This window comes from Crinia signifera, chromosome 4, assembly GCF_055691185.1.
Source record: "Crinia signifera chromosome 4, ASM5569118v1, whole genome shotgun sequence".
NCBI lineage: Eukaryota > Metazoa > Chordata > Amphibia > Anura > Myobatrachidae > Crinia > Crinia signifera.
Genome location: NC_139220.1, coordinates 333,768,703 through 333,840,791, shown reverse-complemented (window position 1 = coordinate 333,840,791; position 72,089 = coordinate 333,768,703). Strand labels below are relative to the sequence as shown.

The following is a 72,089-nucleotide window of genomic DNA, read 5'->3' as shown; positions in this document are numbered from 1 at the left end:
GTGCCAGAAAGCTGGTATGTCCCCACAGTGCCAGAAAGCTGGTATGTCCCCGCAGTGCCAGAAAGCTGGTATGTCCCCACAGTGCCAGAAAGCTGGTATGTCCCCGCAGTGCCAGAAAGCTGGTATGTCCCCACAGTGCCAGAAAGCTGGTATGTCCCCACAGTGCCAGAAAGCTGGTATGTCCCCACAGTGCCAGAAAGCTGCTATGTCCCCACAGTGCCAGAAAGCTGGTATGTCCACACAGTGCCAGAAAGCTGGTATGTCCCCGCAGTGCCAGAAACTGCTATGTCCCCGCAGTGCCAGAAAGCTGGTATGTCCCCACAGTGCCAGAAAGCTGCTATGTCCACACAGTGCCAGAAAGCTGGTATGTCCCCACAGTGCCAGAAAGCTGGTATGTCCCCGCAGTGCCAGAAACTGCTATGTCCCCGCAGTGCCAGAAAGCTGGTATGTCCCCACAGTGCCAGAAAGCTGGTATGTCCCCGCAGTGCCAGAAAGCTGGTATGTCCCCACAGTGCCAGAAAGCTGGTATGTCCCCACAGTGCCAGAAAGCTGGTATGTCCCCACAGTGCCAGAAAGCTGGTATGTCCACACAGTGCCAGAAAGCTGGTATGTCCCCGCAGTGCCAGAAAGCTGGTATGCCCCCACAGTGCCAGAATGCTGGTATGTCTCCACAGTGCCAGAATGCTGGTATGTCCCCACAGTGCTAGAAAGCTGGTATGTCCCCGCAGTGCCAGAAAGCTGGTATGTCCCCACAGTGCCAGAAAGCTGGTATGTCTCCACAGTGCCAGAATGCTGGTATGTCCCCACAGTGCCAGAAAGCTGGTATGTCCCCACAGTGCCCAAAAGCTGGTATGTCCCCACAGTGCCAGAAAGCTGGTATGTCCCCACAGTGCCAGAAAGCTGGTATGTCCCCGCAGTGCCAGAAAGCTGGTATGTCCCCGCAGTGCCAGAAAGCTGGTATGTCCCCACAGTGCCAGAAAGCTGGTATGTCCCCACAGTGCCAGAAAGCTGGTATGTCCCCACAGTGCCAGAAAGCTGGTATGTCCCCGCAGTGCCAGAAAGCTGGTATGTCCCCACAGTGCCAGAAAGCTGGTATGTCTCCACAGTGCCAGAATGCTGGTATGTCCCCACAGTGCCAGAAAGCTGGTATGTCCCCACAGTGCCCAAAAGCTGGTATGTCCCCACAGTGCCAGAAAGCTGGTATGTCCCCACAGTGCCAGAAAGCTGGTATGTCCCCGCAGTGCCAGAAAGCTGGTATGTCCCCGCAGTGCTAGAAAGCTGGTATGTCCCCACAGTGCCAGAAAGCTGCTATGCCCCCACAGTGCCAGAAAGCTGGTATGTCCCCACAGTGCCAGAAAGCTGGTATGTCCTCACAGTGCCAGAAAGCTGGTATGTCCCCACAGTGCCAGAAAGCTGGTATGCCCCCACAGTGCCAGAAAGCTGGTATGTCCCCACAGTGCCAGAAAGCTGGTATGTCCCCACAGTGCCAGAAAGCTGGTATGTCCCCACAGTGCCAGAAAGCTGGTATGTCCCCACAGTGCCAGAAAGCTGGTATGCCCCCACAGTGCCAGAAAGCTGGTATGTCCCCACAGTGCCAGAAAGCTGGTATGTCCTCACAGTGCCAGAAAGCTGCTATGTCCCCACAGTGCCAGAAAGCTGGTATGTCCACACAGTGCCAGAAAGCTGCTATGTCCCCACAGTACCAGAAAGCTGGTATGTCCCCACAGTGCCAGAATGCTGGTATGTCCCCACAGTGCCAGAAAGCTGGTATGTCCACACAGTGCCAGAAAGCTGCTATGTCCCCACAGTGCCAGAAAGCTGCTATGTCCCCACAGTGCCAGAAAGCTGGTATGTCCCCACAGTGCCAGAAAGCTGGTATGTCCACACAGTGCCAGAAAGCTGCTATGTCCCCACAGTGCCAGAAAGCTGCTATGTCCCCACAGTGCCAGAAAGCTGGTATGTCCCCACAGTGCCAGAAAGCTGGTATGTCCACACAGTGCCAGAAAGCTGGTATGTCCCCACAGTGCCAGAAAGCTGGTATGTCCCCACAGTGCCAAAAAGCTGGTATGTCCACACAGTGCCAGAAAGCTGGTATGTCCCCACAGTGCCAGAAAGCTGGTATGTCCCCGCAGTGCCAGAAAGCTGGTATGCCCCCACAGTGCCAGAATGCTGGTATGTCCCACACAGTGCCAGAAAGCTGGTCTACCCACACAGTGCCAGAAAGCTGGTATGTCCCCACAGTGCCAGAAACTGCTATGCCCCCACAGTGCCAGAAAGCTGCTATGTCCCCACAGTGCCAGAAAGCTGCTATGCCCCCACAGTGCCAGAAAGCTGCTATGTCCCCACAGTGCCAGAAAGCTGCTATGCCCCCACAGTGCCAGAAAGCTGGTATGTCCCCACAGTGCCAGAAAGCTGGTATGTCCTCACAGTGCCAGAAAGCTGCTATGTCCCCACAGTGCCAGAAAGCTGCTATGTCCCCACAGTGCCAGAATGCTGGTATGTCCCCACAGTGCCAGAAAGCTGGTATGTCCCCACAGTGCCAGAAAGCTGGTATGTCCACACAGTGCCAGAAAGCTGGTATGTCCCCACAGTGCCAGAAAGCTGGTATGTCCCCGCAGTGCCAGAAAGCTGGTATGCCCCCACAGTGCCAGAATGCTGGTATGTCCCACACAGTGCCAGAAAGCTGGTCTACCCACACAGTGCCAGAAAGCTGGTATGTCCCCACAGTGCCAGAAACTGCTATGCCCCCACAGTGCCAGAAAGCTGCTATGCCCCCACAGTGCCAGAAAGCTGGTATGTCCCCACAGTGCCAGAAAGCTGGTATGTCCACACAGTGCCAGAAAGCTGCTATGTCCACACAGTGCCAGAAAGCTGGTATGTCCCCACAGTGCCAGAAAGCTGGTATGCCCCCACAGTGCCAGAAAGCTGGTATGCCCCTACAGTGCCAGAAAGCTGCTTTGTCCCCACAGTGCCAGAAAGCTGGTATGTCCCCACAGTGCCCGAAAGCTGGTATGTCCCCACAGTGCCAGAAAGCTGGTATGTCCCCACAGTGCCAGAAAGCTGGTATGTCCCCACAGTGCCAGAAAGCTGGTATGTCCCCACAGTGACAGAAAGCTGGTATGTCCCCACAGTGCCAGAAAGCTGGTATGTCCCCACAGTGCCAGAAAGCTGGTATGTCCCCACAGTGCCAGAGAGCTGGTATGTCCCCACAGGGCCAGAAAGCTGGTATGTCCCACAGTGCCAGAAAGCTGGTATGTCCCCACAGTGCCAGAAAGCTGGTATGTCCCCACAGTGCCAGAAAGCTGGTATGTCCCCACAGTGCCAGAAAGCTGGTATGCCCCCACAGTGCCAGAAAGCTGGTATGTCCCCACAGTGCCAGATAGCTGCTATGCCCCCACAGTGCCAGAAAGCTGGTATGCCCCCACAGTGCCAGAAAGCTGGTATGCCCCCACAGTGCCAGAAAGCTGGTATGCCCCCACAGTGCCAGAAAGCTGGTATGCCCCCACAGTGCCAGAAAGCTGGTATGCCCCCACAGTGCCAGAAAGCTGGTATGCCCCCACAGTGACAGAAATTGCTATGCCCCCACAGTGCTAGTTTCCCAGCAGCTGCATTCACCGTTGCTGCTGCTGCCGGATGGGGAGAGAACAGTCCGTTGTCCCCCTGCAGTGCTATTGTGTCACCAAGGGGAGGAGAGCACAGCACACCGTGCGTCTCTCCTTCCCCCCTCACTTCCCTGTGACTGGGCCGTCCGCCAATTAATAATAAAAATAAATCTGCATAATAGTTGAAAAATGCTGTTTACATTATGCCACACACTGTAATGCCCCTGACACATTATGCCACATACCGCAATGCCCTAGACACAATATGCCACACACTGCAATGTCCAATATGCCACATACATAAGTCCCAGCACTGGAGGCAGAGAAGAAGGGACATCTGTGTGTGCCAAAATTAGGGGGCGGGACCTACTATCGTGGCACTCCTGCGAGGCCACATTCCCCCATTTTTGTCTGCTATGGTGGCATGGCCTGCGATCTGAGAGCTGCTGGCCATGCCCCCAGCCTCTCTGAATAAACGTTGTGCCATATATACACAGTTCCAGTTACACAATGCCCCCAATAATACCCACAGCAATGCCATAAACACAATTCCCCCCAGCACTGCCAGATAAACAATGCCCCCCCCCCCCCCCCCCGATTGTGGTGCCATTCTAAATATACTCTGGCGGTACTGTGCACCAAAAAACGAGTGCGGCCAATGAAAATGAGGGTGTGATACACATATGCCTCCAATAGTGCCAGATACACATATGCCCCCAATAGTGCAGTGCCATATATACATATGCCCCCAATAGTGCTGTGCCAGATATACATATGCCACCAATAGTGCCAGATACACATATGCTCCAATATTGCCAGATATACATATGCCAACAATAGTGCCAGATATACATATGCCGGTACTTGTTTCCTAGCACGGCCACACCGATTTGTATCGGGGTGATCGGGTCGGAAAAATTGCGTCGGTCGCGTCGCATGCGTCCAAATCGCATGCGATGCGACCGACCCGATTTTTACATTGAATCAAATGTGAATACGGCCCCTGGGACCCTATTTTACATTGGATTCAATGTAAAGTAGTCCCCAGACCCCAAATTTTACCCCCTTAACGGCACCCCACGATTGACGCCAACCAGAAGCGTGGCAAGCGTGGCGAGCGCAGCGAGCCCGGGAGGGGTGGCGGTGCTCGTCCTCCGACCTTTTCATACCCCTACTATCCACATCGGCATGGAGTTGAGAATATAAAGTGTGGCGAGCGCAGCAAGCCACCGAGCCCGAAGCGTGGCGAGCAGACGCGTATAACTTCACAGGTATACGCATCCCCTCGCGGGGCTCGCTGCGCTCGCCACACTTTATATTCTCAGCTCCACGCCGACGTGGATAGTAGGGGTATGAAAAGGTCGGAGGACGCGCACCGCCGCCGCTCGCCACGCTTTGGGTTGGCGTCAAACGTGGGGTGACGCTCACAATGGGGTTGCTTAACTTTTTAACGATGACGGGCCCATATACAATGTGAAATGGGTCATATTTGCCCATTTCACATTGTTTGCTATGTAAAATGTACTTAATCAAGTCCATCTCATCTTGTGCCATTATAATGGCACAAGACCGACGCGATGCTCCCGATTTCAATGTTAAAAATATTTTAACATTGAAGCCTATGGCAAAATCGCGTCCATCGCGTCGGTCGCGTCGCAAGCCATGTTAATGCACGTGACCGACGTGATGGTCCCGATTTTGCCTTTGCCGGCAAAATGGACCTGATTTCAAAGGAAATCGGGTCCATCGCGTCCATCGTCTACCTTAACTTTAAGGTACAAGATGGACAAGATTGTGGCCGTTCTAGGAAACAAGTACCCATATGCCCCCCAATAGGGCCAGATACACATATTCCCTAATAGTGCCAGATATATATATGCCCCCAATAGTGCCAGATGCACATATGCCACCAATAGTGGCAGATACACATATGCTCCCACGGTGCCAGATACACATATGCTCCCACGGTGCCAGATACACATATGCCACCAATAGTGCCAGCTACACATATGCCCCATTAGTGCCAGCTACACATATGCCCCATTAGTGCCAGATACACATATGCCCCCAATAATGCCAGATATACATATGCCCCAATAATGCCAGATATACATATGCCCCAATAGTGCCAGATACACATATGCCCCAATAGTGCCAGATATACATATTCCACCAATAGTACCAGATACACATATGTCCCCATGGTGCCAGATACACATATGCCCCCACAGTGCCAGATACACATATGCTCCCAATAGTGCCAGATACACATATGCCCCCATGTTGTCAGATATACATATGCCCGCATGGTGCCAGATACACATATGCCCTCAATAGTGTCAAAAACACATATGCCCCAATAGTGCCAGATACACATATGCCTAGGGTTGCCAATCCCGGGGCATTTTTTTAATCCCGGGATTCGGGATTGAAAAATGCTCAATCCCGGGATTCCCGGGATCCCGAGATTGGCCTCCCTGATACAAAAAAAAACACACAGCTGTCCCCATCCCCCCCAAACTGCCCACACCGTTAATCAATTATAGGCAGAATAATCCCAAACCACTATCCCCCTGCCTGCACTGCACTGTCACTTACATTGAGGTGGTGACAGGCAGTTGCAGGAACATCTCCAGCAAGCGGGCAAAATGGACCTGATTTCAAAGGAAATCGGGTCCATCGCGTCCATCGTCTACCTTAACTTTAAGGTACAAGATGGACAAGATTGTGGCCGTTCTAGGAAACAAGTACCCATATGCCCCCCAATAGGGCCAGATACACATATTCCCTAATAGTGCCAGATATATATATGCCCCCAATAGTGCCAGATGCACATATGCCACCAATAGTGGCAGATACACATATGCTCCCACGGTGCCAGATACACATATGCTCCCACGGTGCCAGATACACATATGCCACCAATAGTGCCAGCTACACATATGCCCCATTAGTGCCAGCTACACATATGCCCCATTAGTGCCAGATACACATATGCCCCCAATAATGCCAGATATACATATGCCCCAATAATGCCAGATATACATATGCCCCAATAGTGCCAGATACACATATGCCCCAATAGTGCCAGATATACATATTCCACCAATAGTACCAGATACACATATGTCCCCATGGTGCCAGATACACATATGCCCCCACAGTGCCAGATACACATATGCTCCCAATAGTGCCAGATACACATATGCCCCCATGTTGTCAGATATACATATGCCCGCATGGTGCCAGATACACATATGCCCTCAATAGTGTCAAAAACACATATGCCCCAATAGTGCCAGATACACATATGCCTAGGGTTGCCAATCCCGGGGCATTTTTTCAATCCCGGGATTCGGGATTGAAAAATGCTCAATCCCGGGATTCCCGGGATCCCGAGATTGGCCTCCCTGATACAAAAAAAAACACACAGCTGTCCCCATCCCCCCCAAACTGCCCACACCGTTAATCAATTATAGGCAGAATAATCCCAAACCACTATCCCCCTGCCTGCACTGCACTGTCACTTACATTGAGGTGGTGACAGGCAGTTGCAGGAACATCTCCAGCAAGCGGGCGGCCAGGTTGGACGAGCTGCACAGCGGGCGTCCAGGTTGGACGAGCTGCACAGCGGGCGGCCAGGTAGGGCAAGCTGCACAGCGGGCAGCCAGGGAGGATGAGCTGCACAGCGGGCAGGTGTGTGGCCAGGCAACCTAGTACAGAACAGTGTGCTATAGCGGTATGATGGCGGCCGGGCTGTGCAGCGTGACGTGATGTCAGGGGTCACGCTGCGCAGCCCGGCCACCGCCATGATGCCACTACAGCACACTCACTGTTCCTATCAGCCACACTGCTGTCTGCCGGTAAATTACTATCGGGCACTAATCCCACAATCCCGGGATTGGTAGGCTCAATCCCGGGATTGAAATCCCGCCTTTTTTAGGCCAAAATCCAGGGATCCCGCCGATCCCGGGATCCCGCCGATCCCGATCCCGGGATTGGCCTCCCTACATATGCCCCTAGTAGTTCCAGATACACATATGCCCCCATGTTGCCAGATACACATGTGCCCCGATGGTGCCAGATACACATATGCCCCCAATAGTGCCAGATACACATATGCCCCCAATAGTGCCAGATACACATGTCCCCAATAGTGCCAGATACACATATGCCCCCAATAGTGCCAGATACACATATGCCCCCAATAGTGCCAGATACACATGTCCCCAATAGTGCCAGATACACATATGCCCCAATAGTGCCAGATACACATATGCCACAATAGTGCCAGATACACATATGCCCCCAATAGTGCCAGATACACATATGCCCCCAATAGTGGCAGATACACATATGCCCCAATAGTGCCAGATACACATATGCCACCAATAGTGCCAGATACACATATGCCCCCAATAGTGCCAGATACACATATGCCCCCAATAGTGCCAGATACACATATGCCCCATTAGTGACAGATACACATATGCCCCCAATAATGCCAGATATACATATGCCCCAATAGTGCCAGATACACATATGCCCCCAATAATGCCAGATATACATATGCCCCCAATAATGCCAGATATACATATGCCCCAATAGTGCCAGATATACATATGCCCCAATAGTGCCAGATACACATATGCCCCAATAGTGCCAGATACACATATGCCTCCAATAGTACCAGATACACATATGCCCCCATGGTGCCAGATACACATATGCCCCCATGGTGCCAGATACACATATGCTCCCAATAGTGCCAGATACACATATGCTCCCAATAGTGCCAGATACACTTATGCCCCCATGTTGCCAGATACACATATGCCCGCATGGTGCCAGATACACATATGCCCCCAATAGTGTCAGATACACATATGCCCCCAATAGTGTCAGATACACATATGCCCCCAATAGTGTCAGATACACATATGCCCCCAATAGTGTCAGATACACATATGCCCCCAATAGTGTCCGAAACACATATGCCCCAATAGTGCCAGATACACATATGCCCCTAGTAGTTCCAGATACACATATGCCACCAATAGTGCCAGATACACATATGCTCCCACAGTGCCAGATACACATATGCCCCCAATAGTGCCAGATACACATATGCCCCCAATAGTGCCAAATACACATATGCCCCAATAATGGCAGATACACATATGCCCCAATAATGGCAGATACACATATGCCCCCAATAGTGCCAGATACACATATGCCCCCAATAGTGCCAGATACACATATGCCCCCAATAGTGCCAGATACACATATGCCCCCAATAGTGCCAGATACACATATGCCCCCAATAGTGCCAGATACACATATGCCCCCAATAGTGCCAGATACACATATGCCCCAATAATGGCAGATACACATATGCCCCAATAGTGCCAGATACACATATGTCCCCACAGTGCCAGAAAGCTGGTATGCCCCCACAGTGCCAGAGAGCTGGTCTACCCACACAGTGCCAGAAAGCTGGTATGTCCCCGCAGTGCCAGAAACTGCTATGTCCCCGCAGTGCCAGATAGCTGGTATGTCCCCACAGGGCCAGGAAACTGGTATGTCCCCACAGTGCCAGAAACTGCTATGTCCCGCAGTGCCAGATAGCTAGTATGTCCACACAGGGCCAGGAATTGCTATGCCCAAACAGTGCCAGAAACTGCTATGCCCCCACAGTGCCAGAAAGCTGGTCTACCCACACAGTGCCAGAAAGCTGGTATGTCCACACAGTGCCAGAAAGCTGCTATGCCCCCATAGTGCCAGAAAGTTGATATGTCCACACAGTGTCAGAAAGCTGGTCTACCCACACAGTGCCAGAAACTGCTATGTCCCCGCAGTGCCAGAAAACTGCTATGTCCCCGCAGTGCCAGAAAACTGCTATGTCCCCGCAGTGCCAGAAAGCTGCTATGTCCCCGCAGTGCCAGAAAGCTGCTATGTCCCGCAGTGCCAGATAGCTGGTATGTCCCCACAGGGCCAGGAATTGCTATGCCCAAACAGTGCCAGAAACTGCTATGCCCCCACAGTGCCAGAAAGCTGGTCTACCCACACAGTGCCAGAAAGCTGGTATGTCCACACAGTGCCAGAAAGCTGCTATGCCCCCATAGTGCCAGAAAGCTGATATGTCCACACAGTGTCAGAAAGCTGGTCTACCCACACAGTGCCAGAAACTGCTATGTCCCCGCAGTGCCAGAAAACTGCTATGTCCCCGCAGTGCCAGAAAACTGCTATGTCCCCGCAGTGCCAGAAAGCTGCTATGTCCCCGCAGTGCCAGAAAGCTGCTATGTCCCCGCAGTGCCAGAAAGCTGCTATGTCCCCGCAGTGCCAGAAAGCTGCTATGTCCCCGCAGTGCCAGAAAGCTGCTATGTCCCCGCAGTGCCAGAAAGCTGCTATGTCCCCGCAGTGCCAGAAAGCTGCTATGTCCCCGCAGTGCCAGAAAGCTGCTATGTCCCCGCAGTGCCAGAAAGCTGCTATGTCCCCGCAGTGCCAGAAAGCTGCTATGTCCCCGCAGTGCCAGAAAGCTGCTATGTCCCCGCAGTGCCAGAAAGCTGCTATGTCCCCGCAGTGCCAGAAAGCTGCTATGTCCCCGCAGTGCCAGAAAGCTGCTATGTCCCCGCAGTGCCAGAAAGCTGCTATGTCCCCGCAGTGCCAGAAAGCTGCTATGTCCCCGCAGTGCCAGAAAGCTGCTATGTCCCCGCAGTGCCAGAAAGCTGCTATGTCCCCGCAGTGCCAGAAAGCTGCTATGTCCCCGCAGTGCCAGAAAGCTGCTATGTCCCCGCAGTGCCAGAAAGCTGCTATGTCCCCGCAGTGCCAGAAAGCTGCTATGTCCCCGCAGTGCCAGAAAGCTGCTATGTCCCCGCAGTGCCAGAAAGCTGCTATGTCCCCGCAGTGCCAGAAAGCTGCTATGTCCCCGCAGTGCCAGAAAGCTGCTATGTCCCCGCAGTGCCAGAAAGCTGCTATGTCCCCGCAGTGCCAGAAAGCTGCTATGTCCCCGCAGTGCCAGAAAGCTGCTATGTCCCCGCAGTGCCAGAAAGCTGCTATGTCCCCGCAGTGCCAGAAAGCTGCTATGTCCCCGCAGTGCCAGAAAGCTGCTATGTCCCCGCAGTGCCAGAAAGCTGGTATGTCCCCGCAGTGCCAGAAGCTGGTAGGTCCCCGCAGTGCCAGAAACTGTTAGGTCCCCGCAGTGCCAGAAACTGTTAGGTCCCCGCAGTGCCAGAAACTGTTAGGTCCCCGCAGTGCCAGAAACTGTTATGTCCCCGCAGTGCCAGAAACTGCTATGTCCCCGCAGTGCCAGAAAGCTGCTATGTCCCCGCAGTGCCAGAAAGCTGCTATGTCCCCGCAGTGCTAGTTTCCCAGCAGCACTCACTGTTGCTGCTGCTGCTGCTGCTGCTGCTGCCGCTGCCAGATGGGGAGAGGACAGTCCTTCGTCCCCCTGCAGTGCTATTGTGTCACCGAGGGGAGGAAAGCACAGCACGCCGCGCGTCTCTCCTTCCCCCCTCACTTCCCTGTGACTGGGCCGTCAGCCAATCAAAGCTTGTGGGCCAGTTCTTGATGGACTGCCGGCCTGCGAGCTCTGATTGGTAAACGGCCCAGTCACAGGGATGCACAGTGAGGGTGAGGAGAGACACGCGATGCACTCTCCTCCCCTCAGAGGGAGAAGGCAAGCGGCGGCAGGTAATGGCGGGAGTGCAGAGTTATTGCGCCACCCGGTTCGCTTCCTTAAGCTACCAAGTAGCCTGCAAGCGACGGGTTGGCGACCACTGCCATAAACTCAACTGAATAGTGAGCGGCGGTTCCTAGAGCGAGAAGGTTCTTCACTGTCACTGACAGGACTGTCGCTCCAGGTGCCGCCGCTCACTCTTCAGAGCATGCCCGCATAGCGGCGAAAACAGGGCGTGGCCTCACAGCAGCAATGTAAATACAGGCCACGCCCCTTTTCAGCTAGGCCACAGTCCCAAATTTGTGCACACTGTCCCTCTCATACCTCCCAACTGTCCCACTTATCGCAGGAACGTCCCGATATTTTGGGACATTCCCCCACCACAGGCAGTGCCCCAGTGTTTATGTGACATGAGCTGCAGCAATTGCTGGACCGGGGGCAGGGTGCCTGGGGATGTGACCACGCCCACTTTACACAAGGCCACACCCACTTTACCCATGGCCACGAGGGTGTGAGGTATTCCTTTATTATTAAGTATATAGTGGGAGAAAATAAATATATTAACCTGCGGACAATGGATTAATCTGTAAAACGAATGAAATAAATGCATATAACTAAGACCTAGCGATATATTATGTAATGTGCGTATATTAAAGTGTATTTGTAGTACATAATGAGTTAACTATTAACCTGCAACCTATCATTACCGTCCGTAGTATGAGACTGAACTCTGGGCAAAAAAATATATAACCAGGTTGGATTTGCCCTTAGTTAAAATGGCCACCGGAGCATCGTCGTATACACACCTCTCTAGGACTAGTGCAATGATAGCAGGGACGCACCCGGCCTGACCCGGAAGTGGAGGACTAGCAAATAGTGCACACAGTGACCCGGAAGTAGGGGGTGTAAGTAGGAGACAGAAGCAGCACTGACTCCTCCTGTACTTACACACTGGTACCAGCAGCTGGGAGACCCGGATTACTGTGGTCCTGAGGGGTCTGTAATACCCAGCAAGGTATGTGATCAGTCTGACCATGCCGAGTATTGTGTTATATATGTCTGTTCTACTAACAGCGGGCAGTGCTGGGGATAACAGCACTAACCACACTGATTGCCCTCTGTATGGGAACCAGAGTATGTATATATATATATATAGTACTGCACTAACCACACTGACTGCCCTCTATAAGGGAACCAGTATATATATATATATATATATATATATATATATATATATATATATATATTACTGCACTAACCACACTGACTGCCCTCTATAAGGGAACCAGTATATATATATATATATATATATATATATATATATATATATATATAGCATTGCACTAACCACACTGACTGCTCTCTGTAAGGGAACCAGTATATATATATATATATATATATATATATAGCATTGCACTAACCACACTGACTGCCCTCTATAAGGGAACCAGTATATATATATATATATATATATATATAGCATTGCACTAACCACACTGACTGCCCTCTATAAGGGAACCAGTATGTATGTGTATATATATATATATATATATATATAGCACTGCACTAACCACACTGACTGCTCTCTATAAGGGAACCAGTATATATATATATATATATATATATATATATATATATACTAGGTGGTTCATCGCGCCCTACGGGTGCTGTTCACACTGGCGTAAGGGGCTGCGCCCCCTTAATTTGTGAACATTTGTATATGAGAAATATGGTTAGAATGTTAAATAGAGAGCATATGATGTGGAAGGGGGGGTGTATTGTTTTGTTTAATTAAAGAGCAGTTACAGAGTAAGATGTACATTGATAGTGTGGAGGGTACAGTGACATTTGTGTGTGTGGGGGGGGTGGGGGGGGCTGTGTGTGCGTGTTGTTTAGGTGTGTGTGTGTGTGTGCAATAGTATAGTAGGGTGTTTCTGAGTCAGCGGCTCCCCACTGGCGGAGGTCACGACACAGGAAAACAGGAGGCTGGGTAGTGATAGGGGTGTGTGGGCATAAGGGGGACTAAAGAGGAGGGTGGGAGATACTGTGCAGCTTCTGCCAGTGGGTGAGGGTCCAGCGTGGCAGTACAGGATGGTGGCCCTTAGTCAGTGTCTGCTCCTACTGGGTGGAAGTTTGGGTGCATGAGAGCAGGAGGCTGGGCTATGAGGCATGATAGGGGCATGTGGGCAAAACAGCGTCAGCGACTCCCCAGTGGTGGTAGTTACGGTTCAGGAGAGCAGGAAGCTGGGTAGTGATAGGGGTGTGTGAGTATACGGGGGACTAAAGAGGGGCTGCCATGGGTGGATGCCGTGAATTGCGCGGGGGGGATGTGGGTACCGCGAATTGTGGGAGGGGGGGCACGGGGGGTTGCAGTGAATCGCGGGAGGGTGGGTCGCGGGGGCGGGGGGTTGCCGCAATGACAGGAGGGGGGTCAGGGGTGGGGAATCGCGGTAGGGGGGTCGTGGGGGGCACCGTGAACAGCGGGAGGGGGGGCCCGGGGGGTTGGCGCGAATTGTGGGAGGGGGGGTCGCGGGGTGCCGCAATCGCAGGAGGGGGGGTGTCACGGGGTGGGGCCGCGAATCGCGGGAGTCACCGGGGGTGCCGCGAATTGCGGGGGGTGTGCTGCAAATCGCGGGAGGGGGGTCGCGGGGGGTGCCGCGAATCGCCACAAGAAAATATCAACACAGAAAGTTCAACACATGTCAATGTTGACATAACTGTGGCACTTCATCGGTGTCCATGTCGACACATAAGAATGAATATGAAAACATTAAAAAAAAGAAAAATAAATCTTCAAAAACTCATGTCAACCTTTTTCATTGTCGACCATAGCCATGCCAGTGTTTTGCATGTGCCATTTAATCCTGGGGTTGCCGTGAATTGCGCGCGGGGGTGGTGGGGAGGGAGGAGGTGAGGGGTGTCCACGAATCACGGGAGGAGGGGTTGTGGTTGGATGCCGTGAATTGCGGGAGGGGGGGTCGCGGGGGGGGGGTGTGGGTGCCGCGAATTGTGGGAGGGGGGGCGCGGGGGGTTGCAGTGAATCGCGGGAGGGTGGGTCGCGGGGGGTTGCCGCAATGACAGGAGGGTGGGTCAGGGGTGGGGAATCGCGGTAGGGGGGGTCGTGGGGGGCACCGTGAACCGCGGGGGGGGGCCCCAGGGGGTTGGCGCGAATCGTGGGAGGGGGGGTCGCGTGGTGCCGCGAATCGCAGGAGGGGGGGTGTGTCACGGGGTGGGGCCACGAATCACGGGAGTCACCGGGGGTGCCGCGAATTGCGGGGGGTGTGCTGCAAATCGTGGGAGGGGGGTCGCGGGGGTGCCGCGAATTGCCACAAGAAAGAATCAACACAGAAAGGTCAACACATGTAAATGTAGACATAAGTGTGGCACTTCATTGGTGTCCATGTCGACACATGAGAATGAATATGAAAACATTGAAAAAGTGAAAAATAAATCTTGTCAACCTTTTTCATTGTCGACCATAGCCATGTCAGTGTTTTGCATGTGCCATTTAATCGTGGGGATGCCGTGAATGGGGGGGGGGGGGGGGGAGGGAGGGAGGTGCATACCCAACATGACCCTCTCCAGGAGGGACACATTGCTCTGTTTCTGGACTTTCTTCTTAATTTATGGATTACCATCACCTGTGCTTAAACACCTTTCTTATCAATTACCCTGTTTCAAACAGGTGATGACAATCATAAATTAAGATGGAAGTCCACAACCCAGCGTTACAGCTCCAGACACACTTTGAGTGACAGATGTAGCCAGATATATATATATATATATATATATATATATATAGCATTGCACTAACCACACTGACTGCTCTCTATATGGGAACCAGTGTATATATATATATATAGCATTGCACTAACCACACTGACTGCCCTCTATAAGGGAACCAGTATATATATATATATATATATATATAGCACTGCACTAACCACACTGACTGCCCTCTATATAGGAACCTGTGTGTGTGTATATATATATATATATATATATATATATTTAGTTGTGGGGGACGGCGGCACTCACAAAATGAAGACACAGGAGACCACTTTCTCACAACGTTTCGGGGCTGTGTTGCCACTTTATCAAGTGCAAAAAAACAACCAAACAATCGTGCAAAACAAGCATAAATACCCGCAGCCTTCCTGTCAGTCCTCCCTGCTCAGCTTCCCCTGGGCGTCTAATGATGACGTCACTGGAGTCTGCTAGGCTGGGATACCTAGAGGTCCCGCCCCCCTTGTGTGTAAACAATATCTGTAACGAAAAGAAATACATCAAAAGCATTATAACATACACTTGTGCATTAAGAGACATCCTTGACATCAATTCAGGCTGCTTTTGAATGAATCTGCAGCAATGTGGCATTGTGCCGTGGAGGTGCAATACTCTGCAGGAACCGGCAGGCAGCCAATAAAGCCGCCCCCTCCAGCTCCCGCAGGACATCGCCTCCACTCCTAAGGTGCTAAGTGCATACTAAGACCCATCGATCCAGTTAAAAAACATTGAAAAAAACCAGTCATGTGCAAAACATAATCATGTGACTGATGTGCTGACATAAACACAAACACATACATTTATAAACCTGCTGACCGTTACAAGCACTTCTCTGGGGGGGCTTGTTATTATAATGGGTGGCCTGTTGGCCATACCCCTACTTACTGTTCTATTTGGGAACCACTGACATCGTATTTGTAAAAGTGTCGACATCAAAGGTCGACACTACCCGAATCAAATGTGTTGACATTATCTAAAAAAAAAAATTAAATAAAAAAAAAAAAAAAAAAAGGGCTTTTTTGATTGTTCTAAGGCAGGGGTCTTCAACCCATGGCCCGCGGGCCACGAGTGGCCCGCGGAGCTGATCTCAGTGGCCCCCTGCCCGCCGGCCCGCCATGCACAGGATTTTTTTTTTTAAGTAAAAGAAAATGCTGCCGAGGGAGGCAGTGTAATGGAGTCCCCTTGGGTGCCGCCTACCTGTTTTCCATTGGCTGCAGGCAGGGCAGAGGAGTGGATCCAGCACGGCTGAGGGAGGAGGAGGCACGTCTGGTCACGAGCTGGGGAGTTGGGACCCGGCAAAGCTGCGGGAGGAGGAGACGCAGCTGGCGGGAGCAGGGGACCCGGCACTGGAACTGCAGGAGGAGGCACAGCTGGCGGAGGGGACCCGGCGAAACTGCAGGAGGAGGCATGGATGGTGGAAGCAGGTGACCCGTCAAAGCTGCAGGATGAGGAGGTACATCTGGCGGGAGCAGGGGACCTGGCAAAACTGCAGGTATTACTGGGGGCATATTGTGTGGGGCATTACTGGGGGCATTGTGTGTGAGGGGCACTGCTGGGGCATTGTGTGTGAGGGGCACTGCTGGGGCATTGTGTGTGAGGGGCACTGCTGGGGCATTGTGTGAGGGGCACTGCTGGGGCATTGTGTGAGGGGCACTGCTGGAGCATTGTGTGAGGGGCACTGCTGGGGCATTGTGTGAGGGGCACTGCTGGGGCATTGTGTGAGGGGCACTGCTGGGGCATTGTGTGAGGGGCACTGCTGGGGCATTGTGTGAGGGGCACTGCTGGGGCATTAGGTGAGGGGCACTGCTGGGGCATCATATGTATAAGCAGGAGTACTGCTGGCATTATGGTCTGTGGCATAATGGGCATCAGTGTGGGGCATAATGTGCAATGGGCATAATTTTGTGTGGATTAATGTGTTATGGGCATCACGGTGCGGCATAATGTGTAATGGGCATTATGGTGTATGACATAATGTACAACAGGTATTAAGGTGTGTGGCATAATGTCTAATGGACACTATGGTGTGATGCACAATGTGTAATGGGCATTACGGATAAACAGTGTAACAGTGTATATTGATTTAAGTAGCCTTTCATTGTTTGGGTTTGATCTGTGAGGCATACTATTTCACTGTGTGGGCCTTCATGTTTATATGTCATTGTGCAGCCTTCAGTCAACTTAAGCGTGTGAGGACAACGACCATTCCTGCGGTAACCAATGTCTGGTCATGCAGGTTGCAAAAGAGGTGTCAGGTAATTGTTTTCCTGCTAGTTCACACTCGGTATAATTAGACCACGCCCCTTATAATTAGGTCACACCCGTTTTTGGGAGCGCGCCTACGGCGCGTGCAATTTATTAAATATCAAATTATATATGGGGGGGGGGCCCCACATATTTTACTGTTTGCACTGGAACCCAAATTGGCTGCTGATAACTATTAGGGTGTGTGTGTGGGGTTATGTGCTGAGTATGGGCGGCTGTGCCAACTATCTATGAAGGACTGTGCTGACGTTATAGGGGAGCTGTGATTCTATGGGGCTGTCCGAAATTCCGTAGGTGATTTTAGTGGCCCTCGGGCTTCACTGGATTTTCTTAGGTGGCCCACGCTGTCTTAAAGGTTGAAGACCCCTGTTCTAAGGCATGGGTCTTCAAACTGCGGCCCTCCAGATGTTGTGAAACTACAAATCCCAGCATGCCTTGCCACAGTTTTAACACTCCCTTATAGCAAAACTGTGGCAAGGCATGCTGGGATTTGTAGTTTCACAACATCTGGAGGGCCGCAGTTTGAAGACCCATGTTCTAAGGGCTCCATATTGTGGATAGTAAAACAGAAATGGAGCTGTATGGGCCAGACACACTGAGATGTTAAGTCTATAGGAAATGGGAGAGGCCTGCATGCTCATTAAGGCCCCTTGGGACCAACGTGTCCAGTTGGAAGATTGTAAGAGTCGTAGCGACCTGTCTCCCCCCTCTTGAGAGGTGGCACATGGTCGATGATGCGGTACCTCAAGGATGCTAAATTGTGTCTGGCTTCGTGGAAGTGTCTCGCGACAGGGTGCTCGCTGTGACCAGTGCTGATGGCAGATTTAATGGCCGAGCGATGGGCAGCCGCCCTCTCTTTAAATGCTCTGTCCGTCTTGCCGACATAATGTCGGCCGCACGAACAGCTTATCAGATACACAACGTATCTGGTAGAGCAACCGACCCTGTGATGAATTTTGAACTTTTTACCCGAGTAGGGGTGGTGGAACGTGTCTCCTGGGGTCATGAAGCTGCAGGTGGTGCAGCCGCAGCACCTGTAGCAACCCCCCTTTAGGTCTACCTAAGAATGTAGGGTTATTAGGGAGGGGAAAGGTGACATCATTTTTCACAAGATAATTTTTCAAGTTTTTGCCTCTAGTATAAGAGTGCAATATCTTTTTATTTTGGAGGACTGGCAGGGTGGGATCAGAATTGACAATGGGCCAATGCGACTGTACTATCTTTTTAACTGTGGAACTCTGAGGGTGGAATGAATTAACCCAGATGATTTTATCTGTCACATCTTTTTTTCTGCGTACGGGACTCGAATGCCTCCTCGCGAGTCATGGATTGGACTCTATTTTTTGTGGCAACTATCTCTTCAGTGGTATCACTCTGGCTATGAACTTTTTACCCATTTTATCAAGGGCATCTTCCAACCCTTGGGGCTCACTGCAGATGCGCCGGGCCTGCAACATCTGCGAAAAAGGTAAGCCTTTTTTAAGAGGCGTTGGGTGGAAACTGGAGGCTAATAGAGTATTGTTCCTGTCAGTCGTTTTGGTGAATAGTGTGGTGGACAGCCGTCAATCCATCACTTTGATGTCAACATCCAAATACTGTACAGCTGTATCGCTCATGTTGTATGTCAATTTGATGGGGGATTCTGAAGCATTATGTGTGTTAATCAGCCTCTCAAGGTCACATTGATCATCCCCCCCAAATAATGAGGTCGTCGATGTACCTTGTGTACAGAATCAACTTTGATTGAACCGACACGTTCTGTGTGAACAGTGCCCGTTCTACTGCAAACATGAAGGAGTTCCCGAACGATGGGGCCACTGAGGACCCCATCGCACACCCCCTCTGTTGCAGGTAGAACTTGTTGTTAAATGCGAAATAATTTCGCTTCAGGGTGAGTTCCAGCAATCGGATGAAAAAATGTACTGCTGGCCCCTTGTACAAAGCATTGTCACTGATCAAATTTGTCACAGCCTCCAGTCCGGCTGCGTGTGGAATGAACGTATATAAGCTTGATACATTGATAGTACTTAAGATGCATCCTGGAGGTAATTTGATGATGGTTGACAATTTCCCTAGCAAAGCGTTAGTGTCCTTCAAAAAAGAGATGTCGTTTTGGACACATGGCTGCAAGAAAAAGTCCAAATATATGGATATCCCTTGATACAGAGAACCCCGGGCAGAAATGTTTCTTATAGCCTCTCTCCAAAAATTGAACACTCATCTCATGTATTTGTGACTCTGGCCGTTCATGACTGGAATTGTTGTGGAAAACCTGCATATACTGGGATATCGGCAGGCTGTCCTTCAACCCGGGCGGATGATTACTGGTAGCAAATAACGACGAGTTCCTTATCGGTACTCTTTCAGAACAATGTGCTGCCCAGTTGGTTATTTGTTTTAAAAATTGTAACATCCAAAAAATTAATTGATTGTGGCTCAATTTGGCCTGTAAATCTAACAGTGGTGGGTAGGTTGTTCAACTCATCAACCATCTCATCAAACTCCTGTGTGGTTCCGCTCCATAACAAAAAAATATCGTCTATGAAACGTTTAAAGTAAATAATGTGTTTGCCATACAAAGGCGAAATGTATGTCTGTTCGTACCCATTCATAAACTTATTTGCATAGGATGGAGCTACGTTGGAGCCCATCGCGGTCCCCATCCGCTGTACATAATACTGTCCGTCAAACATAAAGTGATTATGTGACTAAATGAGTTCCAGCAGTTCAATAATGAACTCAAAGGGGGATCGCGATGGGCTTCAACTGTTAGAAGCTCACGTACTGTCCTGTAACCTCCCTCATGGGGAATGATCGTGTACAAGGCACACACATCAAGGGTGGCCAAGTACACATCAGGTCCTATCTCAGGGATCTGGCCAAGTTTTTGTAAAAAGTCTCCCGTATCTTTGAGATACGTGGGTATCAAAGGCATACGTTTTTGTAAGAACCCATCAATGAACACTGCCAAAAGCTGCAACAAGGACCCTCTCCCCGAGATGATGGGACGCCCGGAGGGATTCACAAGGGTCTTGTGCACCTTTGGCAGTGTATATATGGTGGGACAGATGGGGAAATCAACAGTGAGGTACTTAGCTAGCCCCTCTGTAATCCATTGATTTTGCAAAGCTCTTAAGATGGTGACATCAATCCGCCTTTTGATGCGGGGTATGGGATTAGTCAGACAGTGTTTATAAGTATCATGATCCGCTAACTGTCTGTGAATCTCCTGTTCGTATGCTGTCTTGTTTTTGTAACACAATTGAGCCCCCTTTATCTGCTGAGCAGATAATCAGCTCAGGGTTGGCTCTCTCAGTGTGGTGATGGCTTGTCGCTGGGCCGGTGACAAATTGCTAAAATGCTTGTCACGAAAGGTGTGTATCTGTGTACCCAGTTTTTCGCACCAATTTTCACTTTTGTCAGTGCGCAAGACAGGGATACTGTTTTTATCAAATAGTGTGATCTCTTCTCTGATTTTGACAAGCTCAATGCCCACTTCTTCGATTACGAGGAGGATGAGGTCCAGCGAACATTTATTAAGGACCCCACACCATTTGCTACAAAATGTGGTGTTTGTTCTACCAATGGTGGAAACCCGAAACCCATGTGGGATCTTTTTGGTCCTATGGTATTCTGTTAAAAACTGTCCGTGTGCTGTCAATTCGACCTCCCTCCTACGTAATGGAAGAATTTTGTGGAATAAATCAATGGGCAATTTCCCAAAGTATACCTTATCGGCGTCATCATCCGTAAAGGAAATTAGTGTATTCTCAGCCGCATGAAGCAGCCCTTCATCAAATACAATTGGCTGTCCTTGGGACATAACAAAATGTCGTACAACACAAACACGCTAGAATTGTGAGTCGGAACCAGTGTATAGGCTATGATGAGATGGCACAAATAATCAAAAAGTATTTTCAAAAAACTTGGTAACAACTTTAGAGAAGATCTGACTATTCTCTTTGATGTAGGCAACAGAAAAAATGGGAAAACTAGTAGGACTAGAAACAATGTGGACCAATCCTGTCCAGAAATATTAGTCCAACAATGGATTCCAGGGTAAAAAACCAAGCTGTGTGCGGTCAGGTCAAAAAGTCACGTATTATTCAAATAGTAATAGTGATGGGTGTCCAATCAGATAATCTGACCTGTGGTAGATGAGAGAACCACACAGTCCAAGTATATAGAAAAAAAGGACACACTCTCCAGTGTTTTAAATGCAATTTAAAATTAGCTGTGTATTAAAAAAAATGTACAAAAAGGATAAATGTAAAGATACTCAAGTTTCCGTCCACTTGGGACCTTCATCAGGAGGTAAGCAACTGATACAGCAATCCAATAGAGAGCCCCTTTGTCTATGTATCAGATACAAAGACAAAGGGGGGTTATTCATTCCCAGATTCCGACTGTTGGGACGTCCCGACAGTGAGATTCCCGTCCGTTTCCAACTGCTTCTAATAGAACATCCAAAGTCGGTGTTCAATGTACCGAGTGTTGGAAAGTCCGTAAATTGTGTGACACGGCTGCGGATTGGCAGAGAATGGCCGTGTATTCCGCAATGTACCGAGTGTTGGAAAGTCCGTAAATTGTGTGACACTGCTGCGGATTGGCAGAGGATGGCCGTGTATTCCGCAATGTACGAGTGTTGGAAAGTCCGTAAATTGTGTGACACGGCTGCGGATTGGCAGAGAATGGCCGTGTATTCCACAATGTACTGAGTGTTGGAAAGTCTGTATATTGTGTGACACGGCTGCGTATTGGCAGAGAATGGCCGTGTATTCCGCAATGTACCGAGTGTTGGAAAGTCTGTATATTGTGTGACACGGCTGCGGATTAGCAGAGAATGGCCGTGTATTCCGCAATGTACCGAGTGCTGGAAAGTCTGTAAATTGTGTGACACGGCTGCGGATTGGCAGAGAATGGCCGTGTATTCCGCAATGTACCGAGTGCTGGAAAGTCTGTAAATTGTGTGACACGGCTGCGGATTGGCAGAGAATGGCCGTGCATTCCGCAATGTACCGAGTGTTGGAAAAGTCTGTATATTGTGTGACACGGCTGCGGATTGGCAGAGGATGGCCGTGTATTCCGCAATGTACCGAGTGTTGGAAAGTCTGTATATTGTGTGACACGGCTGCGGATTGGCAGAGGATGGCCGTGTATTCCGCAATGTACCGAGTGTTGGAAAGTCTGTAAATTGTGTGACACTGCTGCGGATTGGCAGAGAATGGCCGTGTATTCCACAATGTACCGAGTGCTGGAAAGTCTGTAAATTGTGAGACACGGCTGCGGATTGGCAGAGGATGGCCGTGTAATCCACAATGTACCGAGTGTTGGAAAGTCTGTAAATTGTGAGACACGGCTGCGGATTGGCAGAGAATGGCCGTGTATTCCACAATGTACCGAGTGTTGGAAAGTCTGTAAATTGTGTGACACTGCTGCGGATTGGCAGAGAATGGCCGTGTATTCCACAATGTACCGAGTGTTGGAAAGTCTGTATGTTGTGTGACACTGCTGCGGATTGGCAGAGAATGGCCGTGCATTCCGCATTGTGCGGCAGTATCCCACAAAACAGATCCGAGTAAAAAAAGTTGGATCTCACAGACTTCAGTGCCGGCATTGAATAAACAAGCAAATTTTTCCCCTGTCGGGAGGTATCGGCACAGATTGAACACCCTCCAAAATTTATAAAGCTTACCTTACATCAGGGATACACTGAGTTTGAGTCTACACCGGAAGGTAACATTTATGTCTTTGTGTCTGATGACGGTTGGAATAAAGGGAAACGTTATATGAGGTGACGGACTATCTGACTTATAGCGTGTACACATGGTAAGATTAGGCATCTGATGTTCCCGAAATAGTGAACATCGGAAGCCATATTGCATGCAAATCGCATGCTTTTTTAAGGCTTGCGAGCTTGATGCGCTGCCGATGCGTGCTCCCGTGTGAGAGCAAATCGGCAGCCAGATAGAGAGGGCAGGCAACACTATATAGTCTAAATTGTGCCCCTCTGGCATGCTGTGAGATGCGAGTCCCATCGCAGTCGCATCGGGACTCGCATCTCACAGCAGGATCTGCTGTGTGTACACACCTTCAGTGAGACCTGTCTGTGAGTGCCGCCAATTTACACCAGTGTATGGGAGTTATTCCTATCACCAGTCTCCTTATACTCAGGTGCAGATCCGTATTGCCGTGACTTGTGTATGATCTCTGTAACTGGAGGCAGAAATATAACCGGATCCTCCTCTCTCCTCCGGTGTATGTAGGACACTGCGGCCGGCCAGTGATACGGGAGGATAAGGTGACTATAACATTATCTTATCATATTGGGGACTGAGCACTACAGCAGGGAATGTGTTATACACTATGTCCAGTATAAATCAGCTGCTGTAATTGTCTGCAGCTAGCGGATTTGCCGGGGGCTATCCAATTATCCTGGACTAGTGTCCTGCCGCTGCTTCGCACAGGTACATGTGTTATAATAACGCTCCCCTGCCCAGACCCATTCCCCTCACCAGCTGCTCTCCGTCCCAACTACTACTACTGCTTCCGCTGACACCTGAGCGCCCAGACAGCCACAGCCACCCCTCCCCCTCACCAGCTGCTCTCTGTCCCAACTTCAACTGCTTCCGCTGACACCTGAGCGCCCAGACAGCCACAGCCACCCCTCCCCCTCACCAGCTGCTCTCTGTCCCAACTACTACTACTGCTTCCGCTGACACCTGAGCACTCAGACAGCCACAGCCACCCCTTCCCCTCACCAGCTGCTCTCTGTCCCAACTACTACTACTACTTCCGCTGACACCTGAGCACCCAGACAGCCACAGCCACCCCTTCCCCTCACCAGCTGCTCTCCGTCCCAACTACTACTACTGCTTCTGCTGACACCTGAGCCCCCAGACAGCCACAGCCACCCCTTCCCCTCACCAGCTGCTCTCTGTCCCAACTACTACTGCTTCCGCTGACACCTGAGCACCCAGACAGCCACAGCCACCCCTCCCCATCACCAGCTGCTCTCTGTCCTAACTACTACTACTGCTTCCGCTGACACCTGAGCGCCCAGACAGCCACAGTCACCCCTTCCCCTCACCAGCTGCTCTCCGTCCCAACTGCTACTACTGCTTCCGCTGACACCTGAGCGCCCAGACAGCCACAGTCACCCCTTCCCCTCACCAGCTGCTCTCCGTCCCAACTACTACTACTGCTTCCGCTGACACCTGAGCACCCAGACAGCCACAGCCACCCCTTCCCCTCACCAGCTGCTCTCCGTCCCAACTACTACTACTGCTTCCGCTGACACCTGAGCGCCCAGACAGCCACAGCCACCCCTTCCCCTCACCAGCTGCTCTCCGTCCCAACTACTACTACTGCTTCCGCTGACACCTGAGCACCCAGACAGCCACAGCCACCCCTTCCCCTCACCAGCTGCTCTCCGTCCCAACTACTACTACTGCTTCCGCTGACACCTGAGCGCCCAAACAGCCACAGCCACCCCTTCCCCTCACCAGCTGCTCTCCGTCCCAACTACTACTACTGCTTCCGCTGACACCTGAGCACCCAGACAGCCACAGCCACCCCTTCCCCTCACCAGCTGCTCTCCGTCCCAACTACTACTACTGCTTCCGCTGACACCTGAGCGCCCAAACAGCCACAGCCACCCCTTCCCCTCACCAGCTGCTCTCCGTCCCAACTACTACTACTGCTTCCGCTGACACCTGAGCGCCCAAACAGCCACAGCCACCCCTTCCCCTCACCAGCTGCTCTCCGTCCCAACTACTACTACTGCTTCCGCTGACACCTGAGCACCCAGACAGCCACCCCTTCCCCTCACCAGCTGCTCTCCGTCCCAACTACTACTGCTTCCGCTGACATCTGACCACGCAGACAGCCACAGCCACCCCTTCCCCTCACCAGCTGCTCTCCGTCCCAACTACTACTGCTTCCGCTGACACCTGAGCGCCCAGACAGCCACAGCCAGAGACACCACCGCGTGCAATGTGACCCACGCAGCCCAATCAGCTGTGCATTCCCAGCATGCGGCCCATTAATGGGGTTGCTGGGACTCTTAGTTCCACAGCAAAACCAATAGTTAAATAAAAGCACACTGACAAGAAAAGTAAAACTTTATATTACACAGAGCCCATTCATACATACTTACCTATCTAGATTGAGGATCGGTCCCCTTGTCCACTAGAATTCCGGTATTGGTACCTGTGGAGGCGAATCATCCTTACATCTCCTAGGTGTGGGTCGGTCCTCTTCGTTCCATGTAGGCATCCACGTACTTAGCAAAATAAACAAACGCCGGTACCCGAGCCAGCACGGACACGGAGGAGACGCAGGATGACTATATTTACATCCTGCGGCTCCTCCCCCGAATAGCGCTATTGGCCACCTGGCGGCCAATCAGGAGCACTAACGTGTATATAAAGGGGTATCTAGGTGACAGCTCCATCATAGTATCTTAAATATTACTCTGTGCAGCAGGTTAGTGTATATAAAGGGGTATCTAGGTGACCGCTCCATCATAGTATCTTACATATTACCCTGTGCAGCAGGTTAGTGTATATAAAGGGGTATCTAGGTGACAGATCCATCATAGTATCTTACATATTACTCTGTGCGGCAGGTTAGTGTATATAAAGGGGTATCTAGGTGACAGATCCATCATAGTATCTTACATATTACTCTGTGCAGCAGGTTAGTGTATATAAAGGGGTATCTAGGTGACCTCTCCATCATAGTATCTTACATATTACTCTGTACAGCAGGTTAGTGTATATAAAGGGGTATCTAGGTGACAGCTCCATCATAGTATCTTACATATTACTCTGTGCAGCAGGTTAGTATATATAAAGGGGTATCTAGGTGACGGCTTCATCATAGTATCTTACATATTACTCTGTGCATCAGGTTAGTATATATAAAGGGGTATCTAGGTGACAGCTCCATCATAGTATCTTACATATATCTCTGTGCATCAGGTTAGTGTATATAAAGGGGTATCTAGGTGACGGCTCCATCATAGCATCTTACATATTACTCTGTGCAGCAGGTTAGTGTATATAAAGGGGTATCTAGGTGACAGATCCATCATAGTATCTTACATATTACTCTGTGCAGCAGGTTAGTGTATATAAAGGGGTATCTAGGTGACAGCTCCATCATAGTATCTTACATATTACTCTGTGCAGCAGGTTAGTGTATATAAAGGGGTATCTAGGTGACCTCTCCATCATAGTATCTTACATATTACTCTGTACAGCAGGTTTGTGTATATAAAGGGGTATCTAGGTGACAGCTCCATCATAGTATCTTACATATTACTCTGTGCAGCAGGTTAGTGTATATAAAGGGGTATCTAGGTGACGGCTCCATCATAGTATCTTACATATTACTCTGTGCAGCAGGTTACTGTGTATAAAGGGGTATCTAGGTGACGGCTCCATCATAGTATCTTACATATTACTCTGTGCTGCAGGTTAGTGTATATAAAGGGGTATCTAGGTGACAGCGTAATCATAGTATCTTACATATTACTCTGTGCAGCAGGTTAGTGTATATAAAGGGGTATCTAGGTGACAGCTCCATCATAGTATCTTACATATTACTCTGTGCAGCAGGTTAGTGTATATAAAGGGGGTATCTAGGTGACGGCTCCATCATAGTATCCTACATATTACTCTGTGCAGCAGGTTAGTGTATATAAAGGGGTATCTAGGTGACGGCTCCATCATAGTATCTTACATATTTCTCTGTGCAGCAGGTTGGTGTATATAAAGGGGTATCTAGGTGACAGATCCATCATATTATCTTACATATTACTCTGTGCGGCAGGTTAGTGTATATAAAGGGGTATCTAGGTGACCTCTCCATCATAGTATCTTACATATTACTCTGTACAGCAGGTTAGTGTATATAAAGGGGTATCTAGGTGACAGCTCCATCATAGTATCTTACATATTACTCTGTGCATCAGGTTAGTGTATATAAAGGGGTATCTAGATGACAGCTCCATCATAGTATCTTACATATTACTCTGTGCAGCAGGTTAGTGTATATAAAGGGGTATCTAGGTGACAGCTTCATCATAGTACCTTACATATCACTCTGTGCAGCATGTTAGTGTATATAAAGGGGTATCTAGGTGACGGCTCCATCATAGTATCTTACATATTACTCTGTGCATCAGGTTAGTGTATATAAAGGGGTATCTAGGTGACGGCACCATCATAGTATCTTACATGTTACTCTGTGCAGCAGATTAGTGTAAATAAAGGGGTATCTAGGTGACAGCGCCATCATAGTATCTTACATACTACTCTGTGACGCAGGTTAGTATATATAAAGGGGTATCTAGGTGACAGCTCCATCATAGTATCTTACATACTACTCTGTGACGCAGGTTATGCCCCTTTCAGACCGCACTTTTAAAACGGTAAATTGCCGTTTTTTTACCGTTTTAAAACGGTAATGTGTGCGGTCTGAAAGGTCCAGTCCCACTTAACCGGTTAGAAAATGCCGTTTTTTCTAACCGGTTAAAATGCAGGGTCCTACCCGTTTCTGAACCGGTATTTTAGCGCAAAAATCGGCTCAGAAACGGTATTTAGGACCCAGCCAATGAGCTGGGTCCTAAATTCAGCACAGTGAATACTTAATGAGCGCTCATTAAGTATTCACAGCACTGGAGCCCCCCCCCGCGCGTGTCGACACCCCCCGCGCGCGTGTCGACGCCCCCCCGCGCGTGTCGACGGCCCCCCCGCGTGTCGACCCCCCCGCGCGTGTCGGCGCCCCCCCCCCGTGTCGACTTACCCCGTGCCGGTATCTCCGTTGTGGTTCCCGGCACTGCAGCTCAGTATGCTCAGAAAGCACTTATGAAAAAAGTGTCTTTCAGAAAATGGCTGCCCCCCATACGGAAGACAGTTTTTTTAAACAGGGTTTCCTATGGGGCAGCCATTTTCTGGAAGACACTTTTTTCATAAGTGCTTTCCGAGCATACTGAGCTGCAGTCCACAACGGAGGTACCGGCACGGGGTAAGTCGACACGGGGGGGGGCGCCGACACGCGGGGTGGGGTGGGGGGGAGTCGACACGCGCGGGGGGCGTCGACATGCGCGGGGGGCGTCGACATGCGCGGGGGGCGTCGACATGCTCTCGGTCGACACGCGAGGGGGGGGGGGAGCTGCACGGAGGGAAGGGCTGAAGGCTGCACTGGCTTTGACCCTGTATTTGGAAAGTTTCCAAAAACGGGTCTGCCAGTGTCAAAAAATCGGCACTTAAACGGTAATATACCGTTTAAGTGCTGCGGTGTGAAAGGGGTTTTATCTGGCAGACCCGTTTTTGGAAACGTTTCCAAATACAGGGTCAAAGCCAGTTATGCGGTCTGAAAGCAGCATTAGTGTATATAAAGGGGTATCTAGGTGACAGCTCCATCATAGTATCTTACATACTACTCTGTGACGCAGGTTAGTGTATATAAAGCGGTATCTGGGTGACAGCTCCATCATAGTATCTTACATATTACTCTGTGTATCAGGTTAGTGTACATAAAGGGGTATCTAGGTGACCGCTCCATCACAGTATCTTACATATTACTCCCCCATTCACGTACAGTCGGGTTACACCTAACATGTGAGTGCACTTTAACTCAGTAGCGCCATTTGTCTTTTAATGTGACTTTTTTGTTAAATGCCTATTATTTACAAAGTGATGCGAATAGGACACACAAGCAGCTTCTGTTTATTAAAATATGTGGCATTCTTATATACTGTGTGTGACCACTGCTGTATCTGTATAGGAAAAACTGGAAAACACTAAAGTAGCATTTCTTGTGTAGATGCAATGCAGGGATTCCACATATTTTAATTATCAGAAGCTGCTTGTGCATCCTTGTCACATCACTTTGCGAATAAGATGCATTTATGGAAAAAAAGGGTGAGGGTGAAATTTAATAGGATGAGAGATTCAGAAAGTGAGAGATTTGGTAAGAAATGTCCAGTTTTTTTAAATCAACAATCATGTACACTGCAATATCAAACTGGTTTTGCAGCATAAAGGATTGGCACTTTAAAAAAACTGGTGATTTCTTACCAAAATCTCTCACTTTCTGAATCTCTCATTCTATTAAATTTCACCCTCAGTGCTACAGTCCCACTATGGAATGGAGCAACTAGAAGGACTGTTTAACACACAAGGAGGCTGGATGTATGTGGACACATCTGTACACAAATGTAACATCATGGTCAGTGTCTGTGACATTTGCTATTGTGTATAAATATTCATCTTATACAATATAAGTTGCGTTATCCTGGTAACCATTATACTTTTACATATGTACTTTCTTACAGGACATATAAGGAGCAGGATTCAAATTAAGAGGATTTTGAAAAAGGAAATTGTTCTCCGCTCAAGCCAACTAAATACATTATATCTCCTTACACCTCAGGAGGAGGAACAGACACAATTTTATTTTCTGGATAGAAACATTTAGCAACTAATTTGTTCTCACCTCATACATGATGAGTCTCACAGGAGAGAAGCCACATGTGTGCTCTGAGTGTGACAAAGGCTTTACATATAAATCACAGCTTCTCATACATCAGAGGAGTCACACAGGAGAGAAGCCACATGTGTGCTCTGAGTGTGACAAAGGCTTTACATTTAAATCATTGCTTCTCATACATCAGAGGAGTCACACAGGAGAGAAACCACATGTGTGCTCTGAGTGTGGCAAAGGCTTTACATGTAAATCACAGCTTCTCATACATCAGAGGAGTCACACAGGAGAGAAACCATATGTGTGTTCTGAGTGTGACAAAGGATTTAAATGTAAATCACAGCTTCTGACACATCAGAGGAGTCATACAGGAGAGAAACCATATGTGTGCTCTGAGTGTGACAAAGGCTTTACATGTAAATCACAGCTTCTGACACATCAGAGGACTCACACAGGAGAGAAGCCATTTACATGTTCTGAATGCAGCAAATGTTTTTCCCAAAAGTCACATCTTGTCCAACATCAGATGAGTCACACAGGAGAGAAGCCATATAAATGTTCTGAATGCAGCAAATGTTTTTCCCAGCAGTCACATCTTATCAGACATCAGAGGAGTCACACAGGAGAGAAGCCATATAAATGTTCTGAATGCGGCAAATGTTTTTCCCTGCAGTCACAGCTTGTCCAACATCAAAAGAGTCACACAGGAGAGAAGCCATATAAATGTTCTGAATGCAGCAAATGTTTTTACCTGAAGTCACAGCTTGTCATACATCAGAGGAATCACACTGGAGAGAAGCCAAATAAATGTTCTGAATGCAGCAAATGTTTTTCCCATATGTCAGATCTTGTCCGACATCAGAGGAATCACACAGGAGAGAAACCATATAAATGTTCTGAATGCAGCAAATGTTTTACCCAGAAGTCACTTCTTGTCTTACATCAGAGGAGTCACACAGGAGAGAAGCCATATAAATGCTCTGAATGCAGCAAATGTTTTTCCCAAAAGGCACATCTTGTCCTACATCAGAGGAGTCACACAGGAGAGAAGCCATATAACTGTTCTGAATGCAGCAAATGTTTTTACCTGAAGTCACAGCTTGTCATACATCAGAGGAATCACACTGGAGAGAAGCCAAATAAATGTTCTGAATGCAGCAAATGTTTTTCCCATATGTCAGATCTTGTCCGACATCAGAGGAATCACACAGGAGAAAAACCATATAAATGTTCTGAATGCAGCAAATGTTTTACCCAGAAGTCACTTCTTGTCTTACATCAGAGGGGTCACACAGGAGAGAAGCCATATAAATGCTCTGAATGCAGCAAATGTTTTTCCCAAAAGGCACATCTTGTCCTACATCAGAGGAGTCATACAGGAGAGAAACCATATGTGTGCTCTGAGTGTGACAAAGGCTTTACATGTAAATCACATCTTCTCAGACATCAGAGGAGTCACACAGGAGAGAAGCCATTTACATGTTCTGAATGCAGCAAATGTTTTTCCCAAAAGTCACATCTTGTCCAACATCAGAGGAGTCACACAGGAGAGAAGCCATATAAATGTTCTGAATGCAGCAAATGTTTTTCCCAACAGTCACATCTTATCAGACATCAGCGGAGTCACACAGGAGAGAAGCCATATAAATGCTCTGAATGCAGCAAATGTTTTTCCCATATGTCAGATCTTGTCCGACATCAGAGGAGTCACACAGGAGAGAAACCATATAAATGTTCTGAATGCAGCAAATGTTTTCCCCAGACGTCACTTCTTGTCCGACATCAGAGGGGTCACACAGGAGAGAAGCCATATAAATGCTCTGAATGCAGCAAATGTTTTCCCCAGAAGTCACTTCTTGCCTTACATCAGAGGAGTCACACAGCAGAGAAGCCATATAAATGTTCTGAATGCAGCAAATGTTTTTACCTGAAGTCACAGCTTGTCCAACATCAGAGGAGTCACACAGGAGAGAGGCCATATAAATGCTCTGAATGCAGCAAATGTTTTTCCCAAAAGGCACATCTTGTCCTAAATCAGAGGAGTCACACAGGAGAGAAGCCATATAACTGTTCTGAATGCTGCCAGTCTGGGGCCTGGTATTGTACTTATTGGGAGTGAGGTGGCAGGTGACTTTACAGTGTCTGTACCCAATTGTGCTTGTACAGTGCCACATCCGTCAGCTGCACAGTACCATCCCCACTACTGCAGGCACAGCCATACTTCCGGATTCTGCACAACAAGCAGCTCTGCCTCGCTCCCTGTGTACATGCACTGCTGGGTTCTGCCTCCCTACTTGTGTACGTACACTGCCGAGCTCAGCCTCGCTCCCTGTGTATGTACACTGCTGTGCTATGCCTCCTTCCCTGTGTATGCAGTGCTGGGCTAAGACTCCCTCCCTGTGTACATATACTGCTGGGCTCTGCCTCCCTCCCTGTTCATGTGCGCTGCTGGGCTCTGCCTCCCTCCCTGTGTATGTGCACTGCTGGGCTCTGCCTCTCTCCCTGTATACATACACTGCTGGGCTCTGCCTCCCTCCCTGTATACATACACTGCTGGGCTCTGCCTCTCTCCCTGTATACATACACTGCTGGGCTCTGCCTTCCTCCCTGTATACATACACTGCTGGGCTCTGCCTCCCTCCCTGTATACATACACTGCTGAGCTCTGCCTCCCTCCCTGTATACATATACTGCTGGGCTCTGCCTCCCTCCCTGTGTACGTACACTGCTGGGCTCTGCCTCCCTCCCTGTGTATGTACACTGCTGGGCTCTGCCTCCCTCCCTGTGTGCATACACTGCTGGGCTCTGCCTCCCTCCCTGTATACATACACTGCTGGGCTCTTCCTCCCTCCCTGTGTACATACACTGCTGGGCTCTGAATCGGTGATACAGATAAAAAAATCTATTTTTTTTAAAGATTGTAGTGGGATTGCCTTTGAGGCCTCCAAAAGCAGCCGGGTCCCATAGCAACTGCATCCACTGATTATAGGAACCCTGTATGCGGCCTTGTACCACCCTACAGGTCTCCACTGGTCTCTCTCCTTTCCCTCATGCCTCTATGTTGCTGCCTTACCTCACTCTCTCTGAATACTATGTACTACCTGTATCACATAGTAACCAATCATTATTACATGTGTTAGGTCGCTGACGCTAGACTGCTAATAGTGGATTTCTAGTTGCTATGGGTTACAGTACATCCTTCCTTCTCACATGTTATTAACCAGGTCTGATGGAGAGCACATTGTGTAATAGGCGAATACTAACATCCTCCATAATAATTAGCAGCACAGTAACAGTATACACGTTACTATGACACAGTATATAGTGATATAATCTGCATGTAGACTGAAGGACGATGATCTAACAATATCTGTAATAACCATGTATATTACTAGTAGCTGTCCCCAGAACATGGGAATAAAAGCTGATCTGGATAAATGGGATTCTGTTACCGATTGTATAACTATAGACTTTGTTTATCTATAATACTTTGTACATTCTTCTACATGTTACAGATAGTTAGGTGGTCCTGTAATGATGACCATCTGGTAACCTACAATAACACCCTAAATAAACTAATGATCCTTCAGCAAATGGATTATTGATGTCTTTATTACTGGTGCTGACATATAACCACAGCGACTACCTGCCAATCGGGGATTGCTCAGTACAAGGAGAGATGCATTATATTCCCTGCTTGCTGTGGTCCTTTCTTGTCTGCTGTCCTCCAGATGGAACACTCAGACTAGATCAGTTGCTGTGACACATAACAGCTTGGCCATCTTATGTCCCTGGGCCTGATTCAGAGATGATCAGTAATCTGAGAAAATGGCAGGTGACTGCGAGTAGAAAGCTGCCGCTCAGACAGAAAGCGAAAACACCTTGGGTGACATTTAATGGTTTTTTTTTTTTTAGTAATGTTCTGAAATCCCACATTATCGCATTTTGGAATTTGGAATTTTTTGAGAAATCAACTATGGTGCGATTTTTAGTCATGAAAATGTGCGAATTAATGCACGTGTGGTTTGTGTAAAATAAAATGCATGAGCAAAGCCAGCCCCTTGCTGGTTTCTGAAATTCAGGGGAGTAAAAACATAGGGGATCCCCAGGATATCTAAAACCAGCACCAGGCTCAAGAGCCGGTCCTGGTTCCCAAAATACAGGGGACAAAATGACTAGGGGCCCCCCGGTATTTTGGCAACCAGCACTGGGCCCAAACAGCCATTAAAGGGTCCGCTGGGTCTTGTAGTTCTACAACATTACAAATCGTGAAATAAAACACACAAACACATGAACAGTATAGCTTTATTACATACTACATGCATTTACACATACGTCACCTATGGATTCCCTCATAGGCTTGTCCATGTAGAATCCCCAAGGAGAACCTGCAGAGGGAATATATACTCACCAGATGCCTCCCTGCTCGATCACTGTCTTCTCCGGCTGGCAGCACCCCTGTGAGAGCAGTCCAAATGTTTGTTTACATTTGTGGCTCCTTCCACATGTCCCTCCCACCAGCCAATAAGGAGCAGCCATTGGCTGGTGGGCGGGACTAACCCCTGGCATGTGGGAGAAGCTGCAAATGTAAACAAACATTTATCAGCCTGATGCCCACCACCCTTCCTTTATTGGGGGGTCCCCACTCCTCCAAGGTCCCTGCCACAGGGATCAATGCTTTGGCCAGGGGAACTTATGTAAAAAGTTTTCCCTGTCTGTGGCATTACCCTGTTGGCTTTTTTGGCCCGGTGCTGGTTGCCAAAATATGGGGGACCCCTAGTCATTTTGTCACCCGTATTTTAGGAACCAGGACCGGCCCTTGAGCCTGGTGCTGGTTTTGGAAATCCTGGAGCTCCCCTATGGTTTTGCTCCGCTGAATGTCTAAAACCAGGACCGGATCTTTGAGCCCTGGGCTGGTTATGCTCAGGAGGGGGAACCAACACATTGTTTTACATTACCATGCACAGATCACACTGGTCTGTGCATGGTTCTGTCAAACTCGACATGTTCCAATAGGTCTATTTGTTGCTATTTTTGGTAATGTTTTCCAATATTCGCACCCCAGTATACTTTATAATGGGAAAACATCTGGATGCGAATTGAAGTGTGACAAAATTTCTACAGGTCAGAATGTGCAATTTTCACTGCAATTCGCATCCTATTAAGTTGGAGATTTTGGGAAAACGTACACATTTTTTTTTTTACATAAATTTTCCAAAGTCCAAATACTTCATCCCAGTAAATGTCACCCCTTGTGTCCATTAGCGAATGTATTGCAACACTATCACAGATCGCTATCCACTCACAAATCCATATGCTATTCCTGATGCATTGAAAGGACTTTGCTGTCTGTGACAATGAGAGGTAGGTCTGAGGCTTCCACTAATCTGCGACTGAGATGGGCAGAACGATGCCAGCGCAGACATCAAAGATCCTCTATTATAAGGCCTAAGAAATTGTCAGGTTCCCACTCCCACACGCTGGCTTCCTGTCAGGCAACCTCTGGCCACTTTGTGTACCTATTGTGACAAGGAAGCACGTACACTGGAACCCATGAAGTTGTGGTCTTTATTTTTGTAGCAGGTACACAGCATACCAGGTAATCACAGCAAGAATGGTTACTTACAGTGGTGGGATTCAGCCGGTTCGCACCGGTTCTACAGAACTAATACCTAATGTTCTATCGGTTCTGCAGAACCGTTTGCTGGCCTGCTGAATTCCACCACTGAATTTTACAATCGCAATCCCAATAAATCCCATTCAATCATGGCGCCTGTTGTTTTGTCTGTCGCAGCCTGCCCATGATTAATAATATAATGGCTGCGCTGCTGCCTGGCTCTGCTCTTCTTGGCTCAGCAGGGCTGGTCTGGCAGTCAGTCTATAAGCCCTGCCCTGCCTCCCTTGTTGTTGTCAAGGATTGGCTGCTTCCCCCCTGCACACGTGTTCTTCTGAGCTTCTGTGCAGTGCAGGAGAGGAGCGACAGCGGACGGTGCGCCGTGTGCAGAAGACAAGTTTGGGCTTCTTACACTAAATCTGCCCTGCGGCAGATTGACATCAGCGACGGTCTGAGCCTGAGGTGGCTGTGGGTGCCCAGAAGAGCAGAGTGGAGACCAGCATCTCAGTCGTGTCTGGGTGAGTTATTAATTATATGTTGCTGCTGTGCTGTGTGGGGAGATGGAGCAGAGGGGAGAGGCAGCATTCTCCCCATCTAGGGACCGTGGGTACATCTATCATTTTTTCAAAGAAATCTCTCTCCATATATATTTTTTTGATATATATATCCCCACACCTGCATGTCTTTTTCATCTTAGAGGTAGCTATCGCACAACCCTCTGACTCTCATCAAGCCATCCGATGCTAGCATGATGGTTGACAGCAGAGATGAGGATGGTGTTTGTAGCACCCCCGTTAACTATTAAACTATTTTATTTCGTGGCTCTCTCATTCACCCAGTCTGTGCAAGCACCCCTGCAATGCATCAATGGTAACAGGGACGCTTTGCTCTGAACTGTCTGAACAGCAGAAGCTTACTTTGGCTCATCCACCTTATTGACATCGGAATTAACCAGTTAGGGCTATACAGCCATACTTCACTGGACCGCCTGTAACCCATCCGAACACAGTAGCTAAGCAGTGATAGGCTGGATTAGTACCTGTATGGGAGACCTACAGGGAATATCCAGTGCTGTATTTAACTACTGGAACAGTACGCCTGTCGGTACCGTTGGGGTGTAGCCACAATCTCTTTGACCCCTCCCTTATCTTTTCCTCTCTGCATTCAGCATGTTATACCCACCCAAGTCGACACTGTAGGGGATAACGTATTGGTGGTGGGCAGTGACCAGTGTCTTATTTCGCCTGCCCGAAATATATTATATAAAAATTGCTTGGCAAACGATAATTAAAAAACATTTTCGCTCTTGTTGTAACTTTCGCTAGGAATTTACCTCAATATTGGTGGGAGTTCCTCATCTATGTTGAACTCCAAAAGATGTGCACAAGGTGTGTCGACTAAAGTATACATAACAACTTATTTTAATAGAAAGCTTAATATTAAAAGTTACGTTTTATTCTATGCCATCTTTACATTGATTAAACTTCATTAAATAGTATACAAAGCGTGCCCCAAAAACCTTTTGGTTCTTCTTCAGTCTCTCTTTTAGACTACCCCCCTCTCAGTATATACACTGAACTTTATTTGGGAGCACCACCAACCAGTAATTGCCAATCAGGGTTTTTACCTGAACGGCCTTATCGCATGTTGGTTTACAACAATTATTACCACTTAGATTACACCAAATAATTCTTCCAAAGCCTGTGCCAACCCACCCCCTATCTCAATCTAAGATACTCACTGAGACCTTTCTCAGTTTCTTGGTTGAGCACGGCTCATCTCATTTATACTCTTTAAGCTTCACCCAGTCCTTAAAAATACTAGGAGGTAATACACTATTGGTCCTCACCTTCGGGTGACAACATTTATATTGTGACCGCTGTCTTAATGGCTGCCTTTAACCTTCGTAATGAATTAATCTACAAACATAAAATTAGCAACAATTATCATCTACCAATACTGAACCTATTTGGGATGAGGATCTGTCTAATCTGAAAAAGACACTCCAGAAACAAATACGATCCAGTTGGGACCTATCAAGTCTTGAAAACTATTGTAAACAAAAGATCACCCCGAGAGGTTTGAGACCCAAGACTTTCCCAGCTTTTGAACTCCAGACTGAGGCCCTGAAAAAAGAATGGGAAACCAGTCTGCTCAAATGCTCAAAAGAATTGATGACCATATTAGTACGTCACAATCACCTGATTCTTGAGGAGTGCACCCAAAAGATAGACACTCTTGGAAAGAAATTGGAAAAGTGGGAAAGCGACCCTCTTTTTCAGAGTACCTTTGAAAAAATCAAAAAAGACCTGGAGACCTACGAACACGTTATCACCGAACGCAAACGGAATAAATTCATGAGAGATCAACACGACTTTGCAACCGGCAAAATTTTCAATTGGACGAGACCACAGAGATCTTATAGACCGACGTACAATCAGGACCAGCGAGGCACACAATCAATCTCTGAATCAGATTATTCTAGCACGGATGATAGTACCCACACTGATGACACCAATGTCAGAGGGAATGATTTTTTAGATTTTGGAAGAGGCAGAGGGCAATATCGGGGAAGAGGAAGACCAGACGAAGCAGGAAGAAAAGGAAGACGAGATTGGACAAGATGGGAGCCACGGCAGCCGAGTCGGCAATCCCAAAGGAATCGCCCTCGATAAACTCATCAGTAACCAAGTTACAAATTATCAACCTATCTGACCATTCTCTTACCATGGAACAGACCAGAGTTTTGGAAAAAGGTCTGTCATTCTCACCAACAAAAACATTTGATAGATTTCAGTGGGAAACCAGTCTAAACCTTTTTGGTAGGAAACTTCTTCTAGCCAAATTTCATGCCCGTCATAAAACAGATACCCCTGACGTCCCAATGAACTGGACACCACAAGAATTACAGGCCATTGATGATCTGGAAGGATTGCAAGGAACAGTAACCGATGCTTCAAACAGCAGAACAATCTGCAAGAAAAAAATCAACCTTTTTCCCCCAGGATACAATATGCCCTGAAGTCAAAGTCTTTGTAAACCTGGTTTCCAAGGAGTTTGATGAATTACATCGCAAAAACAAAAAATACAGAGCAAAGGGCAACCTTACCAAAACAGAAATAGCAGCAATCAAAGAGATCAAAGAATGGCAAGACATCGTCATTAAACCATCGGAAAAGGGGGGTAATATCGTTCTATGGCCTACGAATATGTACCTCAAAGAAGTCCATTCACAATTGGACGACAAATCCTGTTATGCCAAGACTCTATTCGACCCTACCTCCAATTTCAAAATTGCCTTTGAAAGAATAATAGACAGGGCTCTATTAGACGGTACTATCACCAAACCTGAACATCATTTCTTGTTGAACCTCAATCCAAGAGTAGCCACCTTTTATCTCCTTCCCAAGGTGCACAAGAATCTACAATCACCTCCGGGTAGACCAATTGTCTCCGGCAACGGGTCGCTCATAGAAAATGCCTGTATCTTTTTGGACGTCCATCTTCGCCATCATGTTATGACCCTGCCCTCATATACCAAGGACACAACGGAAGTCTTGAAAAAATTGAATAATATCTATCTAGACGATGACCATCTCCTTGTGTCTTTGGATGTAGAATCCCTCTATAACTGCATCAGGCATGACCTTGGTATTGCGGCTGTACGCTACTTTCTGGAAATAGAAGGCATCACCCCCTTTCATGACTTCCTCTTGGTCCTTCTGGATTTTGTATTACATAAAAACTATTTTGTCTTTGAACATCATTACTATATCCATGGGAAAAAGAAGTTGTTCTCCAAGATGACATCTATATCGACTGTGTTCATATGTGGATGCGATATATAGATGATATATTGATTATTTGGAAGGGATCACCGGAACATCTCACCAACTTCATTCAAAGATTGAACGTGAATACCTTAAATCTCAAGTTTACTTACGAATGGAGCCCGGACAGTATCACTTTTCTTGATCTCCGTATATATCAAGGTGTCAATAATGCCCTATCCACGGAATTATACAGGAAGACTACCTCTACCAATAGTCTTCTACATAGGAGCAGTTCCCACTTCCCTCCAACCATTACCAATCTACCAAAAGGAGAATTCCTCAGACTGAGACGCAATTGCTCTGATGACACCACATACAACACACTGTGCCAAGATCTCACTAACAGGTTACAAGAAAGGGGCTACTCAAAGAGGCTGATCAAGAAATCCATGAAGGCTATCCAACAGAAAACCAGGGATGAGATCCTATTTAACACTAAGCCACAGGAGGATACCCCACCAGTCATCAGAATAGTCGGCGATTTCTGTAACAAATGGAAGGAGGTCAGAGATTCGATTCAGAAACACTGGCATATACTACTAACAGATGAGGACCTGGCCACCAAATTAAATCCGAAACCTGACATGAGCTGGCGAAGAGCATCCAATCTCAAGGACAACCTGGTCCGCAGCCATTATGTGGCAAAACGTACCACACAGCCCACAACAGTTGGTAGTTACCCATGCGGCAACTGCAAAGCATATAAGCACATCACCAACACGCAGATAATCAGAGATAAATATGGCGATGACATCAGGATCAGAGGTTTTTATAACTGCAGATGCCAGAACATCATATACTGCATCACCTGCCCATGTCAGGCTAGGTACGTAGGGATGACGTCCCGACCTCTAAAACAGAGGATCTTGGAGCACATAGGCAACATTCGCAATGCCTCTAGGGACAAAGACAACTTCAAAACCCTTACTTCAATTGCAAGTCATTTCCTAAGGATACATGCCTCAAACACGGAGGACCTGAAATTTTCTAGTCTCGAACAAGTACATCTGGGTAGAAGAGGAGGAGACATTAATCAGGCACTCCTCCGTAGGGAAAGCTGGTGGATTTTTCAGCTAGGGTCACTTGCTCCAAAAGGCCTCAATGAGGACATCAAATACAGTGCCTTTTTATGAGCACTTCACATCAGCTGGATAATTCCCCCCTTTTTTTATTCCATATTGTTACTTGCTTTCTTCATCATCTTGGTATTTATCTTTGTCCCATTGGGCTAATCTAATTAATTAATTATACCACCCCCTCCCCATTATCCAGCAGATGCCTCTCCCTACTCTGCAGACCTCGTACCATAGAGTCCCTCTGGGGGGTATATATGCCGGTTTCACCACAGTGTTACCCCACCTATCCCAGATCTCTCACACCCATTCTACCCCTATTTTCATGCTTATACTAAAATCTCAATTGTTGAAGATATACCTCTCTATATATCCTCCTTATTCCACCTCTACCCCTCTATCTCCACCCGATACTATTCAGCTGATCTTACCCACAGGCTTCTCTTTCTCTAAAAAACATTATAATAATTTTAAAGTAAAAAAGTAAAAAAATTTAATAATAAATTTTAAAAATTAAAATATAACAACTAAATAACCAAAAATTTCATTCATTATAACGCTACAGCGTTTACTGCCTCGCCAGCGCTGATTACCGCAGCGCCACTTTGCCCAATGTACTCTCTCACTGACCTCTCATTTACGACAACTCCTTTATTACCCACCTTCATATTACTACATTATTAATGCTTGTATCCTCAAGCACTCCCTCCGCATTCCACTGTTATATCCTGACATTTATTGGATCTATACTCCAGTCTTATGCCCATTATGTTAGAACCTACCCAGCCTACCACAGTAGCACCTGCTTACCCTATGTTGCATCCAACTACATGACCTTGTGTCTCTTTTTCAGATCCCATAATATATTTAATCTTATTTACCTGCCAATCTTTCAGTAGTTGTATCTCCCAGGTTATCTTTCCCATTTGCACTTATATTACCACATACAGCCGTGTTACAGTCCACGATCCCACTCCTTTTTACATCAAATCTGGTATTATGTCTCCTCCTTTAGATTTGTTATGGTTTTAATTTATTTCCATTTTATTTTATTTTTGGATTTTTTTGAATTGTCATCCTTTTCGGTACTTGTTTCCTAGCACGGCCACACCGATTTACATCGGGGTGGTCGTGTCGGAAAAATCGGGTCGATCGCATTGCATGCGATTTGGTCGCATGCGATGCGATCGACGCGACCGACCGATTTTGGACCCGATTTTTTTATTGAATGAAATGTAAATCGGGTCCCTGGGACCCGATTTTACATTGGATTCAATGTAAAATATTCCCAACCCCCCCAAATTTAACGGCGTACACCCCACCCCACGATAGACGCCAACCCGAAGCGTGGCGAGCGCAGCGAGCCCGCGAGGGGCGGCGGTGCGCGTCCTCCGACCTTTTCATTCCCCTACTATCCACGTCGGCGTGGAGTTGAGAATAGAATAGTGTGGCGAGCCACCGAGCCCGAAGCGTGGCGAGCGCACGCGAATACCTGTGAAGTTATACGCGTCCCCTCGCGGGGCTCGCTGCGCTCGCCACGCTTCGGGCTCGGAGGCTCGCTGCGCTCGCCACACTATTCTATTCTCAACTCCACGCCGACGTGGATAGTAGGGGAATGAAAAGGTCGGAGGACGCGCACCGCCGCCCCTCGCGCGCTCGCCACGCTTCGGGTTGGCGTTTATCGTGGGGTGACGACGGGGACATCAATAATGTGAAATGGGTCATATTGGCCCATTTGACATTTTCTCACGATTTCAATGTTCAAAATATTTTAACATTGAAGCCTATGGAAAAATCGGGGGCATCGCGTCGGGACCAATGTTAATGGTCCCGACCGACGCGATGCCCCCCGATATTTTAGCTTTCCCGACACGATTTCAATGTTAAAATATTTTTTAACATTGAAGCCTATGGAAATATCGGGGGCATCGCGTCGGTCGCGTCGGGACCAATGTTAATGGTCCCGACCGACGCGATGCCCCCGATATTGTGTCCTAGCCGGCAAAATGGACCTGATTTCAAAGGAAATCGGGTCCATCGTATGGATCGTGTACCTTAACTTAAAGGTACACGATCCATAAGATTGTGGCCGTGCTAGGAAACCAGTACCTCCTTTTCTTCTCTTTTATCAACCCCGCAGCCACTAACACTCACAATGCCACTACCTGATAGCATCTGTAGGACAGATACAAGAGGCCGACCCGCCTCCTTTTTCATTGGCCCATCTATACTATAAGTAATTCCTCCTAGCCCTCCCACATTCACACACCCCTGTGACCAAGCTTCAACGCGAAACACGTGTCAGGACACACGTGGTCACGCCCCCACCACCCCCACCAGTGCCGTCAGAGAGCAGGCACACAGACGGAGTTACCTTCCACCCGTCTCTCCGTCCTTTTCAACCCGGCGCAACAGCACGCAATTCTCAGACATCAGCCGCTCACTCCCTTAGGTAGACACCAAGTCGGGGAACGGAGCTGGGTAAATCATTTGATCTTGCCCCTGCAATGCTCTATTAGTGCCTGCACAGACACACTGTATATTGACGGCGTGTACATTCACCGCAAATTCTAAACGCTCACTTAACTAAATCTAGTGGGTGATCAATCTTTATATGGTTCATTTGTGGCTTGAAATGCATATTTTCTGTTTCACCTGTGTGCTTATTTGATTTTGTTACAGCAATGCTCTATTCATGCCTGCATATGCACGCTATATATTGACAGCGTGTAACACTTACCGCTAATTCCAAACGCTCATTTAACCAATTTAGTGGGTGTTCAATCTTAATGTTTGTCATTTGTGGCTTAAAATGCATATTTGCTGTTTCATCTATAGGCTTATTTGTACAGACTAACATCCTTCACTCTAATTAACGTTTAGAGTCTTAACCTTGCACTCCCAGCGTGTGGCACGTTTACTATCACAGGATATTAATTGACAGTTGATCTATTCGAATGCATGCTCCCAGCTATTGGGACATAGACCTTTTTACTGCTCTCACCATACATATATCTGTGTAGATATTTTGCTCAGGCTATTTAACCCTATACTCCCATTCTGGGACGTATCTACTGGCACAGGATAACTAGTGAGAGTGATAGGTTCTACCGGTGTGTACATCACCTGATATTTTTGACGTATACTATTTGATTGTTTCTCCATCTATGTGATTATCTGCTCAGGTTTAGACGTACCTCAACGAAATGTCATGCTGCACCCTTAACAACTAATAAGGTCACCTGGGAGACCCATACGCATATGTTCAATCTGTACTCATCTCAATAAGTGCCATGAATACCATTATAAGGACCGAATTACAATTGTTCGGAGTCCTACTATCCCATTCAATATTTGGATCCCACGGTGTGCTTCTGGTGTTCAGAGTAATAAATACACGGACACCAGGAACAACTCTTCTCCCCATCTAGGGACCGTGGGTACATCTATCATTTTTTCAAAGAAATCTCTCTCCATATATATTTTTGATATATATCCCCACACCTGCATGTCTTTTTCATCTTAGAGGTAGCTATCGCACAACCCTCTGACTCTCATCAAGCCATCCGATGCTAGCATGATGGTTGACAGCAGAGATGAGGATGGTGTTTGTTAGCACCCCCGTTAACTATTAAACTATTTTATTTCGTGGCTCTCTCATTCACCCAGTCTGTGCAAGCACCCCTGCAATGCATCAATGGTAACAGGGACGCTTTGCTCTGAACTGTCTGAACAGCAGAAGATTACTTTGGCTCATCCACCTTATTGACATCGGAATTAACCAGTTAGGGCTATACAGCCATACTTCACTGGACCGCCTGTAACCCATCCGAACACAGTAGCTAAGCAGTGATAGGCTGGATTAGTACCTGTATGGGAGACCTACAGGGAATATCCAGTGCTGTATTTAACTACTGGAACAGTACGCCTGTCGGTACCGTTGGGGTGTAGCCACAATCTCTTTGACCCCTCCCTTATCTTTTCCTCTCTGCATTCAGCACGTTATACCCACCCAAGTCGACACTGTAGGGGATAACGTATTGGTGGTGGGCAGTGACCAGTGTCTTATTTCGCCTGCCCGAAATATATTATATAAAAATTGCTTGGCAAACGATAATTAAAAAACATTTTCGCTCTTGTTGTAACTTTCGCTAGGAATTTACCTCAATATTGGTGGGAGTTCCTCATCTATGTTGAACTCCAAAAGATGTGCACAAGGTGTGTCGACTAAAGTATACATAACAACTTATTTTAATAGAAAGCTTAATATTAAAAGTTACGTTTTATTCTATGCCATCTTTACATTGATTAAACTTCATTAAATAGTATACAAAGCGTGCCCCAAAAACCTTTTGGTTCTTCTTCAGTCTCTCTTTTAGACTACCCCCCTCTCAGTATATACACTGAACTTTATTTGGGAGCACCACCAACCAGTAATTGCCAATCAGGGTTTTTACCTGAACGGCCTTATCGCATGTTGGTTTACAACAATTATTACCACTTAGATTACACCAAATAATTCTTCCAAAGCCTGTGCCAACCCACCCCCTATCTCAATCCAGCATTGCAATGCAGCAAGGGCAAGGCCATGGCTGACAGTCACTCTGCTGAACTGACACTGTGACTGAATGCTGAATTTAATTTGCCAATGGAGGTGCCTGGGCCTGGCCCGCCGGCCGCATCAGAATGGCGCTGGATGAGTAGCAGCTGGTTTGCTTAACTGTTAACTGCCTGCCAGTGCTGAGCCGGTAACTGTTGGGGAGAAAAAGAGGAGCCTGTATGGTACTGGACACTGTTGCTGGGCTGGCCAGAGGACTGGAGGAGCCATTATTAGCCTGCAGTGGTGGGGGAGGGGGCATCAAAATGGCGCAGTATGAAGGAGGAGAGGAGGCTTGCCTGGCCTGTCCTGACTGTGGTGCTGAGTGGAGATGGGGGGCGGGGGGAGTCAGTGGTCAGAGAGGCTGCATTTTGGTAATGGGAGCTCAGCTGCCAGAGTGTGTAGGGGCCCCTGGATGCTAGGGCAGCGAGGGGGGACTGAGGAGCTGGGCAGCCCAGCAATGAGTTTTGAATCAAAATGGCTGCCTCACTGCAGCTGCTGCTAAGGCCGGTAAAGCTGCATAAGAAAACGCACACATTTCTATTATTATTTACTTATCAAGTTATTATATATATATATATATATATATATATATATATATCCATATATTGGGGATAGCACTCTCCAAATGTATCAACATCTGCTGGGGTGCCATCATCCAGAAAGTCCCAAAAGTTCAGGTACTTCCATGTATATGTAGAGCAAAATGGAGACACTCACCGGCGTTGCTTGAAGCTTATTTTATTCTCACCAGTACATTAGTGCTTTACAGTGGGTACAGGTCGACGTTTCGGTCCAGTGCAGGACCTTTTTCAAGACCCCCTTCCTGCTCTCTCCAGTGTGCAACCTGCTATGGTTTAGGAGGGTAAATGGGAATGCTGATACACTTTTATTTGGCATAGAAATAAGTATTTATATTTCCATCTTTACTTTTGAACTGAAATCGAGACCAGTCTATCAGACCTGTCTGATAACCATCTCTGGAGTGGCTTGGATTGGAAAGAGAGAAAGGTCCCAGAAGAAGCAGAGGTGAGTTGAAATTCCACTTCACAGATATGAGTGTTTTTTGTACTTAGCAGGGGGAGGCTGAGTGTGAAAGGGGAAAACCAGTGGATGACCATTATTTTATTTATTTATCTTATATATATTATATAGAGCAGCATATTCCACTGCGCTTTACAAAGGAGACAGTTATACAACAAACTGGGTATTTACAGACAGTCAAAGGTAGGAGGGCCCTGCTCGCAAGCTTACAATCTATAGACCATGACAGGGTGACAGTTTAGTCCTCCTTAGGCGCCCTGGTGCACTGCACCTGCTGCACCAATGGTAGTTCCGCCTCTGCTAACAAAGGCTGCTTTGATACAATTTCTTCTTAACCCCCGGCTCCAGCCATCCCCAACTGTTAATACTTGTATGGATGTACTGTACCATGCTGCCATGGATCCATGATTTCTGTACTTAGGGTGAGACTGAGATGTATTATTCCTAAGAGTGGTGAGAGTGGCTGCTTGTACCAATCAATCAGCTTCTGCAGGTCCATAAATAATTGTTATTATATTTTCCTCTACCTCCCCATGGCAGCTGTACTATGGGTTTTCCCCCTCATTAGGTAGATCTGGAAAGGTAAAAAAGACACAACACTGCCCCTATATAAGGACCGCCCCTACTGAGGCTCAGTGTCTTTTTTTCCTTTCCAGGTAGAGGAGGCTTACCCTGAGACTGCTGCAGCCTTCCCCACTGCCTAGTGCAGCTAGGGGTTTAGGCAATTAGAGGTTACCCGCTACCTAGTGTAGTAGGGACACCTGTCTGGCGATAACCCTCTGCCTAGTGCAGTTGTGGGGCTATGGATTTAAAAAAATAAAAAAAAAACTCCCCAGTCGTACCTTGCCATACCGGAACGCGGCTGTGCAATGGGTGTCTGGCATTTAGCCCCCGGGCGTCGCACCCCATCCTAATCGGACCTCTCCCCCTCCTACGGGGCTCCGGGGTCAGGAAGTGCTGATACAGCCTCAAGCGGCCGGGGGCGACGTCAGACGCGGCGTCTGACGTCATCGCGCTGGTCTCAGACTGGCGCGCGGGAATATGGCGTCTGACATCATCAGAAGGCGCTAGGCGGGGCGCGCCACCTCTGACAAGCAGAGGAGGACGCCAGGACTTAAAATGGCGCCGCAGCTGAACAGAAACGCTGCTGAGATCTCTGAGCCAGATGGATATCGGGTAAGACTCCACTGGGCAGCGTTGCTGCTGGAGTGCATTCATTTACTATTTTACCCAGTACATGTCTAACTAGCATATTTGTGCTGACAGTGACTCCGCAGCAATGAAGGATGATAGGAAGCAGCAAGCAAAATCAGGGTAAGCCAGGAGGAAATTATTAGTAAAGTTCATAGTGTATTTCTAGTTTCTGAGCAGGGTTATTATTCCTTGCAGGTCAGAATCAAGTAAAGAAAAGCTGGAATTTAAGCAGAAACACAAAAAGCTGCATGTGGCTAAATGCTCTGCGTGTGATGCACCTCTGCCAGAAAAATGGAAAAGTGCTGTGTGTGAGAATTGTAAAAAAGCCCCCATAATGAGGCCAGACCAAATGGCGGACTTGGTCGCCATGCTTAAAACTTCCTTAGCTGATACCTTTGTTACAAAGGAGGATATGAAGAAAGGGTCAAAGAGGCCTAGGGACCCACCATCTGATGACTCTGACCCAGGGGAAGGTCCTGCCACTGACTTACTGGAGGAAGTGGAAGATGGGGAAGTAACCCAGGAGAAAATGGAGCTGGACTTTAATCCAGATCTCCTTAACAACCTTCTCATCCTTATAAATAAATCACTCAGCATTGAGGATCCACAGGAAGAAGGAAAGTTACAGGACCTTCTTTTTAAGGATAAAAAGAAAAAAACAAAATCATTCCCTCTATCAAAGCCACTTCAGGACATAGTAGAGGAAGAGTGGGCTAACCCAGATAAAAAAATAGCCGTACCACTCAGAGTCAACAAGATGTACCCATTCGACACAGAACAGGTGAAGAAGTGGGAGGTGGCTCCTAAATTCGACTCAGCCATTGCCAGACTGTCAAGAAAAACTACTTTGCCCTTAGAAGACGCCAATGTGTTTAAGGACGCAATGGAAAGAAAGATGGAGATGAGCCTGCGTAAGCAGCACATCACGTCCGGTGCCTCTATAAAGCTTCCTCGGCAATAGCGGTGACTTCGAGAGTACTGAGGTCCTGGTGCCAGGACCTAGAGTCCGACTTACTGGACGGGGTAAAAAGGTCAGAACTCCTCAAGATAATTCAGAACGTGCAAGTTGCCGTTGAGTTCATCTGCGATGCATCACTGGATGCGGTTAGACTGGCGGCCAGAACAAATGCGAGCACCGCGGTTACCAGGAGAGCATTGTGGCTGAAGCCATGGTCGGCGGACGCACAATCTAAAAATAAGCTGGTATCACTCCCGTTCCAGGGTGATTACCTGTTCTGGATGAGATCATATCCAAAACCACGGGGGGAAAGTCAGTGTGGCTCCCCCAGGACAGAGGCTTTAAGAAAATGCCTAATAAATCTCAAAAATTTCAGTCCCAAGATTTCAAGGAGGCAAGGACATATAGACCGGGCAGAGGGTACAGGAGGCCCTGGTCTGGGGGAAGAAGTTCCTTTCGTGGCCAAAGAGGCAGAGACGGAAGGTTCGGATACAATAGACAAGCACAATGACGCCAAGGAGAAGGTCGGGGGCAGGCTGAAGAAGTTCCATTCAGTCTGGGGCCGATCTACAAAGGACAGATGGGTGACGGAGGTCATATCGTCAGGATACAAAATAGAATTCATACAGATAGTGGTAGATGCTCAATTAGTTCAGTAGCATTTCCCAGGTGCACGAGGGAGGGGTTAAATACTGGGTAAGTAAAACAAGACATTTTTTCCCTCAACACACTGAGCAATGCTAGTAACCAATCTAGAACACTACATGATAATAGAATTCAGAGATATTGGTTACATATACCTGCGCAGGTGTATGCTATGCCCCCAAGCCGCGTCAAGGCTTCTCTGTATATTGGGGGTCCCTAGTGCTATATCTAGGTGCAGGGTGCGGCACCCCAAAAAACCATCATAAGCTGGGAAGCCCAGCGCGGCTTGCCAGTGATATACTAAGTGTTAATAATTAGTGATAGGAAGCCGAAGCTATATAAAAAGAGAGAGATAAATGAATGTAATTAAAATAGGATAGAAATAGTGTTAGTGAGGGAAAAGTGTTAATAGAATGTAAGGGCATGCCGCACTAAAGCCACCCAGCCCATCCAGTCCAGGAGCACCGCACCCCACACCACCGTTACCCTAAATTGGGTCTACGATTAACCAGCAAGGAGCCACATGATAATGGCTCCTTACTTGATATATCCAAACTAAGAGCTACCTACCTTGGAGCAACCCCGGACTACTCCATGTGGCATATCAGGACCCACATCTCCTCCTAATATGGGCTCCCTTCTGCCTCTAACAACATACATACAGATAGTGGTAGATGCTCAATTAGTTTAGTAGCATTTCCCAGGTGCATGAGGGAGGGGTTAAATACTGGGTAAGTAAAACAAGACATTTTTTCCCTCAACACACTGAGCAATGCTAGTAACCAATCTAGAACACTACATGATAATAGAATTCAGAGATATTGGTTACATATACCTGCGCAGGTGTATGCTATGCCCCCAAGCCGCGTCAAGGCTTCTCTGTATATTGGGGGTCCCTAGCGCTATATCTAGGTGCAGGGTGCGGCACCCCAAAAAACCATCATGAGCTGGGAAGCCCAGCGCGGCATGCCAGTGATATACTAAGTGTTAATAATTAGTGATAGGAAGCCGAAGCTATATAAAAAGAGAGAGATAAATGAATGTAATTAAAATAGGATATAAATAGTGTTAGTGAGGGAAAAGTGTTAATAGAATGTAAGGGCATGCCGCACTAAAGCCACCCAGCCCATCCAGTCCAGGAGCACCGCACCCCACACCACCATTACCCTAAATTGGGTCTACGATTAACCAGCAAGGAGCCACATGATAATGGCTCCTTACTTGATATATCCAAACTAAGAGCTACCTACCTTGAAGCAACCCCGGACTACTCCATGTGGCATATCAGGACCCACATCTCCTCCTAATATGGGCTCCCTTCTGCCTCTAACAACATACATACAGATAGTGGTAGATGCTCAATTAGTTCAGTAGCATTTCCCAGGTGCATGAGGGAGGGGTTAAATACTGGGTAAGTAAAACAATACATTTTTTCCCTCAACACACTGAGCAATGCTAGTAACCAATCTAGAACACTACATGATAATAGAATTCAGAGATATTGGTTACATATACCTGCGCAGGTGTATGCTATGCCCCCAAGCCGCGTCAAGGCTTCTCTGTATATTGGGGGTCCCTAGCGCTATATCTAGGTGCAGGGTGCGGCACCCCAAAAAAACCATCATAAGCTGGGAAGCCCAGCGCGGCATGCCAGTGATATACTAAGTGTTAATAATTAGTGATAGGAAGCCGAAGCTATATAAAAAGAGAGAGATAAATGAATGTAATTAAAATAGGATAGAAATAGTGTTAGTGAGGGAAAAGTGTTAATAGAATGTAAGGGCATGCCGCACTAAAGCCACCCAGCCCATCCAGTCCAGGAGCACCGCACCCCACACCACCGTTACCCTAAATTGGGTCTACGATTAACCAGCAAGGAGCCACATGATAATGGCTCCTTACTTGATATATCCAAACTAAGAGCATCCTACCTTGGAGCAACCCCGGACTACTCCATGTGGCATATCAGGACCCACATCTCCTCCTAATATGGGCTCCCTTCTGCCTCTAACAACATACATACAGATAGAATTCATAAGGGATCCTGGGGTATGGCTGGAAGATTCGCCTATACCAAAGAACAAAGAAGAAAGACTGGCTTTAAGACAGTCTACAGGACATGATAACGCAAGGAGTTGTGGTGACGGTCCCCAAAGGACAAGAGATGACAGGATGGCAATCAAGGTTCTTCGTAGTCAAGAAACAATCAGGAGGGTTCAGAAACATACTGGACCTGAGGAGGCTGAACGTATATGTAACAGCCAGAAAATTCAGGATGGAGTCCCTCAGGACGATACTCCCAGACATAAAAAGAAACGCTTTTTTGACCACAATAGACCTCAAAGATGCCTACCTACACATACCAATCTATTCGGAGCACCAAAAATTCTTAAGATTTCGAATCTCAGGCATAACCTATCAATTCACGGCACTGCCGTTCGGCCTGTCAACATCGCCAAGGACGTTCACAAAAGTCCTGATAGTTCTTGTGGCAAAACTCAGGAAGGAAGGCATTACAGTCTGGCCCTACCTGGACAACTTGCTTGTAATGGCACAGTCAAAGGAGCAAGCCCTAAGACACACGCACAGGGTGATGGAGTTTCTCCAAGAACACGGCTGGATTATAAATCTGAAGAAAAGTCAGCTTCAACCCACAACAGCAGTAAAGTACCTGGGAGTCATCATAGACTCAAGGACAATGAAAGCGGTGCTGACACGGGAGAGAATAACGAAGATAAGGCAGTAAATAAACTACTTCTTATCAAGAAGAGCAGTCAGGTCAGCAGATTGCCTAAGATTACTGGGCCTTATGTCAGCAGCATCGGACACCATAAAGTGGGCAAGGCTTCATACAAGAAGCATACAGAATTGTTTTCGGTCTCAATGGGACGGGGACAGCAAGAAAACAACACAAAGGATTCTCTTGTCAAAAAGAGCCAAACAAGACCTGCTCTGGTGGGTGACAAAAGGAAGGTTAGGACAAGGAAAGTCCTTCACCACAGGGGAACAAGTGCTGGTGACGACCGATGCCAGCATGACAGGCTGGGGGGCAGTATGCCAGGGAGCAGCAGCCCAAGGAGAATGGACAAGACAAGAAGGATTGCTTCACTCAAATATCAGGGAAATGAACGCAGTGAAGGAAGCGTGTCTGCATTTTCAATCCCACCTGTACCAGAGAGACATAGTGATCAGAACAGACAACCTGGTGGTAGTGGCATACCTCAACAAGCAGGGAGGTACAAAAAGCAGATCTATGATGGCAGCAGCTGCACAAGTACTGAACTGGGCAGAAGCCTGGACAGAAAGTCTCTCAGCAGTATTCATTGCGGGACAAAAAAAACAGTGTGCAGACGCCCTAAGCAGGAGGCCGATAAAACCAGGGGAGTGGGAATTATCCCAAGAAGTGTTCGAAGAGATAGCCCAGAGGTGGGGCAAACCAAGGACAGACCTTATGGCAACCAGAGACAACAGGAAAGTGGAGAAGTTCATTTCCAGACACTGGGAAAAGGAGTCCTGGGGGACAGACGCGCTAACGTGCCAATGGGAACAAGGTCTGATGTATGCCTTTCCGCCATTCCCGGTCATCTCCAGATTGCTGAACAAAATACAGAGGGAGAAGGCAATGGTGATAGTCGTCCTACCCACATGGCCAAGAAGAGCCTGGTTCCAGAAACTGGTCAGGATGGCAGTAGCAGGGCCCTGGAGGCTGCCAGACCGGGAAGACCTGCTGGGGCAGGGGAAATATGCGCAACAACAGCCCAGGAACTGGAACCTAGCGGCATGGTTGCTGAAACCAGAACTTTGGTGAATAAAGGTTTCTCTTCGAAAGTAGTGAGAACACTTCTGAAGGCTAGAAAAAGTTCAACCTCAGGTACATATTACAGAATTTGGAGAACATATATACAATTCTGCAAAACTCATTGGAAAAGTCATAAAGCTATACCCACGGTGCTGGACTTCCTGCAATCAGGCTTAGACAAAAAACTATCAGTCAGTACATTAAAAGTCCAAGTATCTGCTCTTGGGGCTATACTAGACAGGAAAATAGCAGAGGATAAATATGTACAAAGGTTCATACAAGCATCCAAGAGGATAAGACCAGAGTTTCGCAGCCCAACTACACCATGGGACCTTAATCTGGTACTGAACGCCCTAACAGAGAGCCCTTTCGAACCGCTTGAGGAACTACCAGTCAAGTGGCTGACAACTAAGGTGGCATTCCTGGTGGCCGTAACATCCACAAGGAGAGTGTCAGAGCTGCAAGCCCTATGGGCAGAAGAGCCATTCCTGAACTTTTACGAAAATAAGGTCGTCCTAAGGACAAATCCTAACTTCCTGCCCAAAGTGGTGACTTCTTTCCACATCAACCAGGAGATAGTGCTACCATCGTTTTGCGCAAAACCAGTGAACGAGGAAGAGCAAAGGCTCCATAAACTCGATGTGAAAAGAGCGCTAACTATCTACCTACAAAGAGTAAGGGACTGGAGGAGGACAAAAAGGCTCTTCGTGGTGACTGAAGGCAAGAACAAGGGTCTCGGAGCCTCAAAAACAACCATCGCTAGATGGATCAAGATATGCATAGCTGAGGCGTATAGGAGGAACAATAAGGAAGTTCCGCAAAGCTTAAAGGCTCACTCCACTAGAGCAGTAGGGTCTTCCTGGGCCAGGAAAGGGGCAGCATCCCTTGAAGAATTATGCAAAGCAGCCTGTTGGGCCTCAGCACACACCTTCTCCAGACATTATAGCTTAGACGTCGAGTCCTCCAGTGATGCAAAACTGGGCAGGAAGATACTAAGTGCAGTAATCTAAGGATTACACTAAATCCCCCTTTAAAAAGGGAAGAACGTTAATTTCTTAAAGCAGCCTTACATGTAGGTGATGACAACCTGCATCCTAAGAGGTATTATTTACTTTCTATATTGGCCCCACCCAAAGAATATTATTTATACTGCTATGGTATTACCCATAGTACAGCTGCCATGGGGAGGTAGAGGAAAGTACGGATTCTTACCGTTAATACGCTTTCCTCTACTCCACCATGGCAGCATTATTCCCTCCCTTGGGATATATGAAGCAATATAAGTTATTATGTTATGTTATGTTAAAAGCGTATAATTGCTGATAATCAAGACACTGAGCCTCAGTAGGGGCGGTCCTTATATAGGGGCAGTGTTGTGTCTTTTTTTTTCCTTTCCAGATCTACCTAATGAGGGGGAAAACCCATAGTACAGCTGCCATGGTGGAGTAGAGGAAAGCATATTAACGGTAAGAATCCGTACTTTAAAAGAGGGTTTTTTTTTTTTTTTGGTAGCCCTTGAAACTTGTGCAGCCCACACACGCGCCGATGCTGGCGGTGCGATGCTGTACGATGGGGTGCGCGCTCCCGCGGCACCTCATCGTACAGTACAAAAAGTATGTGCTGCACATACTTTTTGTACCTGCTTTTTCTAGCACAGCATCGCATCGCATGCACATCGTATGCACAAGGCATACGATGCGATGCTGTGTGTGCTAGTTCAGCCCACAACGCACGCTGAAATCGGTGCGTGTGTGGGCTGCATAAGGATGAAAAGACAACACAATTTGACAGATTTTTTCAATAAGAAAACAAAATCAGATACTGTTTTATCAGAATTGGTCTTGGAAGGTTCAACACAGTCACATGCACAACCAATCCAGCCTGAAGAAAGCAGCATGCATAGGTGCCGATACTGTGGGTGCTCAAGGGCCTGAGCACCCACGCAAATTGATGAGCACCCACGGGCCCGAGTCCCGCTGCTTGGCCACCATATTAACTTGCTAATTTGCTGCTGCAGCATCCACATTGCCGGACCCGCCACCTGGGAAACAGTATTCCGGGAAGAGTGTATTCTGTCCGCGGAGTACCTGCACTGTGGGGGCATTTATGTACCTGCACTGTGGGGGCATTTATGTACCTGCACTGTGGGGGCATTTATGTACCTGCACTGTGGGGGCATTTATGTACCTGCACTGTGGGGGCATTTATGTACCTGCACTGTGGGTGCATTCATGTACCTGCACTGTGGGGGCATTCATGTACCTGCACTGTGGGGGCATTCATGTACCTGCACTGTGGGGGCATTCATGTACCTGCACTGTGGGGGCATTCATGTACCTGCACTGTGGGGGCATTTATGTACCTGCACTGTGGGGGCATTTATGTACCTGCACTGTGGGGGCATTTATGGATGTGGAACTCTGTTGTCGTAATATAAATTGGTATTATTTTGTGGCCACACCCCTTCCCCATGAAGCCACTTCTCTTTATTTTTGGCTTGAGCACCCACCACCAAAAACATAAATCCGCACCTATGGCAGCACGTCAATTGAAATAGAAAATCACAACAATTCCAATATTGAAAATAGTCTTCCTGAATGCTGGTCAGGGCAACAATATAAAACATTTTAAGCAAAATATGAAGGACTGGGAATTTCAAACAAAAAGTTAGGTTGCGAGTATTGTGCAAAATATGATTTAATAAAAGAGAAAAGTGTTCATGCATCAAGAGTGGAAAGGTTTTCAGATTGAGGCATCAGGGAAAAGTGGTACAACAAGCTTCTCTAAGGAAAAAAATGAAAGAACATTTTTCATCAAATTGCTCATAACATTTGTAAAGACAACTTCAAAATATGTGAGCAGGATTCTATAACAAACGTAGTAGATACAATGAATAAAAAATATTTAAGTACTACTTGTAGAGTATTTAATACAGTGTACAGCCTGTCAAAAAGATGTAAACCATTTCAGACATAGAAGATGAGATTGAACTGCAAATTAAAAATGGCTTAGATATGGGAATAGGATTGCATTCACGTAAAACTGCTGTGAAAATAGTTGATTGTATTGCAAAGGAAAAAATATTTACTAAAATTACTGAAAATAATCAGAAAATATGTTTGATTATTGTCGAAGCTTCAACAATATCTTGCAAACCAGTTATTATACTTTTCTTAAAAGTTGAGGACTCCGTTTCATCTCCAACAATTTTTGTTGAGCTGGTTGAATTGGAAAAACAAGATGCACAGACAATATGTTCTTCAGTTATGGAGAGTTTAAATAAAGTTGGCATTACTAAGAACTAAATTCAATTTTCTATAACCAAGCACGGGGCACTAATTATAGTCCCAGCTGCTGTTTATAAGGGATACTCAACCCTTAGAATGAACAAACACTTAGACAGAAAAGTAAATGGCGCTCATGGACTATAACACAAGTATCAAAAAATATATATATTATTGAACCAGAATTAATTCAATTCACAATACTACCGGCCGGTAGGACAATATCAAAAACTGTGTACACAGAAATTCTTAAATCTCATAAAAACATAGGTATACAAATCTAAATATTTAGGCTGTAGCATGCATGGTTAGACATATTGGCTAATGAGCCTATTGTAAACACCCAGTTGGGTTTTTTGGTATTAACCAGAGGCTTGTTATTCCTTGTTGAAGCTTTTCATCTCTCACCAATTTTTCAAACGTCTCCACCAGATGTCCCTTTTTATGGGCAGGATAAAACGTTGACTTTTTCCTAAAGATGGACACTGTTTATGTGGGAATTTCCACAGTAGTGTCCTCTGTTTCTCCTCCTTGCTTTTTTTCGTCAAAGAAGCGTTTCAGTGATAATTTCCTCACAAATTTTTGGAGGTCGACATATACCTCAAATTTGTCGATTTTATTCGAATGGGCAAATTTTAAACCCTTTTCTAACAGGGAACTTTCATCTTGTGTAAGCTGATAGCTACTAAGATTAACAATTTTTGTTTTATGGTCCTCCGTTGAAATGGTATTATTTCCCCCATTATCACCTTCTATATTGGTCTCAATCGGACTTTTCCTTTTCAGTTTCGTCCTGTGGGATCCCTTCCCTCTTTTTCCCCTCTTCCTGTGCGTTTTACAACTTTCTATCTGTATCTGGGGGTTGTAGGTCTCTGGTCTAAAAAATGATCATTATTTCTAATTTCATCGAACCTATTAGTGGTTTCCCAAGATGGTTTATTTTCCCTCCAATTGTTGTTCTGTCTATAGTTATTTCACCTCCAACGCTTCTCTTTGGGTTTTTCCCACCTATTCTCCCATCTATCCTGATTTCTCCCATCCCTACCCCTGGGGGGCAGGTACTCAGTTTGGCTGGGTTTGGGGGTATTATCATAAACATTCAAAGGTTTTTTCCTTAATCCATAATTATATATTTTTTTCGGGATATTTTTGGGGGGTGATTTATTCTCCTCCTCACCTTTCGCTGTATCATTTTTGGGTAGAAATTTTTACTTATTGGTTATACAGTGTTGGTTCCCCTTTTTATAGTCGTCCTTATCCCTCCAAATTTTTTTCTTTTTTTTTGGCCATTAGATCCCTCTCATTCCTTTCTACTTTCATTGTTACTGCTTCTTCTAAATCTTTAGATTTCGCATAGGGTTCTACCAATGATTTATATATGGCTATTTCTCCCTCTAGTTTGTGTAGCTCCTCCTTTTTTTGGGCTACTATTAATTGCATTAATTTTATTGAGCAGTCATCGAGAATTTTGAACCAAGAATCCATAAATTCTTTAGACTCATTCCCAAACGAGGGAATTTTTTCCAGTCTTAAACCACGAGTGACAATTTTTTCTGCACAGTAGGTTTCCAACGTAGTGAGTTACATAGAAACATAGAAACATAGAATTTGACGGCAGATTAGAACCACTTGGCCCATCTAGTCTGCCCCTTTTTTTAAACATGTTACCTCAAACCATATTTGATCCTTATTTTTTTGTAAGGATATCAATATGCTTATCCCAAGCATGTTTAAATTGTACTACTGTATTTGCGTCTACCACCTCTGTTGGGAGGCTATTCCACTTATCTACTACTCTTTCTGTGAAAAAATTCTTCCTCGCATTTCCCCTGAATCTTCCTCCCTCTAGTTTCAGTGCATGTCCTTGTGTTCTGTTGCTCCTCTTCCTGTGAAGAATGTCTCCCACCTGTACCTTGTTAAAGCCCTTGATATATTTGAAAGTTTCTATCATGTCCCCCCTTTCCCTTCTCTGCTCTAAAGTATACATATTAAGAGCTTTTAGTCTTTCCTGGTACGTTTTGTGATGTAGGCCATGCACCATTTTAGTTGCTCTTCTTTGTACAGTCTCTAATGTATTTATATCCTTCTGGAGATATGGCCTCCAGAACTGAACACAATACTCTAGGTGAGGTCGTACCAATGACCTATACAGTGGCATGATTACTTCTTTCTTTCTACTGCTGATACCTCTCCCTATGCAACCAAGCATCTGACTTGCCTTCTTCATTGCTTTGTTACATTGCCTACCTGCTTTTAAGTCCCCTGAAATAGTGACACCTAGATCCCTCTCTTCCTCAGTAGTTTCCATTATAGTGCCATTCATACTATATTGAGTCTTTGGATTTCTGAGACCCAAGTGCATGATTTTGCATTTTTTGGCATTAAACTGTAGTTGCCATTCTCTTGACCATTTCTCTAATCTGCCTAGATCCTCAATCATTTGTTTTACCCCTCCTGGTGTGTCTACCCTGTTGCATACCTTTGTGTCATCTGCAAAAAGGCACATTTTACCCTCAATTCCATTTGCAATATCACCAATAAAGATATTAAAAAGCACCGGTCCAAGTACAGATCCCTGGGGTACTCCACTTGTAACCTTTCCCTCCTTTGACTGTACTCCATTTACTACAACTCTCTGTTTTCTGTCCTGCAACCACGCTCTTATCCATTCAACTTTCTTAGAATCCAATCCCAAGCTTTCAAGTTTATTTAACAGTCTGCGATGTGGGAAAGTGTCAAAAGCTTTACTAAAGTCTATATAAGCTACATCTACAGCCCCACCTTGATCTATTACTTTAGTCACCCAGTCAAAAAAGTCAATAAGATTTGTTTGACATGATCTTCCCCCAGTAAACCCATGCTGTTTTGGATCCTGTAAATTGCTGGTTTTGAGATATTCTACAACTCTTTGTTTTAAGAGTGTTTCCATCAATTTCCCTACTACTGATGTAAGGCTCACTGGTCGATAGTTGCTTACCTCTTCCTTGCTTCCACTTTTGTGCAGTGGGACTACATTCGCTGTTTTCCAGTCCTCTGGGATTACTCCAGTAGCTAGTGACTGGTTGAATAATTCTGTTATTGGTTTTACCAGCTCCCCTTTAAGCTCTTTTAGTATCCTTGGATGTATCCCATCTGGCCCCATTGATTTATCCACTTTCAGTTTTGAGAGTTCTGTGAGGACTTTCTCCTCTGTAAATGTACTTGTCTCTCCCTCAGTTTTCTGACTATACTTGCAATTTAACTGTGGCCCCTTCCCTCTCTTTCAGCAGTGAATACTGAGTAGAAATAATTATTAATATTATCTGCTATTACATTGTCCCCCTCAAGAAAACTTCCACTCTCTGTCTTCAGTCTAATTATTCCACTTTTTGTTTTTCTCCTTTCACTTATATACCTAAAAAAAGTTTTCCCCCCTTTACCCACTGACTGGGCCATTTTCTCTTCAGCCTGTGCTTTTGCACATCTGATTACCTTCTTAGCCTCCTTCTGTCTAACAAGATACACCTCTTTGTCCTCATTCTTCTGCGTCTGCTTACATTTCTTAAAGGCCAACTTTTTTGCTTTCACAATACTTGCTACTTCTTTTGCAAACCACAATGGCTTTCTTTTTCTTGTGTTTTTCCTAACTCTTTTGACACAAAGTTCTGTTGCTTTTAGAATTGCACTTTTTAATTTTTCCCACTTATCCTGCACTCCTTCCAAGTTCTTCCACTCTGCCAAAGAATCCCTTACAGAGGTTCCCATCTCTACAAAATCAGCCTTCCTAAAATCTAACACCTTTGTTTTTGTGTGCGATGAGTCAGTCTCTGTCTTTATTTTGAACCATACTGCTTGATGGTCACTGGATCCCAGATTTTCACCCACATTTATGTCAGATATTCTGTCACCATTTGTAAGTATTAAGTCTAATATTGCGTCCTTACGAGTGGGCTCCCTCACCAATTGCTGGAGGGATGCTCCTTGCAAGGAATTCAGCATGTCCCTACTTCTGGTGGAACTTGCAACAGGCAGCTCCCAGTTTACATCAGGTTCCCACCATACTTTTCCCTCACGTATTAATGCTTTCTCTAATTTAAGCATAGCCGTTTCTAAATCCTCATCAGTGTTTTTTGTGATATTATTCATACTAATGTGTCTTTTTATATGTTGTTTTGTCTGGATACACAACTGGAGAAAATTACGTTTGTAGCTACAACATGGTGCCTTAAAAGAGGGACATATAGTGTATAACATTAATCCCTATGAGAATGGAACATCCAAAATGGCGTCTGGAATACATGGAGATGAAGGAAGGAGTCATCTTCATGTTATACAGAGGAAGCGCATAGAGGAAGCGTTTAACCTACACATCGGAAGAAGGATGTATACCCAGATGTGGAACCATGCAAGCAGGCATTGTGTTCCGTACAGTTACCGGAAGTCACTTCCGATGGACCGGAAGTGACGTGACGCACCGTCAGCAACCTTCACAGGTGTGTGAAGGAAGAAGTAAAGATGTAAAAACATGGACGCTAATCCCAGAAGGGATGCGGGGGATTTATTGTACATCTATTATCAGGGTTTGAATATTTATGTACTTACTGTATGTGTTAATAGAAGTATAGCCAGGAACACATGCTGTATTAGTTAGGTGTTTAGGTGGGCTTATAGGGTGCAGTGATTTCCTGCTCCGGCCCAGGTTTTATTGTAGAATGTTTTAGAGTAATAAAGGGGATAGGTATAAAAACCACCCTAGAACACGGACCCCTCACACCTTGAAAAAGGGCTGAAGCTTGAGCCCGAAACGCGTTGGTGAAGGAGGGGACACACCTGATGGTGAGACCTCTTTTTGCTATTTACCATCTGGCAACTTCACCTCAACCTGTTCTGGATGCAGGGAGAGAGTGAATTTTTGGTCTCACATTATTTGTGTTTGTTTTTTTAACACATTTTTTATCGTCTGTTTTTATCTGTATACCATATGGCAGTGGTTCCGAAACTGTGTGCCGTGGCACCCTAGGGTGCCTTGGGGGACTTGCAGGGGTGCCCTGGGTTGGTGGTCCAGGACCAATTCAAGTTTTTTATGTCCATTAGAATAGTCACTGGGACAAACAGAAAGGAATCCTGTCCATTACCACATAACTGATCCCAATGATGAGATATAAACACAATTTATTTAACTTAATATTAGTTTCTGACTTTATCAATGAGAAACCATTAGCCTAAGGGTGCCGCGAAAAATATTTCTGATGCTTTGGGGTGCCGTGATTCAAAAACTTTGGGAACCGCTGCCATATGGAATAAAAAAAATTTATGGAGTTCACTGGTTGTGGAGAATATCCTTATCTGGAAAAGACCAAAGAAACCGCTCTGTGCACATAGGGCCTCATATAGAGGTGAGTGTCTGTCTATCAGACGTGTTGATGTGTTATTGGTGATTGAATCCAAAGTGCCGAGTGATATACCTGAGGATTATGACCCTGTTCTAAAGATACCCTTATATGAAAATAGGGCCTTTTTATCAGGTCAGTAACATCTATATTGGGCTTACGAAAAAAAGCGTGAGGTCAGAGGAGGAGTGGAAGGGAGACTGTCCTTGAAACCACATAAAGATACCTTTATGTGTATATAGGGACCCCCACGGAGGTCAGAAAAAGGCCCCATCCTGTCCAAACAGTGTCTAAGACATCAGTCAAACCGGTAAATCTTCTAGCAAGTTCCATTTAATATAACCTTTAGGGACAGCGCTGAAGTGTTTTTTCATTTTTTTGGTATTGTACTTTGTTGGAACCCACAGAATTTACACACAGCAGCAGCCCCGGGCGCAACCATCCATCTGTCGAACCCATTTATTTTTGAGTTTTTATACACATACTGAATGACAGCGCACAACGTCACCCTCAGTGGGCGGATGTGACGCGCAGTGCACTTCCGGCTGCACGCTGCATCCATTCCCGACCTCCATGAGGCTGCAAACAAAAACAAAAGCTGTTAGCTGGCGCCTAGCCTAAGGGTCCTCTAATCCGGTGACCAGAATGGTAGTTTTCAAAGCTCTATATACATTTATATGAGTTGCGGAAGGCAATACCGGCTTGTTAGTTCCGGCTTTGAGACGCCAATGACAGTTTGTTTCATACAACACACGTGGCGGGTGCTTCTCCCAGCACCATCAATCCATGTTTTATATGCCACCATATGTTGGATATTTTGGATGTCACATTTTTTATTCATTCATATTGTAGACACGGTATTTGAAAAAGGCACCGCAGCGTGCCGAAACGCGTCATCAAGTGTCGTGCTTTTTAACGAAAAATACAGGTTGTGGATCCTATTCCGATTTAATATCTGGTTGCCACTGTCTATACCCGGGATACATTCACTAAGTATATTGGAAATTGGTTCCCACTTCGCTGTCATTCTATTTTAATAAAGTCGTTTTATTGGAATTGAAGTATTGTGACATCCTAGTGAAAGATACCTTTATGGGAGTCTACACAGCACCTTACATGTAAGCACCCTTCTTATATCTGCACGTTTGAGGTGATCCAGTAGTACCTCGGGAACGTTTGGAACCTGTGGGAGCACACTCTCTCCATCCAACCTGCACATAATACGGGGAGATCTTATGTTGTTATCCCATGGGATTGAAAAGGTGGAGGTCACTGTGAGACCAGAGAGAAGGGTGAACAACAAGGTTTTTGGGGCACACTTTGACAAATGGTAATGTGTGAATTTTAAAACATAGCTTTTAATATAATGTATATGCTAAAAAGATGGGTACGTATTGACAAATAATAGATCACACTAAATTAATACAAGAGAAAAAAAAATATTATATATACATATTCCTCTGTAATGTGACGGTCACACTTTTGACGGCGAAATAATCAAAACATAGGAGTAGGGCTCCCCAAATTGTCAGTTTAAGATAGTCACAAACAAATCTCTTATAGGTTCACAAATAGTGATAATAATAAAAATTGACAATAAATAACAAGTAATGGATATAGGAGGAGCCGGCAGATCAAGGACGCCCTGACAGCGCACCCCTGCCGATGGAATATATTATTGTTCCCGGTGCAGAATAAGGGACACAGATAGGGTGCTACCTCCTCGAGACAGAGATGTATCTGCGGCTTAGCTTCTGAGTGCGGGATGGTATTCAGGCGGGCCAGTGATGTATGGCCGTATTAAATCTCGGATGAGAGTACCCCCATATCTCTTAGTAGGAAGCTAAGATGTGCTTCTGCTTTTTGACCAGTGAAATCCAAAAAGACCTGTTGCAATCACGCATTGCAGGCGAATTCGGAAGTACAAGGGCAAATGAGAGAGTCACAGAAAATGAGTGATGATAGGAGCACAGAGGTGGATATCAAGGACCCTCCTTCTGCTTTCTGCCATCTATCGGGGGAATCAAATGGCAGGTGAGAGTGGTAAGGGCCCCAGATGAATCCAATCCGAAAGAGAGAGTAAATTCCAAAGGGATTGTGTTGGAATGTACCCTATTCTCTGATGGAGAGGGGTGCAGAAGGTGTCAGTACCAATGTATCCGAAGCACCAAACTGAACCGAAGGGAGAGTTTACTGATTGATAATGGTGATGATGGACTGATGACCTATTTGGTCAATCTCAGATGCATATATTGTATCATGAAACATTCAAACAATAATGTCAGAAATAGATAGAAAAAATAAACAATATATGTGAATTTAAGCACAAATGGGACGAGAGGGATGCAATTGCATAGCGAACCCTCACAATCCAATTAGCACAGAAAGAGAAAATATGAGTGCATATTGTACTGTGTCTCAAATTGTATTATTGGCAGATTGTGTGGTGTGTAGGGAGGCCAGGTCCAATCTGCCTGGATCGATTGATGGTAATCAAATGATTAAGGACACTTTTAACACTCTTATTATGCTCCAACACTTAGGTAAATTACCGGCTAAAGCAGATTGCAAATGAGTGGCAGAAAGAGAGAATTTAAATATCTGAGATAACACTGTGTTGAATACAAAATACCAAAAACAATTGTCACTTGAGGGAGTTAACGATACTCAATTGTGCTCATATAATCAATAAATTTAGGAGCAAGTATAGAAAAAAGACAACGCTTGTATCATATAATTATTGCACAAGGATGGTAGTTTAGGAGTAAATCAGCAGAATGTGACAAAAAGATAACGATTATATGGTATAATTATTGCACAAGAGTGATAATTGGGAGCAAATCGACAGAATATGGCAAAAAGACAAAGCTTATATCATATAATTACTGCACAAGGGTGGAGATTAGCTCTTGTATATAGCCGCAGAGTGTGGAATAAGGGCCGGCAGGAGGGACTGATACCACGCTGCCTGTGCCTGTGGTGACAGGGGCAGTCCGTGGTCTCCAAGTCCAAATATGTCAGCGGGGTTACCCAGAGTTGAATGCTGCAGGTTTAATTGAAGCAGAGTCTGTGTACTGAAATCAGCTAATAGACTGTACGCCGGACCGATACCACGCCGCCTGAGCCTGTGATGACAGGGGCGATGCGTGGTCTCCAGGTCCCGTTTAGCCGGCGGTGTTACCTGCAGAGGGATCACGTAGTCGTCTGATACTGGATGGTAATTGCCGCTGAGACGCAGCGGTCTGCTGCTCTGTGAGGTGGTGTGCAGCTGATTAAACAGCTGATCCGGGGATGGCAGGGGTGACGCGTCAGGGGCGTGCACTTCACACGTGTTTCGCCTAGGGCTTGTTCACAAGTGACACGTACCTGTGATTCCCCTGGGCCTGTCTATTTAAGAAAAGCTGAACCAATGGTCCGCTCTTAAGGGTGATTGGCATAATTACCAGCCTATCACCAAGCTGAAATAGCCATGTAGATTCTCAGTGCTAACTGAGAGTTTGCACCTGGGTAGAATATAATTACAACATTGCCAAAGTTTAATACATTAAGTGGAGATGAAGAATACTATGTTGGCTAAATAAATAATGCTGGATAACTGGTCCAGCGCATAGTTATGAAAAAAATATGATAAAAGGGGGTTAGACACTGGGGGACAGACATGACAAATAGGGTAACCGGTGGGAGCTAATTCCTCCAAGAACATATGGGGGAATAATTATTAAAGATAGTTGATGATAATAAAAAGAATGAATGGCATAAAAAACTGGTGATAATTGTATGGGATTAAATGAATGGGGAAGATAGATAGTTGAAAGACAATAACTTTATCAAATTGATTTAATATGAGGAAACTTAAAATTACTTAATATAATTATTGTATCAATATAAAGAAGCGTAGAATAATTGCTTGAAAGTTTTTTAGTTAGTCAGGTAAGGAAAACGGGAGGCATAGGAGAAGGTGAAGAGGAGGAGGCACAAAACGTGCCGTGATAATGATGAGACAGGTAAAGTTAAATATTAATGATAGTTAGATGATGTTTAGAGCCGTAGATAGGAATGAATTAAACATGACCGGAGGCAAGGAAATACAAGAGTGGCAAAGATTAATGGAGTGTTGAAATAGGTAATGGGGCTGAAGCGGGCAAAAATTATTGACAATCTACATAAGTGAATCACAGGAAAGCACTGTAATTGATGTCCTCATTTAAACCTTTGGGTGCCAGTGTCCCCAGATAGAAAATCCACCAGCTTTCCCTTCTCAACAGGGTTTGGTTGATATCACCTCCTCTGCCGCCTAAATGAATTTGTTCTAGACCGAAGAATCAGAGGTGGCTGGTATCCGAAGAGTGGGTTTTTAGAAAATGTTTAGCTACCGTGGTGAGAGGTCTCATTTTTTGTCTGTCGGTGGTGGCATTCCTGATGTTGCCCATGTGCTCCATAACCCGTTGTTTTAGTGGGCGGGAGGTCATTCCCACATATTTAAGTTCACAAGGACAAGTGAGACAGTATATTATATTCTCACTCCTGCAGTTGTGGTATTCTTTAATTTTGATCGAGTCACCAAAGCGGTCATTCAGGATGGTAATAAAATAATAATCTGCTGACAGATTTTACAATTGCCACATGGGTGGCTGCCTACCACCGGTGGTTTTCTCTTCGGGTTTGAGACATAATGGCTGTGGACTAGGCTGTCCTTCAAATTAGGTGCCCTCCACCAGCTCATGTCAACTGTAGGGTTCAGTCTTGCTGCCAGGTCATTGTCAGATAATAAAATGGGCCAATGTTTCTGTAAGATTCCCTTGATGTCTCTCCATTCGTTACAAAAACCACCAACCATCCTAATTGTATCAGGAGTGGTGTCTGATGGCGGGGTTTTGAAAAGAATCTTCTCCCTAGGTGTTATTGTTACGGCTCTTTTGGCTTTTTTTATAATCCTTTTGGAATAACCACGTTGTTGAAGTCGACTGGAGAGTTCTTCACACTTTTCCTTGAAAATGGATTCTTCTGAGCAATTACGTCTCAATCTCAGGAATTCGCCTTTAGGAAGGTTGGTGATTGTGGGCGGAAAGTGAGAACTGGAGCTAAGTAGGAGGCTGTTGGTTGCGGTAGATTTTCTGCACAATTCCGTGGATAATTTCCTATTTTCTCCTCTATATATTCTCAAGTCCAGAAATGTAATGCTGTTGGAATTATACTCATACGTGAACTTGAGATTGAGATTGTTGGAGTTGAGTTTCTTCACGAAATTGATCAACTGATCTTCTGGGCCCTTCCACACCACCAGGATGTCATCAATATATCTCATCCAATTGTGTATGCACTCTGTGTCAAAGTCATCTTGGAATGCCACCTCCCTCTCCCACCAACCAAGGAAGAGGTTTGCATAGGTGGGGGCACAAGCGGCCCCCATAGCAGTACCCCTTCCTTGGATGTAATAATGGTTGGCGAACACAAAATAATTTTTGTGGAGAACGAACTCCAGGAGCTCCAAAAGGAATTCATTAAAAGGGGTCATGCCCTCAATTTCCAAAAAATATCTGACTGCCTTGATCCCCAGATCATGTCTGATGCAGTTGTAGAGGGATTCAACATCAAGGGATACAAGTATGTGGTCATCGTCAAGTTGGACATCATGTAATTTTTGAAGAACATCAGTTGTGTCCTTTGTGTATGATGACAGTCATACTGCTATGGGGGCCGCTGGTATGTCCCCACAGTGCCAGAAAGCTGGTATGCCCCCACAGTGCCAGAAAGCTGGTATGCCCCCACTGTGCCAGAAAGCTGGTATGTCCCCACAGTGCCAGAAAGCTGGTATGCCCCCACAGTGCCAGAAAGCTGGTATGCCCCCACAGTGCCAGAAAGCTGGTATGTCCCCACAGTGCCAGAAAGCTGGTATGTCCCCACAGTGCCAGAAAGCTGGTATGCCCCCACAGTGCCAGAAAGCTGGTATGTCTCCACAGTGCCAGAAAGCTGGTATGCCCCCACAGTGCCAGAAAGCTGGTATGTCCCCACAGTGCCAGAAAGCTGGTCTACCTACACAGTGCCAGAAAGCTGCTATGCCCCACACAGTGCCAGAAAGCTGGTATGTCCCCGCAGTGCCAGAAAGCTGGTCTACCCACACAGTGCCAGAAACTGCTCTGTCCCACAGTGCCAGAAAGCTGGTATGTCTCCACAGTGCCAGATAGCTGGTATGCCCACACAGTGCCAGATAGCTGGTATGCCCACACAGTGCCAGAATGCTGGTATGTCCCCACTGTTAATGGCGATTAAATATGACCAAAGAAACAATAAGTGAAAAGCGCAGGTTACGTATTATGTCGGTAACCTGCGTACCCTTTATACCTAACTACGTGCGAACGTAGCGCAGCGTAGCGTACCTTTTATTGTGTATTATACAACCAAGAACCAATACCTCAAACAGAGATCCCTTCGCAGTACTTCGTCTCTAATCTGCGAATATACCTTTAAGGACAGTGTCCATAATATACCTTTATCGCTAAATGCGAATAACAGACACAAACCACAGTATAGAAGTAAGGAGATAAGAACTCTGCAAAAAGGTTGTATTTGAGTCCCTAATGGACAAAAGGGGGTTACAGGAATAGAAAATACAGGTTTAACAGGTAATGCAATATACTAACAATAAATACAATAATCAGGCTCTACTAAGGGGAAGAGAAACAGATACAGGATACAATCATAATCAGCCACATTACATAAAAGGGGAATACGAATGTTTACCTTCAGGGGAAATAGCAAGCGCAGTCCGGTCGGAGCTCACTATGTTCAGGTTTGAACATAGTCCGGTCAATGGTCAGGGAAAGAAAGATGTGCCGAAGTGACCGAGGCAGCCCTGGGTCTCCTATCTTATAGGGTCAGAAAGGGGAGGTCAAAGGCCATTCCTATTGGTCAGAGATCGTATGTCAGGTCCGCTGTGATTGGGGGGTAAGATGATACACCTGGTTTGACTAGGTGCAGGGGAGTGAACTTTAGGAGTCCTTTGTTCGTTAGTATCGTCGGCAGGGATTGTAAACAGCTGTAGAAACCGGTTACATCTAGATTCCTTTGTTATATACTTTCAACCGAAACTGTCTTGGGAATATGGAATTATGTCCATAACTATTGGGCCGTGTCTATTGCGAAATATTCGCAATGACCGGAATACTACGCATAAGAAACGGAACAGAACGGTACTAAACATGATACAGACAGATGTATGCAGGGCTAACTAAGCTATGTGTGGCGTTCTAAACCTTTAACTACATTTTACTTAGTGTCAGTATGTATTTATGAATTTGTGTGATAGTATGGCTACTCTTCTAGTCCACTTTGTCACACAGAATCGGGTATGGAAACTTTATTAGCGCAACTCTGCGAACCAAAATGGCGGCCATACTATCCTAAAATGGCGTGTGTGCAACTCGACTTCCACAGTCCACCCTTTAAAAGTAAATATAAAACTGTTACAGTACAAAACATTTTACACGACAATACAGAAATTCATAATCCTAACAGAGAAATTGGGATCCATGAAATAAACATATAAGGGGAGTAAACCATCTGCTCTTGGCCGATCCAGGATCATGGATAAACGATGGGCCGCATTTATCGAACAATCTACTCAGGGTCACGAAGGATAATGTACAATTTTGGGATAAAAATAAAAACAGGGGTGGTTACACTATATACAATTGTTTTTCAGATATGGAATCCTTTGGTAGGTATTGTTTGTGACAACAGACCCTTGAACTCTTTGTTGTCTCTCTTTTTGGTATGCTTTTAAGTATGTTGGTATTATCATTATCAAACATCCGGTCCTGGGTAATGTGTCAAGTTTATAGATTCTACCTTGACCTAAACTGGGACGGGTAACACACTCTCAGAACTCTGTATCGTCTGTCCAATGCCTGGCAGCAGTGCGGCGGCAGTATCCTTGACTTTGAAGATAAGAACGGATGGTGGTGGGGGACAAGAATAGGACCCACAACAATAGAGAAAACTGAGAAAGGAAAAACTTGTTAGTGATCCTTCCAACCTGTTACCAGTGAGGTGTGTCACAGTCCCTTTTGTAGCTTGTACAGGTTGCTTGACCTTAGCTGCTCTCCAGTCCTCCCGAAATGGTGCCTCTTAGCGATTTCTTTCTTTCGCCCTCGAGTGTAAGGACCTTCTGGCTTTCTGTTCCTTTGGCAGTAGGACGAACGTACCCGAATCTCTCTCTGCGACTTTGTTATTGAGGTAGTGCTGGTCAACAAGATTTGGGGTGGTTCTTTCCAAAGGTCTATCAAGCAACCTGTATATGGCAAAGCAGGGGAAACAACAACATCTCCTGGTTCATGGTTATGACAGTTCACAACAGGTGTCAACAAAGTCCTTTTGCTGCAGTTTTCCAGGTGTGGATACATCACTTGCATTTGTGGTCTAGGATCTCCTTGTGGGATTACCATAACCTGTGGCTGCCCGCCAAGCAATGTTTCGATGGGGACAAATGAGGTGGAGTTCTGAGAGTGATTCTACTACTATAAAAAGAGATTATGGGGTGTACCATCAGTCCCTAAAGGTTCACACATGACTTAAACCTTTCATATATATATACTTGCATACTCAAGGGTGCTTCTGGGCTGCCATATCTATACACACAAACGTCAACACATATATATATATATATATATATATAGTGTGTGGTGCGCGGCGGCACTCGAATAAATGAGACAGACTGCAGGGCTTATCCCAACGTTTCAAGACCTTTCGGTCCCTTTATCAAGGTGCAGAAGACAAAATAAATGAGTGACAAACATACCTTTATGCTGATCCAGGCCGTTCGCGCGCCTCCCCGGCGTCCCGCATGGCGCTCGATGATGACGTCACACATGACGGAGCCACGCTGAGGCCGCGAAGGGCATCCAGATCTGCCCATACAACAAAACCTGAAAACAATAACAAAACACGAAGAGTCATTAGCCGTGGCCTGACATTAAGAGTACATATAGCGTACAACTCTGAAAAAATGATTGCGTGAACAAAACATTATGTGTACATTTAAACATTAAAAACATTAAAAGGTGTGGGCATACATGGCAGCCTCTGGTGATCGCATACTGAGGCGATCAGACCCCGTCAGGGAAAAGTGACCATCAACTGCTTACGGTGTCACATAATCCCTTATAGTGTAATTGGTCGACACAAACCGGGTGGACACAACATAGGGAAAAACTTGTACGTTTTACAAAAAATACCAGATAGACACAGCATATATCAGAAACCTCTCAGCCACGCAAAACTGATTCATAAAAAATATGACAGTCCTGCGTGCTCATTGAGGCCCTTGGGGGCCAATGTTTCAAGCCGATAGATCCACCTGCTTTCGGCCCGACAAAGCAAAAGATCCCTATTGCCTCCTCTTTTTAATTTAGGTATCTGTTGTATAATTCTATACCTCAGGGATGCAAGGGGATGTCTAGCCTGAGCAAAGTGGCGGGCAACCGGCTGGTCCCCAGTCCCAGATAAAAGCGCATGTTTAATGGCGGACCTGTGTACCGCGGCTCTCTCCTTAAATGCCCGTGTGGTTTTGCCGACATAGTGTCGACCACACGGACAGCTTATCAGATACACCACGAAATCGGAAGTACAGGTCACCCGCTGCCGAATTTTGAAAGGTTTACCAGAAAACGGGTGACAGAACTGATCTCCTGTCACCATGTAGCTGCATGTAGTGCAGCCACAACATTTGAAGCAACCATTCCTGGGAGTACCTAAGAAGGATGCTGTCGTGGGTACCACATCCACTACATCATTCCTCACCAGGTAATCCTTGAGGTTTTTCCCTCGAGTGTAAGCACACATCAACCTCTTGTTTTGAAGTGACTTAAGTGCACCATCAGTGTTAATGATTGGCCAATGAACTTTGGCCATTCGATTAATTGCACTACTTTTAGGATGGTAGGCATTAACCCATACAAATTTTTCTTCTTTGGTTTTCTCACTGGATGTTAATGCTTGTTGTCTAGTGAGAGACATAACTCTCTCTTTTGAGCTGAGCAATTCTGCCAATGGATACCCCCGCTCCTGGAATTTTTGAATCATGGTGGTTAATGCAGGTTCCAGTTCAATGGGATCACTCACAATTCTGCGCACCCGCAGCATCTGCGAGAAAGGTAATCCTGCCTTCAGTGGGGTGGGATGATGACTATTGGCCCGCAACAAATTGTTGCGGTCTGTAGGTTTACAGAAAAGCCCAGTGGAGATGATGCCCTCTGATAATTTGATGCTGACATCGAGAAAATTAATGTGATCTTTGCTGATGTTATACACAAATTTGATGGGTGAAGAGGTGGCATTGTGTTGATCAAATACTTGTTCTAACACACTCTGGGGACCTGACCACAAGATCAGCAGGTCATCGATGTACCTGGTGTATAGCACAAGGTGCCTGCTGATCTCGGGGACGTCCACCAATAACTCGTGTTCAACTGTGAACATGTAGCTGTTGGCCAGCGACGGGGCCACTGAGGACCCCATCGCGCACCCGCAGCGCTGTAGGAAAAATTTGTTGTTAGACATGAAATAGTTTCTCTGTAACGTGAGCCCAAGAAGCTGTAAAAAGAGCTCAATGTCTGGCCCTTTGTATAACGGATTGTTGGTTATTAATGCACGGACCGCCGCGAGTCCCCCCTCGTGTGGAATACACGTGTAGAGACTCGCGACGTCCACTGTGCACAACAAGCAATCTTTGGGCACCTGGCCTAGTGCCTCCAATTTTAACAGCAGCGTGTTAGTATCTTTAAGATAGGTCATGCGATCTTGGACACACGGCTGTAAATAACTATCCAACAGAATAGACACTGGCTGATATAATG

General features: G+C 46.4%; 1 protein-coding gene and 2 pseudogenes across 1 annotated transcript; all 3 read left to right on the top strand.

Annotated features, from left to right (window-relative positions):
- Positions 1 to 12,179: 12,179 nt before the first annotated feature.
- On the top strand, positions 12,180 to 33,378 carry LOC146072883 (uncharacterized). Its single transcript, XM_083180064.1, has 3 exons — positions 12,180 to 12,295; positions 23,506 to 23,632; positions 29,678 to 33,378. The coding sequence occupies exon 3, from the start codon at positions 29,846 to 29,848 to the stop codon at positions 31,943 to 31,945; it is 2,100 nt and encodes a 699-aa protein (XP_083036190.1). The 5' UTR covers positions 12,180 to 12,295; positions 23,506 to 23,632; positions 29,678 to 29,845; the 3' UTR covers positions 31,946 to 33,378.
- Positions 33,379 to 36,401: 3,023 nt separating this feature from the next.
- LOC146076114 (5S ribosomal RNA) lies at positions 36,402 to 36,520 on the top strand (annotated as a pseudogene).
- Positions 36,521 to 44,137: 7,617 nt separating this feature from the next.
- On the top strand, positions 44,138 to 44,256 carry LOC146076113 (5S ribosomal RNA; annotated as a pseudogene).
- Positions 44,257 to 72,089: the final 27,833 nt, after the last annotated feature.

Bases quoted from the DNA above. Each gene is read 5' to 3' on its own strand.
- LOC146072883 (XM_083180064.1), top strand. From the start codon at position 29,846: ATGATGAGTCTCACAGGAGAGAAGCCACATGTGTGCTCTGAGTGTGAC.